The 71798-nt window shown below is 43.8% G+C and overlaps 5 protein-coding genes, 1 non-coding gene and 2 pseudogenes across 8 annotated transcripts; 4 read left to right on the top strand and 4 right to left on the bottom strand.

The window, feature by feature from the left end:
- The first annotated feature begins 4645 nt into the window (after positions 1–4645).
- LOC124008586 (gamma-crystallin M3-like) lies at positions 4646–5993 on the top strand. Its single transcript, XM_046319981.1, has 3 exons — positions 4646–4715; positions 5060–5302; positions 5649–5993. Exons 1-3 carry the CDS (start codon positions 4704–4706, stop codon positions 5934–5936), a joined length of 543 nt encoding a protein of 180 aa, XP_046175937.1. The 5' UTR covers positions 4646–4703; the 3' UTR covers positions 5937–5993.
- Positions 5994–10640: 4647 nt separating this feature from the next.
- LOC124008410 lies at positions 10641–11500 on the top strand (annotated as a pseudogene).
- Positions 11501–26916: 15416 nt separating this feature from the next.
- LOC124007746 (gamma-crystallin S-1-like) lies at positions 26917–28176 on the top strand. The gene is made up of 3 exons (XM_046318480.1): positions 26917–27057; positions 27284–27526; positions 27835–28176. The coding sequence occupies exons 1-3, from the start codon at positions 27049–27051 to the stop codon at positions 28102–28104; spliced, it is 522 nt and encodes a 173-aa protein (XP_046174436.1). The 5' UTR covers positions 26917–27048; the 3' UTR covers positions 28105–28176.
- A 1891-nt stretch (positions 28177–30067) lies between these two features.
- On the bottom strand, positions 30068–31174 carry LOC124008582 (annotated as a pseudogene).
- A 3379-nt stretch (positions 31175–34553) lies between these two features.
- On the bottom strand, positions 34554–36462 carry LOC124008351 (gamma-crystallin M2-like). The gene is made up of 3 exons (XM_046319548.1): positions 36332–36462; positions 35667–35909; positions 34554–34880 (listed from the first exon to the last, which is right to left on the bottom strand). The coding sequence occupies exons 1-3, from the start codon at positions 36338–36340 to the stop codon at positions 34605–34607; spliced, it is 528 nt and encodes a 175-aa protein (XP_046175504.1). The 5' UTR covers positions 36341–36462; the 3' UTR covers positions 34554–34604.
- Positions 36463–40241: 3779 nt separating this feature from the next.
- LOC124008347 (MOB-like protein phocein) lies at positions 40242–46418 on the top strand. The gene is made up of 8 exons (XM_046319543.1): positions 40242–40393; positions 41484–41546; positions 41881–41981; positions 42100–42142; positions 42479–42565; positions 43137–43216; positions 43445–43556; positions 44626–46418. The coding sequence occupies exons 1-8, from the start codon at positions 40334–40336 to the stop codon at positions 44758–44760; spliced, it is 681 nt and encodes a 226-aa protein (XP_046175499.1). The 5' UTR covers positions 40242–40333; the 3' UTR covers positions 44761–46418.
- Positions 42795–42870, bottom strand: trnaa-ugc. The gene has a single exon. It is a non-coding gene; the product is annotated as a tRNA-Ala (tRNA).
- A 1129-nt stretch (positions 46419–47547) lies between the features above and the next one.
- On the bottom strand, positions 47548–54221 carry LOC124008346 (protein boule-like). 3 transcript variants are annotated; one of them, XM_046319540.1, is made up of 11 exons: positions 54068–54221; positions 53055–53207; positions 52840–52931; positions 52645–52699; positions 52123–52198; positions 51504–51664; positions 51113–51196; positions 50748–50795; positions 50512–50640; positions 50149–50259; positions 47548–50006 (listed from the first exon to the last, which is right to left on the bottom strand). In XM_046319540.1, the coding sequence occupies exons 1-11, from the start codon at positions 54083–54085 to the stop codon at positions 49845–49847; spliced, it is 1089 nt and encodes a 362-aa protein (XP_046175496.1). In that variant the 5' UTR covers positions 54086–54221; the 3' UTR covers positions 47548–49844. The 3 variants fall into 3 exon arrangements, with proteins under 3 accessions (XP_046175496.1, XP_046175497.1, XP_046175498.1); XM_046319541.1 differs by having other exon boundaries at positions 50149–50256; XM_046319542.1 differs by having other exon boundaries at positions 53055–53186.
- Positions 54222–71798: the final 17577 nt, after the last annotated feature.

Here is a 71798-nt window from a genome sequence, read left to right as displayed (position 1 = left end):
TTAATAGTTTCAACTGTATTCTTTTTGGACATGATACGTTTTTATAGCGACATCGAATGTATTCCGTTACAGTACACAACAACCAGACAGCGGTATACCTCTCTATGCTGCTTCATGTTGCTTGGTCAGGGATTCTTCACAATGGGGCCACCCATTTCACTGAACACAATAGATGTATTATAAAAGTAAGGTATTAGATAGATGTCAGGCTTACAATACATTGTGGCTAGTCAATTTCAGAACAGATCAAAGTGTATAGTCGCCCCCCTGCTTACATAATTCATGTATTACAGTCATCTTTTCTTTATGCCCACGCAGGTACACACACACACACACACACACACACACACACACACACACACACACACACACACACACACACACACACACACACACACACACACACACACACACACACACACACACACACACACACACACACACACACACACACACACACACACACACACACACACACACACACACACACAGAGACAGAGACAGACACACACTCTCTTGCACGTTGAGGTACAATTTAATGTAAAGTATTACCCTATATTAATATAAAGTGTTACCCTATAGGTACAATTTAATGTAAAGTATTACCCTATAGGAACAACTTAATGTAAAGTATTACCCTATAGGAACAACTTAATGTAAAGTGTTACCCTATAGGAACAACTTAATGTAAAGGGTTACCCTATAGGAACAACTTAATGTAAAGTGTTACCCTATAGGAACAACTTAATGTAAAGTGTTACCCTATAGGAACAACTTAATGTAAAGTGTTACCCTATAGGAACAACTTAATGTAAAGTGTTACCCTATAGGAACAACTTAATGTAAAGTGTTACCCTATAGGAACAACTTAATGTAAAGTGTTACCCTATAGGAGCAACTTAATGTAAAGTGTTACCCTATAGGAACAACTTAATGTAAAGTGTTACCCTATAGGAACAACTTAATATAAAGGGTTACCCTATAGGAACAACTTAATGTAAAGTGTTACCCTATAGGAACAACTTAATGTAAAGTGTTACCCTATAGGAACAACTTAATATAAAGGGTTACCCTATAGGAACAACTTAATGTAAAGTGTTACCCTATAGGAACAACTTAATATAAAGGGTTACCCTATAGGAACAACTTAATGTAAAGTGTTACCCTATAGGAACAACTTAATATAAAGGGTTACCCTATAGGAACAACTTAATGTAAAGTGTTACCCTATAGGAACAACTTAATATAAAGGGTTACCCTATAGGAACAACTTAATGTAAAGTGTTACCCTATAGGAACATCTGAATATAAAGGGTTACCCTACAGGAACAACTTAATGTAAAGTGTTACCCTATAGGAACAACTTAATATAAAGGGTTACCCTATAGGAACAACTTAATGTAAAGTGTTTCCCTATAGGAACATCTGAATGTAAAGTGTTACCCTATAGGAACATCTGAATATAAAGGGTTACCCTATAGGAACAACTGAATATAAAGTGTTACCCTATAGGAACAACTGAATATAAAGGGTTACCCTATAGGAACAACTTAATGTAAAGTGTTACCCTATATTAATATAAAGTGTTACCCTATAGGAACAACTGAATATAAAGTGTTACCCTATAGGAACAACTTAATATAAAGTGTTACCCTATAGGAACAACTTAATGTAAAGTGTTACCCTATAGGAACAACTTAATATAAAGTGTTACCCTATAGGAACAACTTAATGTAAAGTGTTACCCTATAGGAACAACTTAATGTAAAGTGTTACCCTATAGGAACAACTTAATGTAAAGTGTTACCCTATAGGAACAACTTAATGTAAAGTCTTACCCTATAGGAACAACTTAATGTAAAGGGTTACCCTATAGGAACAACTGAATATAAAGTGTTACCCTATAGGAACAACTTAATGTAAAGTGTTACCCTATAGGAACAACTTAATGTAAAGTGTTACCCTATAGGAACAACTTAATGTAAAGTGTTACCCTATAGGAACAACTTAATGTAAAGTGTTACCCTATAAAATAAACGTAATATAAAGTGTTACCCTATAGGAACAACTTAATGTAAAGTGTTACCCTATAGGAACAACTTAATGTAAAGTGTTACCCTATAGGAACATCTGAATATAAAGTGTTACCCTATAGGAACAACTTAATGTAAAGTGTTACCCTATATTAATATAAAGTGTTACCCTATAGGAACAACTTAATGTAAAGTGTTACCCTATAGGAACAACTTAATGTAAAGTGTTACCCTATAGGAACAACTTAATGTAAAGTGTTACCCTATAGGAACAACTTAATGTAAAGGGTTACCCTATAGGAACAACTGAATATAAAGTGTTACCCTATAAAATAAACGTAATATAAAGTGTTACCCTATAGGAACAACTTAATGTAAAGTGTTACCCTATAGGAACAACTTAATGTAAAGTGTTACCCTATAGGAACAACTTAATGTAAAGTGTTACCCTATAGGAACAACTTAATGTAAAGTGTTACCCTATATTAATATAAAGTGTTACCCTATATTAATATAAAGTGTTACCCTATAGGAACAACTTAATGTAAAGTGTTACCCTATAGGAACAACTTAATGTAAAGTGTTACCCTATAGGAACATCTGAATATAAAGTGTTACCCTATAGGAACAACTTAATGTAAAGTGTTACCCTATATTAATATAAAGTGTTACCCTATAGGAACAACTTAATGTAAAGTGTTACCCTATAGGAACAACTTAATGTAAAGTGTTGCCCTATAAAATAAACGTATTATAAAGTTGTGATTCCTGCTGGGGCCACCCATACAACAATGTATGCACATATGACTGTAAACTCTGAATATGACCATGTCTTTTCATTAGGATGTTGTACAGGTAACTGCACAGATAATGGAAACACTTGAGTAAATGAGGGATACAAAGTGTATTGAAAGTGAATTGAAAGTGTATTGGAAACATGTGCTTCCACACAGGTGTGGTTCCCATCATGCTTAGGATCGTGCATACAAATGCTGGGTAGGCCATTATTTTGGTTACCATGGCTATGCATGCCCCCATAGGCTGATATTGCCCCATCCACAGGGCTTGAGTGGTCACTGAATGGTTTGACGAACATGAAAATAATGTAAACCATATGCCATTCTGGAGCGGCCCCTGAGACAGGAACACTGATGGGGGATTCTGGAGCGGCCCCTGAGACAGGAACACTGATGGGGGATTCTGGAGTGGCCCCTGAGACAGGAACACTTATGGGGGATTCTGGAGCGGCCCCTGAGACAGGAACACTGATGGGGGATTCTGGAGCGGCCCCTGAGACAGGAACACTGATGGGGGATTCTGGAGCGGCCCCTGAGACAGGAACACTTATGGGGGATTCTGGAGCAGCCCCTGAGACAGGAACACTGATGGGGGATTCTGGAGCGGCCCCTGAGACAGGAACACTTATGGGTGATTCTGGAGCGGCCCCTGAGACAGGAAGACTTATGGGTGATTCTGGAGCGGCCCCTGAGACAGGAACACTTATGGGGGATTCTGGAGCGGCCCCTGAGACAGGAACACTGATGGGTGATTCTGGAGCGGCCCCTGAGACAGGAACACTTATGGGGGATTCTGGAGCGGCCCCTGAGACAGTGATTTCTGTCAAACTAAATATCACAGTATCTTTTGGTCCTTCTGTAGCTCATTTGGTAGACCATGGCGCTTGTAACACCAGGGTAGTGGGTTCAATCCCCGGGACCACCCATACGTAGAATGTATGCACACATGACTGTAAGTCGCTTTGGATAAAAGCGTCTGCTAAATGGCATATATTATTATATATTATATTATTATTATTATTATTATATATTATATTATTATCTTTCAATGATATTGAATGTAGCTACTGTACAAACACTTGAAAATTTCACATTTGCATGCACTTTTTAAATAACACTGAATATTATATTGCTGATACACTCAAGGAGCAATTAAAACAACCCCCATATTGCTTTTGCTACTTTTTTTAATACTATTTTGATACTATGCAATATAAATGGTAAGGTACACCTTTACCTACACCTTACCTATCACATAAAGGTAAAATCAACTATCTTTTGGTATTTTTGTTCAATAGTCTGCAGTTTGCATCATGATGATGCGGCCGGTGACACTTTGCTTCTTGAAAGTCCAATATCTTGTGAACTTGACTGCTGACATGCAACATATTTCGGGACTGTAATCAAAAGTGGAATACCAAAATATCATTTTTGAGTGGAAGTTTCTTGTGTGCACTGCACAAACCTATTCCTAATGCAAATGAAATAGGTATGAGCATAGCCTGTAAAGTTAAATAAAGGTTCAATTACAATTCAAATAAACCCCTAAATGGTTCATTATGAGCACATCATTTACATAAATGAAATGTTGAAGCTAAACTAAAATCCATAAATGGTTTATTCAGCCTTCAGAGTCTATTTCAAAGAGACTATACAATACGTCTAAAAGGAATCAGACCTAATCTAAACCCTTTTACCGTACAGAGCTGTAATGATAACTCTTTGCCGTGAGCGTGGCGTTGATGTACAGTACAGTGTTGCTCGGCTGACTCAGCGTTTTATACAATTGGGCGGTAGATTCTTCTGGAGCTACATCAAGCATAAAAGGGAGCACGCCAGTAGGGAGAACAACAGAAATCAAATAACTGTGACCATGAACGGAAAGGTACTGTAATGTGGGGCTGTGATCAAAGTCAGTGCACAGTGCTGAACTGTACGCCATCTGGCACTGGAACTATGATTCTAGGATGCATCAGAGCCCATTTCCAATGGGAAATATATCCTTGATGTGTGTGTTTTTAGATTCAGAACACTATGATAACTACAGATTACTTATAATGACTTGTAATTATAATCATGGTTGCATTGTTTGATTTTGTCAGACACATTACAATTATTATGTAGAATAATTTCTGAACGGGATAGAATGTATGAGTTTTTGCACATCAAAATCAATTGGTTTCACATCAAGATGTTTAGACTTTCAAAGCATACTTTCTCTTTCTCCAGATCATCTTCTACGAGGACAGGAACTTCCAGGGCTGCTCCTATGAGTGCAGCAGCGACTGCTCCGAGCTCTCCTCCCACCTGAACAGGTGCAACTCCTGCAGGGTGGAGAGTGGCATGTTCATGGTGTACGACCGGCCCAACTACATGGGCCACCAGTACTTCCTGAGGAGGGGAGAGTACCCTGAGTACCAGCACATGTTAGGCTTCAACGACTGCATCAGGTCTTGTCGTATGATCCCCCAGGTAAGCACTTCTGCAGACAGCAAAACAGACCACAACTATTCACAACCACACCACAATGACCACAATCATCGATGCCATAAAACTATCTTACACTCCAAAATCGAAGTCTGTCTAAAGTTCACACCTCAAATGTAATCTAAAGTCAACATAAAAACACATCCCATGCCATCGGTTGTGTAGATCCAGCTAAATGCCTCAACTGCATTAATGAAAAGGATAACAATTATACCGTATTGTGCTTATCTTTTTTCAGATTGTGGCATATTGCATTGTATGCCATCCTATCAACCAAGCTCATCCTGTTCCGTTAATAGATGCGTGAAATGTGTTATTTTCTTTCCAATAGCACATGGGCCAGTTCAGGATGAGGATCTACGAGAAGGAGAACTTCGGAGGCCAGATGCACGAGGTGATGGACGACTGTGACTCCATCCAGGAGCGTTACCATATGCCCGAGATGCAGTCCTGCAACGTGATGGACGGCCACTGGGTCATGTACGAGCAGCCCCAATTCAGAGGCATGCAGACCTACCTGAGGCCTGGAGAGTACAGGAACACGAGAGAGATGGGAATGGGAAATGATGAAATGAGGTTCCAGTCCATGAGGCGCATCAGCAGCGATGCTGCCTTTTAAATGTGCTGTCTTTAAAGAGTGCAACGATAAACATTTTAATAAACATTTTAAAGCTTATTTTTTTGCAGCGATTGTCTTACCTTATTTCCACCAGCCACAGCACTGTAAATTACTATTATATCAATATAATACTCTAACCACTAAAAAGCCACTATAAGCAACGATTATACTGCAACCACTATAAACTGTAATATCAGCTGAAATGTATGTAAACACAATGTAAACAAAAATGTCTCTTTTTCCCCAAATTCTATAATCCTTATATTTAGTCATAAAAAACCTCTAGCCTATGCTAGGCACTTGACACTGCCTTGTGTATGGGTGTTTTAGACGAGATAAGCTCTTAACAACGGAATCCTGCCGACTACGCCAAATGAGGATCTAAATAAGAAATAAGACTACGCCACTTTTTGTTAAAGGCAAAGAAGGTCCTGTAATTAACTAAAATGATGAAGCATGGAAATCAGACAGGTGCTCAAGTGATCAATTGTTTTGTTTACTATGAGGAATTTCAGCTTTGAGGAACTTCAGCTTTGAGGAAGGAACTTCAGCTTTGAGGAACTTCAGCTTTGAGGAAGGAACTTCAGCTTTGAGGAACTTCAGCTTTGAAAGCTCAGCTCTACAGATCATACTGTCCTTACTCAGACATAATCAATCACTCACAAATTCACACTCACTCTTAAGAACTAGTGACTAACTTGTCACAACCCTTCACACTACACAGTGGCAGGCCATATTTATCAAACCACATCCCACTTTCATCCTCCAAAACTGTAACATTACCATAATACAAACACAAACTCATCAAATAGAATATGTGGTAATAATTTCTATGGAAGCATACATAACTCCTTATAAGTGCCTTAATAATGCCTTATAATACACACTATAAGATATGATACATTATAAGTAGTTATAGCTTTCTTACAATACATTACTATAATGCATTATCAGCCTAAAAAGCATCATGCATTATAGACCTACCTAAATTGCTCTGTCACAGACCGCCTGTTTTCAACTCTCTAGAGACAGCAGGAGAGGTAGAGATACTCTGAATGATCTGTTATGAAAGGCCTTAATGATATTTACTCCAGCACTGACCTGTTGCACCCTCGACAACACTGTGAATATTATTATTTGACCCTGCTGGTCATTTATGAACATTTGAACATCTTGGCCATGTTACGTTATAATCTCCACCCGGCACAGCCAGAAGAGGGCTGGCCACCCCTTATAGCCTGGTTCCTCTCTAGGTTTCTTCCTAGGTTCTGGCCTTTCTAGGGAGTTTTTCCTAGCTACCGTGCTTCTACACCTGCATTGCTTGCTGTTTGGGGTTTTAGGCTGATTTTCTGTTCAGCACTTTGTGACATCAGCTGATGTAAGAAGTTTAATGTGATTGATTGATTGATACTTAACAGCATTAATTTGAACTGAGCGTGATTTATAGCATTAGCCTTTTGGTATTTAAAACCGGCCATTACCCCTGCTCTAAGAAAACTAGCTAGCTAGCTCGATCCCTGGATTTTGGAAGGTGCAGCTAGAGTAGAGTATCTACAGTTTATCTAGCTACAGCTTATATAATCTTTAACTCTGCATTGTTGTAAATTGACCCGTACGCATTTCACTGTTAGTCTACACCAAAAATTGGATTTGATTTTGATTCACTTTGATTAGACTATTTGAGTGAGCCGCTAGCTAATGTTGGCTAGCTAAGATTTCTAGTGGCACGAGGTATTTGCAAACAGCACAACATTGTGTGATTATCTAAGAGCTAGCTAGCTAACAAGCTGGCTAAGGTAGAAATGTCTGAGCTGCAATCCAACACTGTGTTGTATTTACCCAAGTTAGCAGGACTAGGTAGCTAACGTTAGCTAGCAACAAATATTTGAAAAAGCTAGGCACCTGCAGACACTTACCTAGCTAGCTAGCTAACTGTTTGCTAGGAACACAGCCTACTGTGAAGATTGCCAATAAGCTGGCAGAGGCTGAAGACATGACTGATGCTTAACATATAATTATCAAGCTAGCCGAGTCAAATTAAGTTTTGACCTAAATATAACACTAATATGTAGCTAGCACGTAATGTGAGTGTTCTTTGCTAGATTTTCACATTCTTGCAATGATATAATGCATTTTATGCTCTCTGGGCTTATAACGCATTATATGTATTATCAGGATGGATAATTACTTATGAACAATTAGTAAGTATGATACAACTCTTTGTATTATAAGACATTATATATGCACTCATATATATGCCTCCTATAAAATATGAACAAACATGTTTTTACACAGATGACGGCTACCAAAACAATAACCTATTTTTAAAAATTTAATAAACACATTTTCAAATGTCAGTCAGATCACTCAATCAAATCTAAATTATTTCAACCAATGGGGGTGACTGGAATGCTGTGACTAAAGGAATAGTACATATCTGGCATAATCAGGAAGTGAGGCATGTCCAGGAAGAAGGAAAGTAGATCCTGAGGGGAATAACGAGCTCACCTTGCCTAAAACACTAACTTACTGTTACTTAACATCAAATTTGGATAAAAGAAATACACACTTTAAACAAACTACAATTTCTAAAGGCTCTATAGAACATTCATAGCCTTTATAAGCACTAACAAGTGCTTCACAAGTAATCCATAAACTCCCGAGTGGCGCAGCAGTCTAAGGCACTGCATCTCAGTGCTAAAGGAATCACTATAGACCCTGGTTTGATTCCAGGCTGTTTCACAATCGGCCGTGATTGAGAGTCCCATAGGGGCGGCGCACAATTGGCCCAGCGTTGTTAGGGTCTGGGCGGGGTAGGCCGTCATTGTAAATAATAATAATAATAATAATATATGCCATTTAGCAGACGCTTTTATCCAAAGCGACTTACAGTCATGTGTGCATACATTCTACGTATGGGTGGTCCCGGGATCGAACCCACTACCCTGGCGTTACAAGCGCCATGCTCTACCAACTGAGCTACAGAAGGACCAATAAGAATTTGTTCTTAAATAACTTGCCCAGTTAAATACAATTTTAAAAAATGTGGCACTAAATAAATGGTAAAGTTAAAGGACATTCCATCTGGTATTTTGACAAATGTAGCATAACCCTTTTACTATATTATATATAGCATCTCATTGCTAACAAAGACTTTACTAAGCCTTACAAGTTGTAGTTCCTTTAAATGCATGGTGGATCAATAGCAAGGTCAGGTTCAATAGCAAGGTCAGATTCAATAGCAAGGTCAGATTCAATAGCAAGGTCAGATTCAAATGGATTAACTACAGTATGTGACAGTGACAACAATGGGTAATTTCTCAATATGTATACTACCGTGCTCTGAGCATGCAAATTGGAGCACAGAACAGTTGGCGTGTGAGTCCAAATCAGAGTATGTGAAATGGGAATGGACCATGGCTGCGAGGGGTTTTGAGGTTAAGTCAGGAGGAGGCCACCCACACTGATCATTGGTAGGACAACAGACAATGGATAATGGACTAACTCCAGACTGTTTGGCAACAAGGATGAAGTGGGCTGATGCAGAAATAGGCATGAAGTCTATATAGACCACTACACCAAGTACTGATATATCATAGCTTCATTTCTTGCAACAAATACAGTTTTGTTTGACTATTGGTCATTTTTGACCAATTTGTATTTATAAATAAATTTCTGTTCAGAATTAAAGTATCAACTGAACTGATTTCCAATCAAAGTTCAAGACTGCAAATTGGTTTTCCATTTCACTCAGGGAACTAGAGATTCTCAGGGAACTAGAGATTCTCAGGGAACTAGAGATTCTCAGGGAACTAGAGATTCTCTGGGAACTAGAGATTCTCAGGGAACTAGAGATTCTCAGGGAACTAGAGATTCTCTGGGAACTAGAGATTCTCAGGGAACTAGAGATTCTCAGGGAACTAGAGATTCTCTGGGAACTAGAGATTCTCAGGGAACTAGAGATTCTCAGGGAACTAGAGATTCTCTGGGAACTAGAGATTCTCAGGGAACTAGAGATTCTCTGGGAACTAGAGATTCTCAGGGAACTAGAGATTCACTGAAAACAAAAGCCAGCCATAACGTTGTCTACCTGTACATTACTTGTGTAATAATTTACAGGAAATATGTTCATTTAGCCTATTTTACACTTTGAAATGAAAAACATAATCCCAGTCAATCAATCACTTATCACTGAACATCTACATCATCTAGATCAAATATTGTTTTCAGTGATTTCTCTGACAGGACATGTCAGTGCGTTAAATTGAGAGGCAATGTACAGTATACATTACCAGCCTCTCATAACAAGAAGTTTTCTCTCTCATATCACTCACTCATTATGATGTGCATAATGTTATGTTATTATAATAATATTATACAGTAGATGGGGTGCCCTTTGAGGTAAATGATCATAATTGGACCAGAGAATTTTCTTTTTTTCTCTCTGTCATTCAAACAGCAACAATCCAAAAATGGACCCCACCTTACAAATGCACACAATGGGGAGTAATAAAGGATTTAGCTGGAAACCATTGTGTAAAGGGGCCCCTATGCCATTATGCCAACTCAGGACTTTTCACAATGGAGCTGGGGGTTCTTTTGACGTTAAGCCAGGTATAAAAGTACCCAAGGACGGAGAATAAGCTATACATCTTCAGGCCAAGTATCACCATATATCTGTAGTCTACCCAAGCAAGAGTCACCATGACCATGGGAAAGGTACGCCAACCTACAGCCTCTCACCACTGAAGAATCTTTCAAAATTGCAGTTGAACTTGAATTTTGAACTTGTCGTATTACTGTTTGGAGTCAATATTGTTGTTTCTTTTAACCTCCAGATCATCTTCTACGAGGACAGGAACTTCCAGGGTCGTTCCTATGAGACCAGCTCAGACTGCCCTGAGTTGACCTCCTACCTGAGCAGGTGCAACTCCTGCAAGGTGAGAGCGGCTGCTTCATGGTGTACGATCGCTCCAACTTCCAGGGAAACCAGTACTTTGTGAGGAGAGGAGAGTATGGTGACTACCAGCGTATGGGCATGTCTGACTGCATTAGGTCCTGCCGTAACATCCCCATGGTAAAGAAACAACTCATTCATATATTTCTATTGTCACTGATAGTAGTTTGGATTGGATAAAATAGTTATAATTGGAATAACATTTTATAATAAAAAACGTGTTGACATTTAGCAATTTTTCTAATGGCTTTGGTTGTTGTGGTTTTCCATTACAGCACAGTGGCCAGTTCAGGATGAGGATCTACGAGAGGGAAAACTTTGGAGGCCAGATGCACGAGATGATGGACGACTGTGAGAACATGATGGATCGTTACCGTATGTCCGACTGCCAGTCCTGCAATGTGATGGACGGCCACTGGCTCATGTACGAGCAGCCTAACTACAGAGGCAGGCAGATGTACCTGAAGCCTGGAGAGTACAGGAACCTCAGCAACATGGAGGAAAGCATGGGCAACATGAGATGGCAGTCTATGAGGCGTATCATGGATTCTTGTTAATTCACTGTTTGATGTGAATATTAGGTTTACAATAAAGGCTACTAAAAGCATCTGTCGTGACGTGACGTTGTATTGATTAATGTGACGACTACTGCTCATCGAATTATTAATTGTTTCTAATTACGTGATTAAATGAATCAGGTCATTATTTAAGTCATTAATCTGGGGCACCATGGGAAAGTTTGGTTTTATTGAGTGTCTATTTCCCAAATTAACTCAAAGAATATCAGAATATCGATTTTACAACCGTCGCTAATGAATTCATTCCCTCTACAGTCTCATCCTGAATGTCGCATAACCCGGAAATCTGCACAAACCCCCTGAATAAGTCCGTACCACACCAATTGAGTTGATCATGTATTTACTAACAAGCTAAAATTATAATATAAGATACACATACACACAGTCTAGGCCATTGATTAGAACTTAGTACAATGAAACCGGTCCCTAGCGGGCCAACACAATATCACACGTTACACAAAATGGGGATTTCAAAAGAGAGAGAAAGAGAGAGGGTACGAGAGAAAAGCACACTTGGGTACATTTGTAAACTATGTTTAGTTTAACCCTAATCGTAACCCGAACTGCTGCTCTCATGGGTCAGAATATAATAATGTAATTATGTGTCGAAGGTCTCTGATGGGGTCCGAGTTCTGAATTCTCCTCTGATGGTGACACTTCTGTTGTTACCGGGCGTAACTCTCTGATTGTCCACACAATGTCAGTGTCCTTTCTCTTCATGGTCTGTTTCCTCACCCTTGTTCTGAAAGGGGGTCTTCTGAGTATGGTCCGCTGTGTAGCTCAGGGCTCCAGTGTAGAAATGAAAGCAGTGTCGACACACAATTCCTTGGAGTGGAAACCAGGTGGTCTGCTTGAATTCACCCTCTTAGACACAGCTACTCATCCGTAGATTAAGACATTCCTTTGTCTTCTTCAACCTCGTGTTGAGTTTTGGGGTTACAACTAATTGGACCTTGGCTGCAGCTGGTGGCCACATAGTTTGATATGATAATTCTTAACATGTTTTATCCCCTCTTTGGGTATTTCGGGGGGGGGAGTTGTTATTGTCTATGTGATGTTGCATGTTAGAACAGAGTTGATTTAGTGGTCACAGTCGTTTTAGTGTACGTCGTGCTTTTCCGTCTTTAATTATTATTATTATTTTTTACCTTTATTTAACTAGGCAAGTCAGTTAAGAACACATTGTTATTTTCAATGACGGCCTGGGAACAGTGGGTTAAATCATGCATTCGCACCACGCAGCACTTTGGTCTCCTCAATACGACGATCGTGACAGTTACTGTTCTGAGGTAGGTTCTCCATAGGCCCATCATACATTCTCATCCTCCATATTGAGAGGACAAAGGGACTTTGTTTGCTGCCTTAAGATTTACAATGGGCATGATGTCATAAAACCCCCCTACCTCCATACCTGTCGATCTCTCCCCCTCTGGTGGGTGTGAGAGATGTCTCTTGTAGGAGTGTGGTCTACGGTAACCTGATCCGAACAGGCCAGTCATGACACATCCATCTCAAATTCAATTGATTCAATGTTTCAGGTAAGTTAATATATGAATACAAAATAATGTTACATACAATCTATTCCCAAGAAAATATGCTTGCAATCTATAACAAAAATATTATTATTCTTGTGGTTCCAAAACAGCAGTAATGGTATATTTTTCTCCAACACATAATTTATAAACATACAGTCAATAATACAATAAAGTCTATATACAGTGTGTGCAAATGAGGTAGGATAAGGGGGGTGTGGCAATAAACAGGCCATGGTGGTGAAATTATTACAGTCAAATGAAACACTGGGGTGATAGATGTGCAGAAGATGAGTGTGCAAGTAGTGGTACTGAGGTGCAAAGGAGCAAGATGAATAAATAACAATATGGGGATGAGGTAGTTGGATGGGCTATTTACAGATGGGCTGTGTACAGGTGCAGTGATCTGTGAGCTGCTCTGACAGCTGGTGCTTAAAGCTAGTGAGGGAGATATGAGTCTCCAGCTTCAGTGATTTTTGCAGTTCGTTCCTGTCATTGGCAGCAGAGAACTGGAAGGAAAGGCAGCCGAAGAGGAATTGGCTTTGGGGGTGACCAGTGAGATATACCTGCTGGAGCGCATGCTACGGGTGGGTGGTGCTATGGTGACCAGTGATCTGAGATAAGGTGGGGCTTTACCTAGCAACGACTTATCGATGACCTGGAGCCAGTGGGTTTGGCGATGGATATGAAGCGAGGGCCAGCCAACGAGAGCATACAGGTGTCATGTTTTGTCTTATATTGTCTTGTCATTTTGCTTTTCCTTCTGTTCGTTTTCCCCCTGCTGGTCTTTTTAGGTTCGTTCCCCTTTTTCTCTCTCCCTCCCTCTCTCTCTTCTCTCTATCGTTCCGTTCCTGCTCCCAGCTGTTCCTATTCCCCTAATCAATCATTTAGTCTTCCCACACCTGTTCCCTATCTTTTCCCCTGATTAGAGTCCCTATTTCTCCCCTTGTTTTCCGTTTCAGTCCTGTCGGATCCTTGTATATTGTTCACCGTGCTGTGTCTTTGTATCGCCCTGTCGTGTCGTGTTTCCCTCAGATGCTGCGTGGTGAGCAGGTGTCTGAGTCTGCTACGGTCAAGTGCCTTCCCGAGGCAACCTGCAGTTTATTATCGAGTCTCCAGTCAGTTCTCGTGATTACGAGTGGAATTGTTTTTATGCTTTATTTACCGCTCCGATTTGTCTAGGAGTATTGCTATTTCCTTATACTGGATTAAAGACTCTGTTTTCGCCAAGTCGCTTTTGGGTCCTCATTCACCTGCATAACAGAAGGATCCGACCAAAGAATGGACCCAGCGACTACAGACGCTCGTAACACTGCCGTCGAGATCCAAGGAGCCATGCTTGGCAGACACGAGCAGGAATTGTCTGCAGCTCGTCATGCCATGGAGAACCTGGCCGCTCAGGTTTCCGACCTCTCTGGACAGTTCCAGAGTCTTCGTCTCGTGCCACCTGTTACTTCCTGGTCTGCCGAGCCTCCGGAACCCAGGGTTAATAACCCACCTTGCTACTCCGGGCAGCCCAAGGAGTGCCGCTCCTTTCTCACCCAGTGTGATATTGTGTTCTCTCTCCAACCCAACACATACTCTAGAGAGAGAGCTCGGGTTGCTTACGTCATTTCACTCCTTACTGGCCGGGCTCGAGAGTGGGGCACAGCTATCTGGGAGGCAAGGGCTGATTGTTCAAACAATTACCAGAACTTTAAAGAGGAGATGATTCGGGTTTTTGACCGTTCAGTTTTTGGTAGGGAGGCTTCTAGGGCCCTGGCTTCCCTATGCCAAGGTGATCGATCCATAACGGATTACTCTATAGAGTTTCGCACTCTTGCTGCCTCTAGCGACTGGAACGAGCCGGCGCTGCTCGCTCGTTTTCTGGAGGGACTCCACGCAGTGGTTAAAGATGAGATTCTCTCCCGGGAGGTTCCTTCCAGTGTGGACTCTTTGATTGCTCTCGCCATCCGCATAGAACGACGGGTAGATCTTCGTCACCAAGCTCGTGGAAGAGAGCTCGCGTCAACGGTGTTTCCCTGCTCCGCATCGCAACCATCTCCCTCCTCTGGCTCAGAGACTGAGCCCATGCAGCTGGGAGGTATTCGCATCTCGACTAAGGAGAGGGAACGGAGGATCACCAACCGCCTGTGCCTCTATTGCGGATTTGATGGACATTTTGTCAATTCATGTCCAGTAAAGCCAGAGCTCATCAGTAAGCGGAGGGCTACTGGTGAGCGTTACTACTCAGGTCTCTCCATCTAGATCCTGTACTACTATGTCGGTCCATCTACGCTGGACCGGTTCGGGTGCTACATGCAGTGCCTTGATAGACTCTGGGGCTGAGGGTTGTTTCATGGACGAAGCATGGGCTCGGAAACATGACATTCCTTTCAGACAGTTAGACAAGCCTACGCCCATGTTCGCCTTAGATGGTAGTCATCTTCCCAGTATCAGATTTGAGACACTACCTTTAACCCTCACAGTATCTGGTAACCACAGTGAGACTATTTCTTTTTTGATTTTTTCGTTCACCTTTTACACCTGTTGTTTTGGGTCATCCCTGGCTAGTATGTCATAATCCTTCTATTAATTGGTCTAGTAATTCTATCCTATCCTGGAACGTTTCTTGCCATGTGAAGTGTTTAATGTCTGCCATCCCTCCCATTTCTTCTGTCCCCACTTCTCAGGAGGAACCTGGCGATTTGACAGGAGTGCCGGAGGAATATCATGATCTGCGCACGGTCTTCAGTCGGTCCCGAGCCAACTCCCTTCCTCCTCACCGGTCGTATGATTGTAGTATTGATCTCCTTCCGGGGACCACTCCTCCTCGGAGTAGACTATACTCTCTGTCGGCTCCCGAACGTAAGGCTCTCGAGGATTATTTGTCTGTGTCTCTTGACGCCGGTACCATAGTGCCTTCTTCCTCTCCGGCCGGGCGGGGGTTTTTTTGTTAAGAAAAAGGACGGTACTCTGCGCCCCTGCGTGGATTATCGAGGGCTGAATGACATAACGGTTAAGAATCGTTATCCGCTTCCCCTTATGTCATCAGCCTTCGAGATTCTGCAGGGAGCCAGGTGCTTTACTAAGTTGGACCTTCGTAACGCTTACCATCTCGTGCGCATCAGAGAGGGGGACGAGTGGAAAACGGCGTTTAACACTCCGTTAGGGCATTTTGAGTACCGGGTTCTGCCGTTCGGTCTCGCCAATGCGCCAGCTGTTTTTCAGGCATTAGTTAATGATGTTCTGAGAGACATGCTGAACATCTTTGTTTTTGTCTACCTTGACGATATCCTGATTTTTTCACCGTCACTCGAGATTCATGTTCAGCACGTTCGACGTGTTCTCCAGCGCCTTTTAGAGAATTGTCTCTACGTGAAGGCTGAGAAGTGCTCTTTTCATGTCTCCTCCGTTACTTTTCTCGGTTCCGTTATTTCCGCTGAAGGCATTCAGATGGATTCCGCTAAGGTCCAAGCTGTCAGTGAGTGGCCCGTTCCAAGGTCACGTGTCGAGTTGCAGCGCATTCTAGGTTTCGCTAATTTCTATCGGCGTTTCATTCGTAATTTCGGTCAAGTTGCTGCCCCTCTCACAGCTCTTACTTCTGTCAAGACGTGTTTTAAGTGGTCCGGTTCCGCCCAGGGAGCTTTTGATCTTCTAAAAGAACGTTTTACGTCCGCTCCTATCCTCGTTACTCCTGACGTCACTAGACAATTCATTGTCGAGGTTGACGCTTCTGAGGTAGGCGTGGGAGCCATTCTATCCCAGCGCTTCCAGTCTGACGATAAGGTTCATCCTTGCGCTTATTTTCTCATCGCCTGTCGCCATCTGAACGCAACTATGATGTGGGTAACCGCGAACTGCTCGCCATCCGCTTAGCCCTAGGCGAATGGCGACAGTGGTTGGAGGGGGCGACCGTTCCTTTTGTCGTTTGGACAGACCATAAGAACCTTGAGTACATCCGTTCTGCCAAACGACTTAATGCTCGTCAAGCTCGTTGGGCGTTATTTTTCGCTCGTTTCGAGTTTGTGATTTCTTACCGTCCGGATAGCAAGAACACCAAGCCTGATGCCTTATCCCGTCTTTTTAGTTCTTCTGTGGCTTCTACTGATCCCGAGGGGATTCTTCCTTATGGGCGTGTTGTCGGGTTGACAGTCTGGGGAATTGAAAGACAGGTTAAGCAAGCACTCACGCACACTGCGTCGCCGCGCGCTTGTCCTAGTAACCTTCTTTTCGTTCCTGTTTCCACTCGTCTGGCTGTTCTTCAGTGGGCTCACTCTGCCAAGTTAGCTGGTCATCCCGGTGTTCGAGGCACTCTTGCTTCTATTCGCCAGCGCTTTTGGTGGCCGACTCAGGAGCGTGACACGCGCCGTTTCGTGGCTGCTTGTTCGGACTGCGCGCAGACTAAGTCAGGTAACTCTCCTCCTGCCGGTCGTCTCAGACCGCTCCCCATTCCTTCTCGACCATGGTCTCACATCGCCCTAGACTTCATTACCGGTCTGCCTTTGTCTGCGGGAAGACTGTGATTCTTACGGTTGTCGATAGGTTCTCTAAGGCGGCACATTTCATTCTTCTCGCTAAACTTCCTTCCGCTAAGGAGACGGCACAAATCATCATCGAGAATGTGTTCAGAATTCATGGCCTCCCGTTAGACGCCGTTTCAGACAGAGGTCCGCAATTCACGTCACAGTTTTGGAGGGAGTTCTGTCGTTTGATTGGTGCGTCCGTCAGTCTCTCTTCCGGGTTTCATCCCCAGTCTAACGGTCAAGCAGAGGGCCAATCAGACGATTGGTCGCATACTACGCAGCCTTTCTTTCAGAAACCCTGCGTCTTGGGCAGAACAGCTCCCCTGGGCAGAATACGCTCACAACTCGCTTCCTTCGTCTGCTACCGGGTTATCTCCGTTTCAGAGTAGTCTGGGTTACCAGCCTCCTCTGTTCTCATCCCAGCTTGCCGAGTCCAGCGTTCCCTCCGCTCAAGCGTTTGTCCAACGTTGTGAGCGCACCTGGAGGAGGGTGAGGTCTGCACTTTGCCGTTACAGGGCACAGACTGTGAGAGCCGCCAATAAACGTAGGATTAAGAGTCCAAGGTATTGTTGCGGCCAGAGAGTGTGGCTTTCCACTCGCAACCTTCCTCTTACGACAGCTTCTCGTAAGTTGACTCCGCGGTTCATTGGTTCGTTCCGTGTCTCCCAGGTCGTTAATCCTGTCGCTGTGCGACTGCTTCTTCCGCGACATCTTCGTCGCATCCATCCTGTCTTCCATGTCTCCTGTGTCAAGCCCTTTCTTCGCACCCCCGTTCGTCTTCCCTCCCCCCCTCCCGTCCTTGTCGAGCGCACCTATTTACAAGGTACGTAGGATCATGGACATGCGTTCTCGGGGACGGGGTCACCAATACTTAGTGGATTGGGAGGGTTACGGTCCTGAGGAGAGGAGTTGGGTTCCGTCTCGGGACGTGCTGGACCGTTCACTGATTGATGATTTCCTCCGTTGCCGCCAGGATTCCTCCTCGAGTGCGCCAGGAGGCGCTCGGTGAGTGGGGGGGGTACTGTCATGTTTTGTCTTATATTGTCTTGTCATTTTGCTTTTCCTTCTGTTCGTTTTCCCCCTGCTGGTCTTTTTAGGTTCGTTCCCCTTTTTCTCTCTCCCTCCCTCTCTCTCTTCTCTCTATCGTTCCGTTCCTGCTCCCAGCTGTTCCTATTCCCCTAATCAATCATTTAGTCTTCCCACACCTGTTCCCTATCTTTTCCCCTGATTAGAGTCCCTATTTCTCCCCTTGTTTTCCGTTTCAGTCCTGTCGGATCCTTGTATATTGTTCACCGTGCTGTGTCTTTGTATCGCCCTGTCGTGTCGTGTTTCCCTCAGATGCTGCGTGGTGAGCAGGTGTCTGAGTCTGCTACGGTCAAGTGCCTTCCCGAGGCAACCTGCAGTTTATTATCGAGTCTCCAGTCAGTTCTCGTGATTACGAGTGGAATTGTTTTTTATGCTTTATTTACCGCTCCGATTTGTCTAGGAGTATTGCTATTTCCTTATACTGGATTAAAGACTCTGTTTTCGCCAAGTCGCTTTTGGGTCCTCATTCACCTGCATAACAACAGGTCGCAGTGGTGGGTAGTATATGGGGCTTTGGTGACAAAATGGATGGCACTGTGATAGACTGCATCAAATTTGCTGAGTAGTGTTGGAAGCTATTTTGTAAATGATATCGAAGTCAAGGATCGGTAGGATAGTCAGTTTTACGAGGGTATGTTTTAACAGCATGAATGAAGGATGCTTTGTTGTGAAATAAGAAGCCGATTCTAGATTTAATCTTGTATTGGAGATTATTAATGTGAGTCTGGAAGGAGAGTTTACAGTCTAACCAGACAGCTAGGTATTTGTAGTTGTCCACATATTCTAGTCAGAACCATCCAGAGTAGTGATGCTGGACGGGTGGGTTGGTGTGGGCAACGATCGGTTGAAGAGCATGCATTTAGTTTTACTAGCATTTAAGAGCAGTTGTAGGCCACGGAAGAAGAGTTGTATGGCATTGAAGACTCCCTAAATTTTATCAGCATATCGATTGCGCAACCAGGGGTGGTAAAACCTTGGATCATTGTTACTCTAACTTCCGCGACGCATATAAGGCCCTGCCCCGCCCCCCTTTCGGAAAAGCTGACCACGACTCCATTTTGCTGATCCCTGCCTACAGGCAGAAATTAAAACAAGAGGCTCCCACGCTGAGGTCTGTCCAACGCTGGTCAGACCAAGCTGACTCCACACTCCAAGACTGCTTCCATCACGTGGACTGGGATATGTTTCGTATTGCGTCAGATGGGAATATTGACGAATACGCTGATTCGGTGTGCGAGTTCATTAGAACGTGCGTCGAAGATGTCGTTCCCATAGCAACGATAAAAACATTCCCTAACCAGAAACCGTGGATTGATGGCAGCATTCGCGTGAAACTGAAAGCGCGAACCACTGCTTTTAATCAGGGCAAGGTGTCTGGCAACATGACTGAATACAAACAGTGCAGCTATTCCCTCCGTAAGGCTATCAAACAAGCTAAGCGTCAGTACAGAGACAAAGTGGAATCTCAATTCAATGGCTCAGACACAAGAGGCATGTGGCAGGGTCTACAGTCAATCACGGACTACAAGATGAAATCCAGCCCAGTCACGGACCAGGATGTCTTGCTCCCAGGCAGACTAAATAACTTTTTTGCCCGGTTTGAGGACAATACAGTGCCACTGACACGGCCTGCAACGGAAACATGCGGTCTCTCCTTCACTGCAGCCGAGGTGAGTAAGACATTTAAACGTGTTAACCCTCGCAAGGCTGCAGGCCCAGACGGCATCCCCAGCCGCGCCCTCAGAGCATGCGCAGACCAGCTGGCCGGTGTGTTTACGGACATATTCAATCAATCCCTATACCAGTCTGCTGTTCCCACATGCTTCAAGAGGGCCACCATTGTTCCTGTTCCCAAGAAAGCTAAGGTAACTGAGCTAAACGACTACCGCCCGTAGCACTCACTTCCGTCATCATGAAGTGCTTTGAGAGACTAGTCAAGGACCATATCACCTCCACCCTACCTGACACCCTAGACCCACTCCAATTTGCTTACCGCCCAAATAGGTCCACAGACGATGCAATCTCAACCACACTGCACACTGCCCTAACCCACCTGGACAAGAGGAATACCTATGTGAGAATGCTGTTCATCGACTACAGCTCGGCATTCAACACCATAGTACCCTCCAAGCTCGTCATCAAGCTCGAGACCCTGGGTCTCGACCCCGCCCTGTGCAACTGGGTACTGGACTTCCTGACGGGCCGCCCCCAGGTGGTGAGGGTAGGCAACAACATCTCCTCCCCGCTGATCCTCAACACGGGGGCCCCACAAGGGTGCGTTCTGAGCCCTCTCCTGTACTCCCTGTTCACCCACGACTGCGTGGCCACGCACGCCTCCAACTCAATCATCAAGTTTGCGGACGACACAACAGTGGTAGGCTTGATTACCAACAACGACGAGACGGCCTACAGGGAGGAGGTGAGGGCCCTCGGAGTGTGGTGTTAGGAAAATAACCTCACACTCAACGTCAACAAAACTAAGGAGATGATTGTGGACTTCAGGAAACAGCAGAGGGAACACCCCCCTATCCACATCGATGGAACAGTAGTGGAGAGGGTAGCTAGTTTTAAGTTCCTCGGCATACACATCACAGACAAACTGAATTGGTCCACTCACACTGACAGCGTCGTGAAGAAGGCGCAGCAGCGCCTATTCAACCTCAGGAGGCTGAAGAAATTCGGCTTGTCACCAAAAGCACTCACAAACTTCTACAGATGCACAATCGAGAGCATCCTGGCGGGCTGTATCACCGCCTGGTACGGCAACTGCTCCGCCCTCAACCGTAAGGCTCTCCAGAGGGTAGTGAGGACTGCACAACGCATCACCGGGGGCAAACTACCTGCCCTCCAGGACACATTTACATTACATTTAAGTCATTTAGCAGACGCTCTTATCCAGAGCGACTTACAAATTGGTGCATTCACCTTATGACATCCAGTGGAACAGCCACTTTACAATAGTGCATCTAAATATTTTAAGGGGGGGTGAGAAGGATTACTTTATCCTATCCTAAGTATTCCTTAAAGAGGTGGGGTTTCAGGTGTCTCCGGAAGGTGGTGATTGACTCCGCTGTCCTGGCGTCGTGAGGGAGTTTGTTCCACCATTGGGGAGCCAGAGCAGCGAACAGTTTTGACTGGGCTGAGCGGGAACTGTACTTCCTCAGTGGTAGGGAGATGAGCAGGCCAGAGGTGGATGAACGCAGTGCCCTTATTTGGGTGTAGGGCCTGATCAGAGCCTGGAGGTACTGAGGTGCCGTTCCCCTCACAGCTCCGTAGGCAAGCACCATGGTCTTGTAGCGTATGCGAGCTTCAACTGGAAGCCAGTGGAGAGAGCGGAGGAGCGGGGTGACACCTACACCACCCGTTGTTACAGGAAGGCCATAAAGATCATCAAGGACATCAACCACCCGAACCACTGCCTGTTCACCCCGCTATCATCCAGAAGGCGAGGTCAGTACAGGTGCATCAAAGCTGGGACCGAGAGACTGAAAAACAGCTTCTATCTCAAGGCCATCAGACTGTTAAACAGCCACCACTAACACTGAGTGGCTGCTGCCAACACACTGTCATTGACACTGACCCAACTCCAGCCATTTTAATAATGGGAATTGATGGGAAATGATGTAAATATATCACTAGCCACTTTAAACAATGCTACCTTATGCTAAATGACTTAAATGTAAATGTAATGTAATAATGTTACTTACCCTACATTATTCATCTCATATGCATATGTATATACTGTACTCTACATCATCGACTGCATCCTTATGTAACACATGTATCACTAGCCACTTTAACTATGCCACTTTGTTTACTTTGTCTACACACTCATCTCATATCTATATACTGTACTCGATACCATCTACTGTATGCTGCTCTGTACCATCACTCATTCATATATCCTTATGTACATGTTCCTTATCCCCTTACACTGTGTATAAGACAGTAGTTTTGGAATTGTTAGTTAGATTACTTGTTGGTTATCACTGCATTGTCGGAACTAGAAGCACAAGCATTTCGCTACACTCGCATTAACATCTGCTAACCATGTGTATGTGACAAATAAAATTTGATTTGATTTGATTTTGATTTGATTTGGATGTTAGTTAACAGTGTCCAAAGAAGGGCCAGATGTATACAGAATGGTGTCGTCTGCGTAGAGAGGGATCAGAGAATCACCAGCAGCAGAGTGAAATTATTGATGTATCTTCAAACCATCTGTACACTTACAAGCCCATACCAATCATAACCAGATTACATGTTTAATATTCAATACTTCAAGTTACTCTAAAATCATCTTCCTCTCATAACACTGAAAACTCTTCTACACAGAGGTCATTGGTATCCTAGTGGTTAGAGCGTTGGGCTGGTAACCAAATGGTTGCTGTTTTGAGTACCTGAGCGAACAAGTAAGGCTTTTAACCCTAGGAGCTCCAGGAGTGCTGTACTACTATGGCTGACCCTATAAAATGCCTCATTTTCCTGCACATATCTGGTGTATGTGACAACAAAACATATCTATTTTTATTTATTTATTTACAATTAGAAATGATTTGTACAAGGTCTGTGGGCCTTTTTCTGAGTTAAACAAAACTCTAGTAGTTGACGCCACTAGTTGGTCCCTTCCTCATGAATAGTTTGGCATGGAAGTGTACGGTGGTCTGCAGGTCCCAAATAGCCTCCATAGAGCCAGGCCAGTTTCTTATTGAATTGGCCTAAGGCCTCAATTCCAGACGTGCATGTTTTGTTAGCCAGTGGTTGTTAGCTCCAATGTCCCATAATATTCCAACCAAAATAAACATTAGGTTCTGTTTGTTTGTTAATTTTGTAGTTTTGTTATTTAGAAATCATTAAACTTGTCCATCAAGATATAGACTAAACGATGTTTGAGTAGACTAAACTACCTAGCTACATTTGCTATCTAGATAGCACTGTAGATAGCACTACAGTGCTATCTAGCTGAAGCTTATGCTTTCAGTACTAGATTAATTCTCTGATCCTTTGATTGGGTGGACAACATGTTATTTCATGCTGCAAGAGCTCTGATAGGTTGGAGGACCTCCCCGGGAAGTTGTCATAATTACTGTGTAAGTCTATGGAAAGTGGTGAGGACCATGAGACTCCTAGGTTTTGTATTGATGTCAATGTACTCAGAGGAGGACAGAAGCTAGCTGTCCTCCGGCTACCCCGTGGTGCTTCCCTACAGAGTGTATTGAGTTGATTGACTTTATTTGTATAATTTAATTTTTTAACCCTTTTTCTCCCCAATTTTGTGATATCCAATTGATAGTGCTAGTCTTGCTCCATAGCTGCAACTCCGTTGCGGACATGGGAGAAGCAAAGGTTGAGAGCCATCCTCTCGAACACGACCCTGCCAAGCTCCACTGCTTCTTGACACACTGCTCGCTTAACCCGTTTAGTAGCTTCACTTTATTGTCTTTGTTTCGTCACGTACTAGTATCTCCCCATCGTTTAGTAGATTCACTTTATTGTCTTTGTTTTTCGTCACGTACTAGTATCTCCCCATCGTTTAGTAGCTTCACTTTATTGTCTATGTTAAGACACATACTAGTATTAAAACCTTGGAGGGATTAAGCCTATAGAACATCTCACAGTAGGAGGATTTGAAGCCAACAAAAGCTAAAAGAGACAGAGTTTATTATGCTGACCCCATAGAAATGAAGGGTGGATCAACTGTAAATACGCAACATATAAAAGGTCGACTGCAACACTAAATGAACACAAACATCCCCACGGGAGCGGGTTTGTAATGACTCTAAATACAACATGTAGATTAGATAGATAATGGATACAGACAACAGTTCAATTGTAATAGTTAGAGAAGTATTGGCTCTGCATACAGCTTGATCTTACCTGACAAAGTTGTCATCTCTGCAGGGAAAACAGTGACAGAGCAGATGTTATTGGTAAATGTTTACTTGACCTCTGACCCAGATCTGCAAAGACTGTTGTTTACTTTTCCTCTCTGACCCAGATCTGCAAGGGCTGTTGTTTACTTTTCGTCTCTGACCCAGATCTGCAAGGGCTGTTGTTTGGCCAACACCAGCTACTGTTTACCCTAGCCGGTCTTGCAGTAGCATTCCTCACGTATGTACAAATGCTTCAACTATTTTGATACCTCCATTTTGCTGAGATTAACATTTTACGTAGCAGGGACACTATTTATAGCAGAATTGTGGGTAGTGTTGTGTCTTTGGCTATGCCGGATTAAGTGATATGACGTGCTATTCTATAAAATAATTTATCCGTAATTAATATCACCTGATTGAGCTAAACATGTACATTTAATTAACTAGAGCACCACAAAATAATATTTATAGAGCTGTTATCTTCCGAAAAAAACTCTTAAAGACCTAGTAATATTTTACATCAATAGCAGTCAATATTAATCCTCACATTAGTTCAGTCTCATCTGAAAGTTGTAAATTCTTGGTTATCTGCACAAACCCTGGCTAACAAGTTGAATTGTTGATTACAAATTACGTCATAAAGGAAAACGTCCCTAGCGGGCAGAACAGATATGACAGCTGGTTACACAAAAGAAAAGGGGCTGGGTTTGAGTGAAAGAGCGGGAAGACTGAGGAACAAAGGGCGAAGCTGTGCTATCATAAATACAGTATACTATGCATTCTAAGTTACCGCCCATTTGGAAAAGGAAAATGCAATAAATATTTACGCTGAGCTGCGCTTCGGCAGGTTGGTGGTAGATGGAAGGCCCTGTTGCCCAACCGAGTCCTTTCTCTTTTGAAGAATGTCTCTGCTGGTAAATTGGATACGTTGTAGTAAAGTTGTTCTGTGGTAGACGGCAACACTCTGTCTGTTCCTTCCTAACCTGCATTTGCAGCTGCTGTTGCTAACTCCAAGGCTAGGAGGTATCACTTATGTAGTGAACAAGAGTTCAAAGTTCATACCATTCGCAACCAAAGCTCACGCTGATGTTGGCTTCGTTCTGTAGTTATTATCTGAACCATTCTGACATCGGACCGTCGTCCTCACATCCTCGGAACAGGAGGTTACATTGTCGTCAAGGCTTTATATAGAAAGGGAGAGGAGGGCGTGTTTGAAAAGTTTTATAGCCCATGTCCCTTCACAGGGGCGGGCCACTGATTGAGCAGAGCCCTACCTTATGAAAACCCAAATCTCACATTTTAGAAGCTAAAATCACATTTCATACCATCACAAATAATTTCATATTCAAACTTTTATATTGAACAACAATTCCATGTGAATCCGATAACTCTGATGTGTAGACTTTCCACTGTAGAGTTTATGTCATCTTATCATTGATGAGAATGTCTCAGATGACAACCGAACTGACATCAAGTACCAGCGCATATATTCAATTGGTCGAATTACCAGAATATAGTTCATTTCCCCCCACCTCCTGATTTTCCCAGAATCTCTATGTTAACCAAGGGTTTTGCAAATGTAACATCAGTAGGGTAGAGAGAGGAAAAAGGGGGGAAGAGGTATTTATGACTGTCATAAACCTACCCCCAGGCCAACGTCATGACAGTAGTATGGGCATTGCCAGGTGATTCATTACAAAAGATGATTACAGAAACAGAGTTATTGTACATATTAAATTAGTGTGGCCAAACCACTTCTGGTTTTTGTTTCTACCTGGTAGTTAATTTGCACTCACTTAGTTTCCTAGGTCTAAATCAGTCCCTGATTAGAAGTAGAGGATGAAACCCAGAAGTGTTTTGGCCCTCCAGGACCAGAATTGGACAGCCTTGAATTATAGCATTACATTAGAATATTACGTTTTCTTGGTTTTATCAAAACGTCACAATGTAGAGGAACTGAGTAAGTATCTCAAGGCACATTGAATATATACAACAATGTAATGACTTGACATTGGATAAATTATTCAATGATATGTTTTACAGTGTTTTTATGTTAAATCCATGCCATCAAGTTTTCCCTTCAGAGTTTCAATTTTTTAAAATAAAGAACTCCCCCTCCAAGTGTACTGTGTATTTTGTTTTCTATAAAATGTGATGGGGTACATACAGGAAAACATCATTATCACTACTATAACGTTTTAACCTGGGTTGGTACACAAAACTGGACGCTCGTATTACTCAGATTGGTCTGCCATTTCTACACCAGTTTAATTTCTTCATATCAAATCACAATCTAGTCTAAAACAACATAGTTGTAATAGTCAAGAGATGATCACTCATCTACAAGACATTTTAAAATTACAATCATCCTAAATAAAATAAGCCTTTGTTGAAAAGTAAAAATGCTTACTTTGTTGACCACCTAAGACAAAAATACATTGCAGTGTTCACAGCATTCTGGTGGGAAAACCGCTGACATGTTAAAAGTCCAACTATTTACATGACAATACTGCCGTTGATCCATGGATTATAAAGAGAGGACGCACCTCCCAACCCAGTGAGACCAAAGTTGACCTTCACAATGGGAAAGGTAAGGCTGGTTTTTATGCTATGCATATGTTGTGCCTCTGCATTCCTCCATAGATTATTCTACCGAAATCAATAAAAGGGGATGAGATTCATTAAAGGTAATGTGTGCCTCTGATCAGGATTTTTAGTCTGTACAATATTACAAAAGAATTCTAAATCTTGGGGCTTACTGCTGGGGAAGAGATCTGGTCTTACACAATAAAACACCTCAATTGATCTGTTTTTAGATAATTTTCTACGAAGACAGAAACTTCCAGGGTCACTCTTATGAGTGCGGTGTAGAATGCTCTGACCTACATGCCCACTTCCGCCGCTGCAACTCCATCAAGGTGGAGAGCGGCAACTGGATGGTGTACGAGAGGCCCAGCTACATGGGCTATCAGTACTTCCTGAAGGAAGGCGAGTTCTCCGACTACCAGCGTTGGATGGGCTTCAATGACTGCGTCAGGTCCTGTCGCATGATCCCCCAGGTAAGAGACAGATTAAGGAAGAGGTTAAAGAGATCCCGTTAACTCTGAAGTATTGGAGGGATTCTAAAGTATTACAGGGACTTCTGGACCTTTGTAGTTTGATCCCAAAACTACAGGAAATCAACTGCTGGATTCTGAGCAGTGGAGGCTGGTGGAGAACGAAATGGGGAGGACAGGCTCATTATCCTTCCCATTTCTCCCTCCACCAGCCTCCACTGACTCTGAGGTTGGACGTAGTCTACCACATATTTTTCTGAGCTGGCTACACATGAGTATCATCCCAATAACATTCCTCTCTGTATCCACAGCACCAGGGATCTCACCGTATGAGAATCTTCGAGCGCTCCGAGTTCGGAGGACAGATGACGGAGTTGACAGACGACTGCCCCAACCTCTACGAGCGTTTCCATTACAATGACATCTACTCTTGCAATGTGATGGAGGGCTCCTGGCTTTTGTATGAGCACCCCAACTACAGGGGGCGCCAGTACCTGCTGACCCCGGGAGAGTACAGGAGATACAACGAGTGGGGAAGCATGAGCGCCAGAGTGGGTTCCATCAGACGCATTGCTATGTAAGAAGCTGAATGTATGACTCTTGAATCAATGACCAATGGGAAATCATGTTGAAATAAATCAATCCACACAGAGCCTTTTTTTCCTGCCTTTTGTATTTTAAACCACGGAGAAAGAATGAATATACAAACTTATCTGTTAGGTTGGTTGAACTTTTAAAAGGTTTTACCATGAATTAACTCCCATATTACCGGGGTTTACTGAGTGAAACTGTGGAGTGAATAGACCTAGAATAGACCATGCGTGTACCCGAAATATCACATCAAATATTTGTATTCTTTGGTTATTGTCATGAACAGGCTGTGAAATGAATAATTTACATATTTTGCTTTGCACTCACATTTGTGTAATGTGTTACAGATGTAGGATCCTAATTTGATCACCCTGCAATGCATTAAAAAAGGCTTCTAAAGTTTGTCATTACCACTTTGACATTTCAGACGTGGTTATCCCTTACGAAAAATGTATCAACTCCAATCCCATTAATTATAATCCACATAATAATTCACATTTCCTGTTGCTGCAGGATTATTTTCCTGCTGTAGCAAACTGGCTTAAATTAAGATCCTACATCTGTACTCAGCAGAATCTGCTAATATTTTCATTCATGATACAATAGGGAAATGTCTGGGCAACTCATAGTCAGCACTGTTGATTGAAGAACTTGAGTTACAGAAAGGCAAATTAATTGATTGCAACATTGTAACACGAAAAAGTGCATCTGATGATGTTAACGTTGTATTTTTGAACCGTCTTCCATGTTGTAATGGCTCGAATGGAATCATTGGAATAGTATCAAACACATGAAAACAGTGCGTTTCAAGCTGTTCCATTGGTTCCATTCCAGCCATTATGATAAGCCCGTCCTCCTATAGTTCCTCCCACCAGCGTAGCCCATCCTCCTATAGTTCCTCCCACCAGCGTAGCCCGTCCTCCTATAGTTCCTCCCACCAGCGTAGCCCGTCCTCCTATAGTTCCTCCCACCAGCGTAGCCCATCCTCCTATAGTTCCTCCCACCAGCGTAGCCCATCCTCCTATAGTTCCTATAGTTCCTCCCACCAGCGTAGCCCGTCCTCCTATAGTTCCTCCCACCAGCGTAGCCCGTCCTCCTATAGTTCCTCCCACCAGCGTAGCCCATCCTCCTATAGTTCCTCCCACCAGCGTAGCCCGTCCTCCTATAGTTCCTCCCACCAGCGTAGCCCGTCCTCCTATAGTTCCTCCCACCAGCGCAGCCCGTCCTCCTATAGTTCCTCCCACCAGCGCAGCCCGTCCTCCTATAGTTCCTCCCACCAGCGCAGCCCGTCCTCCTATAGTTCCTCCCACCAGCGTAGCCCATCCTCCTATAGTTCCTCCCACCAGCGTAGCCCGTCCTCCTATAGTTCCTCCCACCAGCGTAGCCTGTCCTCCTATAGTTCCTCCCACCAGCGTAGCCCGTCCTCCTATAGTTCCTCCCACCAGCGTAGCCCGTCCTCCTATAGTTCCTCCCACCAGCGTAGCCCATCCTCCTATAGTTCCTCCCACCAGCGTAGCCCGTCCTCGTATAGTTCCTCCCACCAGCGTAGCCCGTCCTCCTATAGTTCCTCCCACCAGCGTACTCTACCATGCATATGCGTACATTTATTGTTATACAATGCCGTTAAAGTGCATGATAATGTAACACTAAATATTGAATACAAATCCCTCTGTGTTCTGTGGATGGTCTAGAAGCACCTGCACAAGTGTTCACTGTTTGGAGACACATACTGTTTGGAGACACACACTGTTTGGAGACACACACTGTTTAGAGACACACACTGTTTGGAGACACACACTGTTTGGAGACACACACTGTTTAGAGACACATACTGTTTGGAGACACATACTGTTTGGAGACACACACTGTTTGGAGACACACACTGTTTGGAGACACACACTGTTTGGAGACACACACTGTTTAGAGACACATACTGTTTGGAGACACATACTGTTTGGTTGAACATGCAGCTTTATTGAGAACAGACATGGAACATAGAACTTTTAGTTGTTGGAGTCAGAGATCCGTCTGAGGGATCCGATCCTGGGGCCCAGGCCACCCCAGTCGCTGGGTCTGCGATACTCGCCAGGCTTCAGGTAGTACTGTCTGCCCTTGTAGTTGGGCTGGTCGTACATGAGCCAATGGCCGTCCATCACGTTGCAGGAGTTGATGTCGGACATGCGGAAGCGGTCCTGGACATTGGGACAGTCGTCGTTCAGCTCCTGCATCTGGCCACTCATGTCGGGGCGATCGTACAGCCTCATCCTGTAGGAGCCGCGGTGCTACAGGACGATGAAATAGAGGTCATATTGGGTTTTACATTACTACAAATTAGAGGTCAATTATTAACAAGACAATAAAGCAAAATAGGTGGGGCCGAAACGGAGCCTTGAGGAACATCAAGAAGTTTTCATTTGTGCTCTTCTATAAAACCACATTGCAATGTGAGATGGGGTCTAGTGATGAGCGTAGCCCTGTGTTTGAGGCATCTACACTGGGTTTACCATGGGGATCATGCGGCAGGACCTGATACAGTCGTTGATGCCAATCATGCGCTGGTTGTCATTGTACTCTCCCTCCTCAGGAAGTACTGGTGGCCAGTGTAGTTGGGCCTCTCGTAGACCATGAACATGCCGTTCTCCACCTTGATGGAGTTGCAGCGGTTGAAGTAGGAGTGCAGGTCGGCACAGTCGCTCATGCACTCATGGTGCCGACCCTGGAAATTCCTGTCCTCATAGAAGATGATCTGCAAAGGGGAGTGTAAACATTTTAAAGCATAAAAAATGTATCTTCCATCTACTGAACTGATGTATTTTTTTCAATGTTGTGGTCATTATATGGGGGACAAAACGAAATGTTTGATGTTTTTTTCCAGTTATACTATAAAACTAGTCGTATGAATGCAGGTGGGTGCCTGACTTACCTTTCCCATTGTCATGGTTGCGTGAGGGGCAGATACACAGTCAATGGTCACTCTTTCTGTGCCTCTGTCCTTTTATAAAAAGCAGCTGTGTGATTGCGCAGCATAAAGTATTGTCATTTAAATCAATGATCTGGAGTTAGCACACAAATCTGTTTATGTATAGCCATGCCTTATTGTGTGGCGAGTTATTGTTGTTGGCCAGTTTTCACACGTTCATCACTATTGTCAGAAAACACTAGTGTATACTGGAGATCTGGTGCGTGGCTGGGCTTAGCATCAGCAAAACAACTCCACCAGACATTTAGCATATCATTGTAATTCACAAACACTGTCAATTTCAATTGTGTCCTTTTATGCACAATTATGCAAATGTAACAGCTTATAAAATGCCTTTCTGGGAATGAATCCGTGAGAATGAGCCACAGAATATGTTTCTTATTTCTAGATGTAGGCATGGACTCTGAAAACGCTGACGTTACTGTAATCCCTCTCACCCCACCCCCCCCCTAAGTTTTAGATGCACTATTGTTAAGTGACTGTCCCACTGGATGTCATAAGGTGAATGCACCAATTTGTAAGTCGCTCTGGATAAGAGCGTCTGCTAAATGACTTAAATGTAAATGTAAATGTAAATGATGTGATGAACTGTTGTTTGGCCCCATACATTCATTGTTCTGTTCTATACTTAAAGGTCTGTGTTTTGTGGGCGAACAAAATATCTGACTATATGAATATGCTTGTATGTAATCATATATCATGTTTACATACATAATGGACAACAATGTTGCCATGGTGTCATTAGCAAGGGAAAAAAAGCAAGTAAACAACCGTGGTAATTCACTTTGAGAGGAAATACTTTTAAAAACATTTTCATACTGATCCGGATTTGAAAATAAACGTCAATGTGATACCGATGGTCAGTGAACGGTTACGTGATGAGTAACCTTGTCGGAGACCTGAAGACTTGCGTTCACTCCCCGAACTAAAGGCTTTAGCTCAGTGGGCTAATACAGTCTTTGTGGTGCGCAGGGGGACCCGGATTCGAATGCCAGTCAGTCACAGAGGCAGCATCATGTCAGTGTTGTGTAACAGCAGTAGCAGTAGCCAAGCATCTAGGAAAAACCATCAGGAACATCAGGATAACTGATGGTTCAAATCTACCCAAAGCTCGACACATGAGTTATCTGTGGTTAAGACGACAGTTGATGATAGTGTTGTTGTTGTTGTTAGAATGATGTATTATTGGACGTGATGTATTGGTATGTTGTATATTGTTTTAGTGAGTATGTGTATTGTGACTGTGTAATTGTCCTTGGCTGTCCTGGGACTACGGGTGCACATGATCTTTTAGCTAACCCCGGCACATTTACATGGATGTTGCATTATTGTAATATTGATGTTGATTCATGTGCATTGTCCCCTATAAATGAATAATAAATCATGTATTCTTTTATTTAACCAATTCATTAATTGTGTGAAAAAAGGCAATCAGGAGACCCTTTTTTTATTGAACTAGCCAAGCCAGTTAATAACAAATTCGTATTTACAATGACAGCTTAGGAACAGTAGGTTAACTGCCTTGTTCAGGGGAAGAACAACTGATTTTGAACTTGTCAGCTCAGGGATTTGATCCAGCAACCTTTCAGTTACTGGCCCAATGCTCTAACCACTAGGCTACCTGCAAACCCAGGAGTGATCAGGATTGGTCATGTCAAACAGATATTGTTGCAGGTTTTGCTTGTACAATATTTTTCTACTCAGAAATGCATATACACTGAACAAAAATATAAACGCTTCATGTAAAAGTGTTGGTCCCATGTTTCATGAGCTGAAATAAAAAATCCCAGAAATGTTTCTTATGCACAAAACTTTATTTCTCTCAAATTTTGTGCATCAATTTGTTTACATCTCTGTTAGTGAGCATTTCTCATTTGCCAAGAAACTCTAGGTGTGACATCAAGAAGCTGATTAAACAGCATGATCATTACACAGGTGAACCTTATGCTGGAGACAATCAAATGACACTTTAAAATGTGCAGTTTTGTCACACAACACAATGCCACAGATGCTGAGGAGTAGTTATGTCTGTAATAAAGGACTTTTGTGTGGAAAAACTTATTCTGATTGGCTGGTCCTGGCTCCCAAGTGGGTGGGCCTGGCTGCCAAGTGGGTGGGCCTGGCTGCCAAGTGGGTGGGCCTGGCTGCCAAGTGAGTGGGCCTGGCTCCCAAGTGGGTGGGCCTGGCTGCCAAGTGGGTGGGCCTGGCTGCCAAGTGGGTGGGCCTGGCTCCCAAGTGGGTGGGCCTGGCTGCCAAGTGGGTGGGCCTGGCTCCCAAGTGGGTGGGCCTGGCTCCCAAATGGGTGGGCCTGGCTCCCAAGTGGGTGGGCCTGGCTCCCAAGTGGGTGGGCCTATGCCCTCCTATGCACCCCTGCCCAATCATGTGAAATCCATAGGGCCTAATGAATTTATTTAAATTGAGTAATTTCCTTACATGAACTGTAACTTAGTAAAATTGTTGGATGTTGCGTTTATATTTTTGTTCAGTATACATAACTGTAACATAACTGATCTAACCAGACATAGAAAATATTAGATTTATTATAGAACAATCTTATTAGTAACAATGTGATTCACACCATAATTAAAACATTTTAACTTCTGACAGTACTTTAAGCTAGTTTGGATAGCACTTTAAGCTAGTTTGGATAGCACTTTAAGCTAGTTTTGATAGCACTTTAAGGTGGTCCTTAAACATGACTAATAAAAGTGTAATTTTATTGACAAAAAGCCACAGTGACAATGTAGGTCCGTCTATACACCCTGAAGTCCCTGGAATATTATTACTACGTTACTGACATTAATATTTGCTTCTCTATACTTTGACTGACAGGGCCTAGTAACCAATAGGATTTCTGTTATATTGCATAAGGTGGGACCTTTCTCTGGTTGGGAACTTTGCCAACGTGGAGGTAAGTTTCAACTGTGTGGCCCTTTGTGTCCCAGTGACTCTGTGTCAAAGAAGCATGTAGAGTGAGTGAGATAGAAACTTGATCCTGAACATGGTCTGCTTAATGTCATATGATTCAACATTTTAATGTTAAATGTGCAACATTTCAACTATATATTTACATCCTCTTATGTAGACCTGTTTGCAGTATATTCCATTCAATTTAGACCCACATGTACAACATGTGCCTCTTGCTCAATATATTGAGGTTTGTCCTCCATTTAAGCTAAAGGCACAAACACAGACCCCATACGTTTTTTTATTTGACTTTTATTTAACCAGGCAAGTCACTTAAGAACAAATTCTTATTTTCAATGACGGCCTAGGAACAGTGGGTTAACTGCCTGTTCAGGGGCAGAATGACAGATTTGTACCTTGTCAGCTCGGAGGTTTGAACTTGCAACCTTCTGGTTACTAGTCCAACGCTCTAACCACTAGGCTACGCTGCCATCATCAATTAATATCAATCACTTAATCAGAAACAGTGAAATGGAAATATCAACAGCAAGCTTATTTAAACAATCGTTTTATTGACTGGTCAGAGTGGAGAGGACGTTGGGCCTAAAAGTCGGTGATCCTACGGAAGGAGCCTGTGGTGGCACAGGTGGCTCCCCATTCGCTGAACTTCCTGTACTCGCCGGGCTTCATAAAGTACTGGCGCCCCTTGTAGTTGGGATGCTCGTAGAGGGTCCAGTAGCCGTCCATGACGTTGGCGGAGTAGATGTCACGGCTACGGAAACGGTCCTGGACGGAGTCACAGTCCTCGCCGAACTCCATCATCTGTCCCTGGAAGTCTGGCCTCTCGTAGATTCTCATGCGGTAGGGACTGCCGCTGGCCTGCTCGGACAGAGAGGTACAGGAGAGGTAACACTGGCAAAACACAGGTCACTTGGGGGCATGGGGAATCACAGGAAACCAGTGACATGTTTCAGCGGGCCTTAGGTTAACACAGGAAACCAGTACATGTTTCAGCGGGCCTTAGGTTAACACAGGAAACCAGTACATGTTTCAGCGGGATTAACACAGGAAACCAGTACATGTTTCAGCGGGCCTTAGGTTAACACTGGGAAGTCAAAATGCTAAAGTAGCCAAACACCACATTTGGTGTCAGAAGTGGGATATCACAATTGGGGAGGTCGCAGTGTGCTAACATAGGCCAGGGTCATGACAGTCACAAAGGTAGTTTAGGACATGTCCAGAATGTCTCAGAAATGTCTCTTGAAGGAACCCAAGATTATGGGCTTCCATCCATCCATCCATCCATCGACTCTCCTCCCTCTAGGCGAGTCGTAGAGTCACTTTGACATGTACCTTCAGACCTTTACATGGTCTGGTTATCTCCCAACCATTCACAGACTCATGTGTTGTGCTTATAAAACTATGGGCTGGATACCCGGACACAGATGAGGCCAAGTCGTGGACAAAAATCAATGGAAAATCTCCACTGAAAGTGCTTTTTAGTCCAGGACTAGGCTTCATCTGTATTAAGGCAACCTGCCCTAAAACCACCAGTTGAGTGAACAAGTATACACTGATAAATCCCACAATGCATTACTACAATACAGATTGAGCCATGAACAAACCACACATCATAACCCATTCTCTAACTTCCCGGCTACTCACATAAGAAAAGGTCCGGCAGGAGCGAATGGTGTCGCTGTAGCCCATCCAGCGCTGATATTCTGGGAACTCTCCCCTGGTCAGTACATACTGGTAGCCTGCATAGTTGGGCCTCTCGTACAGCACCCAGCAGCCGCTATCTACCTTGATGGAGTTGCAGCGGCTGAAATGGGGGTGAACATCGGGGCAGTCCGTGTCGCACTCATAGGAGCGACCCTGGAAGTTTTTATCCTCGTAGAAAGTGATCTACACAGCCAGGGTCGAAGGTCAGAGGGAAATGTTAACATCAGGTTTTTTTCTTTCATTCCTAATATAAAAACACATTTTCTATGATTTCTATAATGGCAAAATATACTGCCTTCTCTGGACCAACAATTAGGTACGAGTAAGTTTGTCTCCTGTTTATATGTCTCCTGTTATAGGCTACTACACTGTTGGAATTCTACAGCTTGTCTACCAGTAAAACAGAGATCAATGATCATTTTCATTACCAAACACTATAAAACTTATCTCTGGATTATTTTTCATGGCAGCACTATGACATTACTGTGTTGATCAATCAACCAGTTTCTTTCCAAATCAGCTTTAAAGTCCATAAAAACAAGCACAGACCCAGAGAGCTGTATACAGTAGTGCCAACTAGCTAGAGAAAAACTGGTCTGCCTTACCTTACTCATGTCTGGGCTGTTGTTAGAGCACTCTTCCTCAATGTAATATCCAGGACAGAGGGCCACGAGCCTCTTTTATAAAACTCAATCAAAGGTTGCCGGATCAGAGGTTTTGTTATTTTAATGAGCAGGGATTTGGTGGCATTGAGATGCTGCCAAGGCCTTGATCCTGTCCATACAGATAAAACCCCTGATTCATCAAATCAGATGTCCTAGCCCTGCACATTATTGACCCACGTGCCGTGGACCACGGCTCTCTTGATACTGTACGTCGACCAAAATACATTTTATTATCCAGTAATCCACAATAAAGGGACAAGTTTACTGTTTGGAATGCATCATCACAGTGCTACAGTATCTGCAGGCCCTCATTCATTCTCTTAAAGTCATCACAGTGCTACAGTATCTGCAGGTCCTCATTCATTCTCTTAAAGTCATCACAACACTACAGTATAGGACCATCACAACACTACGGTACAGGACCATCACAACACTACGGTATAGGACCATCACAACACTACGGTATAGGACCATCACAACACTACGGTATAGGACCATCACAACACTACGGTATAGGACCATCACAACACTACAGTATAGGACCATCACAACACTACGGTATAGGACCATCACAACACTACAGTATAGGACCATCACAACACTACGGTATAGGACCATCACAACACTACGGTATAGGACCATCACAACACTACAGTATAGAACCATCACAACACTACGGTATAAGACCATCACAACACTACGGTATAGGACCATCACAACACTACAGTATAGAACCATCACAACACTACAGTATAGGACCATCACAACACTACGGTATAGGACCATCACAACACTACGGTATAGGACCATCACAACACTACGGTATAGGACCATCACAACACTACAGTATAGGACCATCACAACACTACGGTATAGGACCATCACAACACTACAGTATAGGACCATCACAACACTACAGTATAGGACCATCAACAACGGTATAGGACTACAGTATAGGACCATCACAACACTACGGTATAGAACCATCACAACACTACGGTATAGGACCATCACAACACTACAGTATAGGACCATCACAACACTACAGTATAGGACCATCACAACACTACAGTATAGGACCATCACAACACTACGGTATAGGACCATCACAACACTACAGTATAGGACCATCACAACACTACGGTATAGGACCATCACAACACTACAGTATAGGACCATCACAACACTACGGTATAGGACCATCACAACACTACAGTATAGGACCATCACAACACTACAGTATAGGACCATCACAACACTACGGTATAGGACCATCACAACACTACAGTATAGGACCATCACAACACTACAGTATAGGACCATCACAACACTACAGTATAGGACCATCACAACACTACAGTATAGGACCATCACAACACTACAGTATAGGACCATCACAACACTACAGTATAGGACCATCACAACACTACAGTATAGGACCATCACAACACTACAGTATAGGACCATCACAACACTACAGTATAGGACCATCACAACACTACAGTATAGGACCATCACAACACTACAGTATAGGACCATCACAACACTACGGTATAGGACCATCACAACACTACGGTATAGGACCATCACAACACTACAGTATAGGACCATCACAACACTACAGTATAGGACCATCACAACACTACGGTATAGGACCATCACAACACTACAGTATAGGACCATCACAACACTACGGTATAGGACCATCACAACACTATGGTATAGGACCATCACAACACTATGGTATAGGACCATCACAACACTACAGTATAGGACCATCACAACACTACAGTATAGAACCATCACAATACTACGGTATAGGACCATCACAACACTACAGTATAGGACCATCACAACACTACGGTATAGGACCATCACAACACTACGGTATAGGACCATCACAACACTACAGTATAGGACCATCACAACACTACGGTATAGGACCATCACAACACTACGGTATAGGACCATCACAACACTACAGTATAGGACCATCACAACACTACGGTATAGGACCATCACAACACTACGGTATAGAACAATCTGCAGGTACACACTCATTCTAGAAATAACATGGAGGCCTGTTAGAGAAGCTTCTCTATATGGAGTAGAATATAGAACATAGGATGGCGCAGACACTCTCAGATTCCGTCCAACCATGACGTTATTGTTTTAGGGTAGAACAGTATTATAAAAGAGTATAAACAGCTTGATCCTAACATATAATGCATTGTGAGGATAGAATGGACTATAGAACATGGAACATTGCCATTGAGAGAAAGCTAATGGAGAATCAGTGAATATTTACAAACAGGGTATCCTGTGGAAATGCCTAATCCTACAGTAGGCTACTGCAGCCACAAAAAGGCTTATGGGGCTTATGGTATTATTGGGGCAAGAGTGTCTGACATGGGAACAATATACTATGGGGGATAGGAGTTACTGTTATGGAACAACACATAATGTATACTATGGGGGATAGGAGTAACTGTTATGGATAAACACATAATATATACTATGGAGGATAGGAGTTACTGTTATGGAACAACACATAATGTATACTATGGGGGATAGGAGTAACTGTTATGGATAAACACATAATGTATACTATGGGGGATAGGAGTAACTGTTATGGAACAACACATAATGTATACTATGGGGGATAGGAGTAACTGTTATGGAACAACACATAATGTATACTATGGGGGATAGGAGTAACTGTTATGGAACAACACATAATGTATACTATGGGGGATAGGAGTAACTGTTATGGAACATCCCATAATGATAATAATATAGCCTCTACTGCATCAGATACTGTCACAGGACTGGTGGTCAGCAGTGTGGCCTGTGAATTTAAAAAGACTCAAAAGTATTAATCAATCAAATGAAAGCAGACAATAAACAGAGACAACTACATTTGTTTTCTTACATATAAATACATTGAAGTAAAAATGACCCCCTCTTTTCCCTCACAATATTTATGTTGAGAACACTTTAATAGCTTTCCACAACTAAACAAATATTATTCTTATGTTCTATTTTCACTGATCCAAATAATGAATACACCCAGTTCTCCCACCCGTGTGGATCTGAGAGCTGGAATTAAATCAAGTATACATTGATGTCCTCTCTTATACACACAAACACCATTGCTGGTATAACCTGGTTTGTGTATAAGAGAGAATTTATGATTTATGAATTCGTCATATTCGGTTGCAAAACGTTTGGTCTGTTGCAAAACGTTTTGCAACGGAAACCGTTCACTCCAAACGGAAAACGTTTTGCAACGAAAACGAGAGTTTCTATTGGAGAAATTCAAGTAGGTCCCTCCCCGTTTTGTTCCGTTTGTTTCCAAGAGTAAACGATAAACTATATATACACGCACACACATTCACTACATTCGCTAACACACACACACAAAGACCGACACAACACAAACACACACTTTTACACTCATAATTTGCTGCTGGTGCTCTGTTCTTTATTCTATTCTTATTATCGATCCTGATGTCTAGTCACTTTACCCTGCCTTCGTGTACACATCTACCTCAGATACCTCGTGCCTCTTCATGTTGATCTGGTACTGGTACTCCCTGTGTATATACTGTAGTTCCATCTTGTGTATTTTATTTTATTCCTCTTGTACTACTTTATTTTTAAACTCTGTGTCGTTGGGAAGGTTTCGTAAGCAAGCATTCCATGGTAAAGTCTACACCAGTTGTATTCGGCCCATGTGACAAATACAATTATATTTGATATTATTTGATTTAAACGGTTTCTTTTTCTAAAACGTTTTTCCAACAGAAACCGACTAATGAATACACCCCTGAAGTTCAATCAAATCCGCAATATATATATGTGTTACTGTCAGAAGATCGGCTTCTTGCACCGCGAGCTGACACTTCCTCCAGCTTTGGCAACATCCGGATTCCAGTCGAGATGGTCATGGCGGAGGGTGCAGCTGTTATGAGGAGGAATCGACCAGGGACTAAAGAAAAGGTACCAGATTTTAGCAACATGGTTTAATTTTAGTGTGTTCAATGCTCATGTCTTGCATTTTTTTTTTACTTGGGCACATTTTGTATCCTTTCCTAGACGGCCCGTTTGTCAGCTGCTAACGTTAGCTTACTTAACTTGTTAATGCTGCTAGTTAGCGAGGCTACATACAGCCAGCTGGCTCGCCAGTCAAAGTCAGGAGCTATAAGATATGGGTTGGTCACAGCTATCAAACGATGCCTGTTTGTATTGTCTGAAGTTATCTGAAAATAGAATATACAGGTAGCTATGTAGGAGCTAACTACCTCGCCCTTAATCATGACTCTCAGTGCCATTAGATTACACATAAATCACTGGATGAATGTGGGAGTTTTGGTAAGAGCCGCGACACTCAGTCTGAACATTAACACGGATAGTTTGCAGTACGATTTTGGAAACATAACGACCTTTCATATCGGCGAGAAATAATGTAAAAACAAACATGTTAAATTGATACACACCTTTAAAAAGTTAAAGTACCACATGAGCATATTTCCATTTTACAACGCTTGTTACGGTACCTGTGCTAATTGGCTATCTCTGCGTGTCAGAACAACTGTGTGTAAACTGAAGACAGGCCACAAACATGTTGTCACTGAAAAACACTGTTCACTGCAACTGTGTTAACAGGTTAAACCAGTGGAGGCTGGTGGGAGGAGCTATATGAGGACCTCATTGGAATGCCATGACAATGAGCCCTTCCTCCTATAGCTCCTCCCAACAGCCTTCACTGGTGTACAGTAAGCTGTATTTTGCATTTGTGAAATAATATGGACGTGACATGAACGTAGAGGGATTTATGGTTCTAGAACTTTACCACAATTGAGAATGGATTTAGATTGAGTATTTGGCTTCCAGAGCCAATTCACCCTTTAAACAGAACATGTAAGGTCCTTGGACTATAAGGAGTAATGTTAGGCTCCTTTAGTCCAATATTGGACTAGTAGCTACCTATTCATTTACCAGACAGAGATATGCTAGCTGGCGAGGTCTTTTTGTCAGCTGAATCAGTGCAGTTAGTTCGCCCTGCTGAGTTTCTTGTGTATGCCCACAGGACTTCTACAACTGGCCCGATGAGTCGTTCGAGGAGATGGACAGCACACTGGCTGTGCAGCAGGTGGGAGTCAGACGTCTCTGTTTTAATGTTTGAAATATCTTACTGTTTTGAGTCATTTGCATATGATGACACCGTGGTTAATTGAAGAAGTCTAATCAGGCATTCTACTAGCTACGTAGCTAGTGCTGATCTGTGTGGGCAGTTCTCTGTAACATTCTCCAGTATGGATGAGCAGTTGCATATAGACAAAATATCAGAGAAACTTTAATCTTTCAAATGTAGACAACAATCAGACTGTTATTCTGCCATTTGAGTTGCTGAGGTAGAATGGCTTAGTCAGGTGATGTATTTAATGCAGTTCTGTTCTGCTTCTAAAGTCTGTGGTTCTTCTCAGTACATCCAACAGAATATCCGTACAGACTGCTCCAACATGGACAAGATCCTGGAGCCCCCAGAGGGTCAGGATGAGGGGGTCTGGAAGTACGAACACCTCAGGTTGTGGCTGCCGTTTACCACTTAGGAGAAAGTCATGTGGACATCCAAAATGTGTACTGGTGCTGAAAACGCATCCTCCTTTTAACATTTGGTCTTGTCTCGTGTCTTCCATTTTTAGGCAGTTCTGTTTGGAGCTGAACGGACTTGCTGTGAAACTACAGGTATGCCCTTACGATGGATCAGCAGGCCTGGGCAACTTCAGTCCTCGGGTCCTGATTGGTGTCACAGTTTTGCCCCAGTCCCAGCTAACACACCTGACTCTAATAATCACCTAATTGTGATCTTCAGTTTAGAATGACATTTGATTAATCAGCTGTGTTTGCTAGGGAAGGAGAAAAGGGGTGACACCAATCAGGCCCTGGAGGACTGGAGTTGCCCAGGCCTGTGACCATAGCTCTTCAGGAAGATCATGTTGAACATCCATTCTTCTCACACTGTTTGTTGGAGTGGTAACGTCCAGTAAGTCTGTTACTAACATGTACTCTGTCTGTTCACAGGGAGAATGCCACCCAGACACATGCACCCAGATGACAGCAACAGAGCAGTGGATCTTCCTCTGTGCTGCACACAAGACTCCCAAAGAGGTAAGGTCCTCTCTGCCCACAGCATTTGTAGAGGCGGATCCCTCATCCAGTTCCTACCCTCTTTCCCTGGTATAAAAATATAATACTAATATAAACCAGTTAGACTTTTATCCAAAGCCACTTAGTCTTAGTGACTTGGTCATGCTTGCATACATTTTCTGTTTTGAAGTAAGAATTTTGTTGGACTGTATTCTCTACATATGACTTATAGACAAACTTGTGACTTGGGTGGCCCCAGTGGGAATCGAACCCATGACGCTTGGCGTTGCAAGCACCATGCTCTACCAACTGAGCCACACAGGACTACATATTACATTACATTTAAGTCATTTAGCAGACGCTCTTATCCAGAGCGACTTACAAATTGGTGCATTCACCTTATGACATCCAGTGGAACAGTCACTTTACAATAGTGCATCTAAATCTTAAAGGGGGGGGGTGAGAGGGACTACAAGATAGTTGTCCTCTGGCACCGAACATTCACCATGCCAGAACTAATAACACCATTATAGTCATTATTGTATCATGGCTGGTACTCAAGCCTGTTGTTGTTGTTTGCTGTCTCCTGCAGTGTCCAGCCATCGACTACACCAGACACACTCTGGACGGAGCCGCCTGCCTCCTCAACAGTAACAAGTACTTCCCTAGCAGGTAACAACTGTTTACCGTGTTCCTATGTCTCCTGTGACTTTTAACTTTCTCATTAACCCCCAGCACCCTTCACACAGAAATTAAGCATTTTTAAAAATGTAACACCATTTTATCCAAATGATCATTCGCATTGTACTGATATATGCAGCTACCTACATTTGCTGTAAGCGTTGTAATAAAGTTGCTGTCTATAGATTGTGACCTGATTTGGTCTCTGTTCTATGGTAGAGTGAGCATTAAAGAGTCCTCAGTAGGGAAACTGGGTTCAGTTTGCCGGCGGATCTACAGGATATTCTCCCACGCTTACTTCCACCATCGTCAGATCTTTGACAAGTATGAGGTAAGCATTTTCTATGACTGTCTTTATTCCTATGAATTGTAATTACACATGTACATACTGTAAAGCACTACCCCTAACCCTAGCCCTAAGGCTGTACATACTGTAAAGCACTAACCCAAAAGCCTAGCCCTAAGGCTGTACTTGCTGTAAAGCACTAACCCAAAGCCTAGCCCTAAGGCTGTACATACTGTAAAGCACTAACCCAAAGCCTAGCCCTAAGGCAGTACATACTGTAAAGCACTAACCCAAAGCCTAGCCCTAAGGCAGTACATACTGTAAAGCACTAACCCAAAGCCTAGCCCTAAGGCAGTACATACTGTAAAGCACTAACCCAAAGCCTAGCCCTAAGGCAGTACATACTGTAAAGCACTAACCCAAAGCCTAGCCCTGAGGCAGTACATACTGTAAAGCACTAACCCAAAGCCTAGCCCTGAGGCTGTACATACTGTAAAGCACTAACCCAAAGCCCTGAGGCTGTACATACTGTAAAGCACTAACCCAAAGCCCTGAGGCTGTACATACTGTAAAGCACTAACCCAAAGCCCTGAGGCTGTACATACTGTAAAGCACTAACCCAAAGCCCTGAGGCTGTACATACTGTAAAGCACTAACCCAAAGCCCTGAGGCTGTACATACTGTAAAGCACTAACCCAAAGCCCTGAGGCTGTACATACTGTAAAGCACTAACCCAAAGCCCTGAGGCTGTACATACTGTAAAGCACTAACCCAAAGCCCTGAGGCTGGGATCCAATCTGATCCCGCGTTGTTGAACGTTCCTGCGGCTGCGGAGGTCACATCCACAGTTAAAGCTGAATATGTCGGCACAATGGGAAATGACCTTAACATTGTGCTACAATGCCTGATCAGATTGAATCCCGTCCTAACTCTTACCCCAACAGGTTTCACATAGATTCAGCTGTGATTGTGATGATACTTGTTGCATTGAACTTAATATAATTTGACTCTGGTGTATTGGTTACCAGTGACTTCAGCTTTTAACTAGCATTGGGTTTAGAAACGTTGTGATTTTATATAGGAAAACTCAAGCGAATGCTCTTGCCCTCTCCAGAACGAGACGTTCCTGTGCCATCGGTTCACGCGCTTCGTGATGAAGTACAACCTGATGTCCAAGGACAACCTGATCGTACCCATCATGGAGGATGAGACGAACCCTAACGAAGCAGAGGGCGAGAGCGACGCCTGAGGACTGGGATCTGAAGAGGATCTGCTACACCCTGCCAAACTATTTCAAACACATGGCTGTCTCACACACCCACCCACAACCACACAATACACTAAAGTACACTAAAATCACCAGTTTTTAAGTAGAATATTTTCAATATTGTATGAACATCCTAATTTAGCTTGTATGTTTCAGAGAACAAGACAATGTTGTGGTTAAATGACTAACCAATATACACTGTGGCCAGTTAATTAGGTACACCCATCTAGTACCGGGTCAAACCCCGCTTTGCCACCAAAACAGCCTGTTGGAAACGTTCCACATGGATGTGGGTCCATGCAGACGGGATGGCATCACGCCGTAGCTACAGATTGGATGGCGGGAACATTGATGCTGCAAACAGCCCGGTCTACCTCATCCCAAAGATGCTCTCTCTATTGGGTTTGGTCAGCAACAATGTTCAGATACGTTCGATCGTTGCTAAATTGATATCAAGGGACCTAACGTGTGCCAGGAAAATGTTCCCCACACCAGTACACCACCGCCACCAGCCTGTACCGTTGACACCAGGTAGGATGGGTAAACACACTCATGCTGCTTACGCCAAAACCTGACTGTCATCAACATGAACCTGGAAACGGGATTCATCAGACCAGGCAAGGTTTTTCCACTCAATTGTCCAGTGTTGGTAATTGCGTTCCCACTAGTGCTTCTTGGTTTTAGCTGATAGGACTGGAACCCCGTGTGGTCGTCTGCTACAATAGCCCATCCGTGACAAGGATTGACGAGTAGTGCGTCCTGAAATGCCGTTCTGCACACCACTGTTGTACTGTGCCGTTAGTGGCCAGCCTGTTAGCCTGCCATTCTCCTTGGACCTCTCATCAACGAGCTGTTTTCACCCACAGAACTGCCGCTGACTGGATGATTTTTGTTTGTCGCACCATTCACAGTAAACTCTAGACACTCGTGCGTGAAAATCCCAGGAGGCCGGCTCTTTCAGAGATATTGGATCCGGTGCGCCTAGCAGACGATCACCACGCTCAAAGTCACTTAGGCCGCTAGTTTGACACATTCTAGCATTCAATCAAACAGTTACTGAATGGCTCGATGCCTGTCTGCCTGCTTTATAGAGCAAGCCACAGCCACGTGACTCACTGTAGGAGCGAATCATTTTGGTGAACAGGGTGGTGTACCTGATAAACTGTGACACCCATTGCTAGTTACTTTATCATGTGCTTTCTGTTTGGTCCTTGGGCAGCGTTTACACAGGCAACCAAATTCTTATGGGCAAAATAATTGCTCTGGTTGGTCAAAAGACTAATTGGTGGCAAAAGATCATAATTGGGCTGTCTGTGTAAATGCAGCCTTTGTTGTGTTCTAGGTGTCAGGAACTCTGGTCTAATGTAGCGCTACAAGTTAATATAACAGGTGTTTAATAAACAGGCTACATTATACAGGTTGATATAACAGGTATTTAATAGTCCTGATATTTCTGACTGTACTGTATATAAAACCACGTCAGTCTTCCATCCTAGATTAAGGAAGTGGAAGGACATGATTAATTGCAGAGTATAACAAAAATGGTTTTTAGGGTTTTATTCCATTAATGGCTGAGGTTAGGATTAGGGGAGGGGAAGCTGATCCTAGATCGGCTGAGGTTAAGGTTAGGGGAGGGGAAGCTGATCCTAGATCTGAGGTTAAGATTAGGGGAGGGGAAGCTGATCCAGAGCCAAGAAAAGACAACATTGGGGAGGGGAAGCTGATAGCCTGTTTACTGGGCCAGAGTTCCTAGATCTTTGACATGGCACAAGGAAGCTGATCCTAGATAGGCTGAGGTTAAGATTAGGGGAGGGGGTGATTAGATCGGCTCATGTCATTTAGGGAGGGGAAGCTGATCCTAGTATTTATTTAAAATAGGGGAAGGCTGATTTGATGTTTTCATTGATCCTAGATTACTATTAATGACAGCTACTCAGAAATGCCTTAGGTTTTCAAAGCTGACAATTATGTTCATTCACTTTCTAGATATTCTTGTCAAATGATGAACTAGGGGAATTACTCAGGCAACACATTGCCGCAGGATAGTGTTTGACTGTGTTGCCATCTTTGACATGGCACAAGGACTGATATCCATTAACTGGTTTCTATACAAATATGGGGGTGTTTTACGTTCATGTCATTTAGGGCAACAATCTCTCACTGTATTTATTTAAAATAAAGGAATTTGATGTGTTCATTATTGGTTAATATTAATGACAGCTACCAGAAATGCCTTAGGTTTTCACAATTATGTCTCATTCATTTCTATATTCTTGTCAAATGATGTTACTCATTGTACATGTGTTTGACTGTGTTGCCTTTTGTCCATGTGATATCCATTCACTGTTTCTTATTAAAATACATTTACAATCAAGTGCCATGTGTTCCTATTGTACATGTGAAGTGCCATGTGTTCCTATTGTACATGTGAAGTGCCATGTGTTCCTATTGTACATGTGAAGTGCCATGTGTTCCTATTGTACATGTGAAGTGCCATGTGTTCCTATTGTACATGTGAAGTGCCATGTGTTCCTATTGTACATGTGAAGTGCCATGTGTTCCTATTGTACATGTGAAGTGCCATGTGTTCCTATTGTACATGTGAAGTGCCATGTGTTCCTATTGTACATGTGAAGTGCCATGTGTTCCTATTGTACATGTGTGACCTGTAGTCTTCACATTTTCACAGCAGTGCAACGTTTTCAAACGGGCTTCCATTTCATCAGTAAGGGTTGTTTCTCTGGGCCCAATGACACACGGACGCATCCATCCTTCTCAAGGGTTCAAACTTTATTCGTACCAACAAGACGACCCACTTCTGAACACAACAAGTCTTAAACATCCCCCCCAATATTCAGAAAGAACAAGGCACAATGTAATGTGCAGAAGAACATCAAAGTAAACATCCAAATGTTAGTGTTCAGAACTATATCCAAAACATACATGCACTGATGTTAAAACATCTTAACTGTAAGGTCAAGACAACTTCGCCTCATTTATAAAAAGGGTAGACGAACAGCATATCTTAACTCTAAAACAATATGACATTTTTTAAAAGACTGTACTTTGGAGCAAAGCATAGTTGATCTGCTCCTCAGATTGAGTAAAGGGATTACAGGAGGTAGAGGTGGAATATCCCCAAACTGAACTTCAAACGTCTAACATTGTAATAAATAGTTCAACATTTATGTATGTTTTAAAAAGCAAGACACATTGACTTGACAATGTGGTGCTATGACAATATGTAAAGAGTAAAACCTGTTTATTCAAATGGAACATTGAGAAATTACAGGCATGCTTGGAATACAACAAAATACTCTTCCTAAAATTGTCATTTCAAATCAAACTTTAATTCTGTTTTATTAGTAACTGACCAAATCAAATTGACCTAAACTGTTATTTTAATGATAAATTAACAGAACATGGGAGCACTTATTTAAGAAATGATTCTGTCATTTCTTTTCTTCTGGCATTGACTTTCACTATGATCAATTCTCAACAAGAAAACAAGTATGTTTCAGAGCAAAACGGCATAACTTTTCAATTATGAACCGTTGTGGAAAAAAATCGATGTTTCTACCCTGATTATATATTTTTACAGGGAAGATAATGAAATGAAAGTGAATCGCAGTTCACACTAAACAAAACCAGACACCTCATAGTACATGCAATCCAGCTATTCAAATAATTATTCTAAAAAATAGGCCTCAATGAAATATGTGATGTCATAAATTCTTTAGTTAAACCTCAACTCTGACACCCATAGCTTATCAGTTATAGAATACAATACAATTTTAACAGAATACATGCATAACCAATGAGGGAGCAGACCAAGACAGGATGCAGGAGAAAAAGTAACCAAACCGTGTAGACCTGAGTGAACCCAGGGTGACTCATGACTGAACCCAGGGTGACTCATGACTGAACCCAGGGTGACTCATGACAGAACCCAGGGTGATTGAAGTTGATGAAGATGAGGCGAATAATTTACAGGCAGGAAAGAGCGGCAAAAAGAGCTTGCCGTGTTGACCTTCCAATCTTGAAATGTCCCAGCCGTCACACAAAGCCGACGAAAGACCATGTGAATCTGTTTGACTGATGTTCATTGTACTTTATTTGTGGTCCCAGTCCAGTGGACAGAGTTATTTTGATGTTACCCCTCATCTGGAGGGCACATTGTTTTTAGAGACTCACAATCACAGCTAAATCTATATGAAACAGCTCTTGAAAACATGAGATACATAAAAATGCTAAATGTATAAAATAATCTCCTGGTTATGTATTTAACTCTCTAGGGATCTATTTGCACTCCTCTGTGACAGCAGCCTAATTATTTTAAAATACATTTTCCAACATGTATTGCAGTCACATTATAAAGACAGTAATCTTGACTATTCTAATATCAAAGAGATAAAACATGCTCAATGGCAGATAGAGAGCTTTTATTTAGAACTAATATTGGCAGTAATCTTTGTTAAGACTTTTTTTTGCTTTGCGTTAAGAGCTAATTTGAAAAAGAAAACGTGTGATTGGCCAATAGGCCAATATAAAGCAGTATCAGGAAATAGCTCCCTTTTGCTTCTATACTCTGAACGATTACATGGCAAAAGTTTGACACAAATGCCAATTGAGGAACATTCTTGTTACAAAAGATCGTTTAGCTTAACTTTAAGCTCAATCGTGCATTGGGTTATTTATGAAACAGTTCAACAGTACAATGCAGTACCAGGAGCTAGTTATCCCTCCCTGAGTCGTGGGAAAAACACCAGAGGAAGCTATGCACCTTTTCAGTCCAGAAGTGATAGAACGAGCACTTACATCATAGTGCTTACAGTACTTTTTAGTAGCTAAAATGATTCATATTCTCAATATTCTATTAAATTATAGTAAACAGATGAACATTCAGCGAGCACATAGTTGTCTGGACTGAATAATATGATGCGTGTGAAGGGTTGGAGGAGACAGGGTCATGGAGAGATTGAGAAGCGGGTGGAGAGATAGAGAAGTGGGTCTTTCTGCCTGAGGAGATGGGCGTTTCATTGGCTGAAAGGAAACGTGGATATACTCTACTTGAGTGGTTCGGTGGCGGGCGGAGGGGAGGGGTCAGTGGTGATTTCTGGGCGGTACTCCTTGCGCAGGTGGGCGTAGTGCGGGTTGCGGCCGTACCTGGGCTTCAGGCTGACCGGCGAGGAGGGGTAACCTCGCCTCATGGCGTGGAACTTCTGTTCCTAGATGGGGAACGTAACAGACACAACACATGACAATCCTTCTCCAACAATCATTCAACACAACAGACCAATAGAGATGATTCTCTAGCATGCCTTATCATATGATGTCATAATAAGTTTATACTGGTATTATAACGGGTACCTTTCCTGGTTCTTGCTGTATCATCACAGGTGTCATCCCCCCTGGACTTTGTGGGTAGTATGATAACGTGTGATTGTAGGCTGGTTGCACCATGTGGTCGATGAACTGCTGCTATGGTAGAACAAGTAAGCACTGAGTACGGTTTTATACATCAACTGTCACCTAATGCTAACGCTATGAAGTAGCATATGGGAAATAGTACACTGACCGAGGGAACTACAAAATGGTTGTGTTCAGTAGGTCGTACTGTGGCAAAACATTTTGAAACAGTCAATACAAATGTGCCTTTCTTATTGGACCATGGTAGTTTTTTTTCTCAGTTTTGAGCGTAATGAACAGGACCCAGGTCAGGATGTTATCAACCTCTGGGATGGGGGCCTCTATGAGGGGCATGGCAGGCTGGACACAGCCCCCGTCGCTGGGCTGCTCCATGGGCTGGTACAGGAGCTCAGAGGGCTGCATGTACAACACTGGGCTGGAGGGCACTGGAGACTGACACACACACAATTAGTTGACATTTAGGATCCACCTTGCCTCTGATAAAAACCCACTCACAAACATAGAGGTGAAGAGCACAGAAGCCCATCTCCTTCCCTTACCTGAGGAACGTTCCATTGCAGGTGACTAGGGTGACACTGTGTAGGGGCCTGAAGGACACAGAGTATAGGAAACAGATCAGTACCCAGGAGTACACCAGCTTTCTCCTGGGATAACACCTCAATACCATTACATCTGAACAGCTGACTGGGCTGTCATTGGCTGAGGTACCAGTATTTACAATGGATGTCTTATGATGCTGTACTGGTGACTACGGTTAGCCTGGTCCCAGATCTGTTTGTGCTGTCTTGCCAACTCCTATGGTCATGGACAACATTGCCTATAGAACACAAACAGATCTGGGATCAGGCTGGTCAGCTAAGCTGTAATGGTGGTGGTGAGACGATCCAGGACAGTCTGCTCTGACCTGGTAGTGATGGTAGGCTGGCTGCTGGTAGATGGGTGGAGGCTGGTGGGTCAGCATGACTGGAGAGCCAGGCACTGAGCGGGACTACAAGGACACAGACACACATGTAATGCGGGACACCAGCCATGTACGAAATAACATTTATATTTACGCCAAAAAAAGCAAATGTACAATAACTTAAGATTTTATCAAATGCAATGAATTGTATAAAATGACTAAAACACTGTAGTATGTGGTGTCTGTTTCCTGGATGAAACATGATCAGTAGTCTCTCTATGATTCTCACATGTTGCTGTGTGTTCAAATCAAATCTTCATGTAGAATGCACATTTCATTCACCACCAGGGAAGATGTGGCCTGAGCACATGGCTGAGTGAAGGATAGGACTCACGGGCCAGTGGTAGGGGGCGGAGGGGCTCATCTCTGGGGTGTGGAAGTAAGCCACTCCGTTGTGGTAGGTGTAGGGGTACCCTGTAGGGGTGGTGAGGTACATGGTTCCACAGGGGGTGGGTATCATGGCAGGAGTATGGCTGGACACAGAGAAGCTGTTTGCTGAGTGGAGGAGGAAGGAGGCACAAGTCAACCTTCAAGGTTATGTACAAAGGCAAATGTTGTCGACACTCAATCCCAGGTGATGATTCAGAATTTTAAAGCCAACAAGTGCAAGAGCACATTAGTCCCCACCCACCACGATCAAGATAAGACCATATATGGTATGATTGTTCAAATGTTCAATGATGCATTACAAACGTGTTGAAAAAGTCATTTCCACCACTATGTAATGCTACTGCTTCAGCTGTCACTCATCTACAGCATGGGAAGACAACCCTGTTTCTGAGGTGCTGCAGGTACTGCAGGATTCTGTTCAATCTAGGCACCACACCTGACCAAATGAGCTAATTGATCAGTTCAGTGACTGCCTAAATTCAACACACCTGGTCTTCCAGGTCGGTTAAAGCACTTCTGGACCAGGGTGGCCTACCCCGGCTCTACGGGGCTCTGTTACTTACGGTGACCTCCCACTTGCTGCTTGCGCACGGCCTGGCCGATGTTGAGCCTCTTGTCCCGGAAGCACAGTCTGTCAGCCTGGGGATGTGGTGGTGGCAGAGGGACAGGGGGTATCCAGTACAGATTGAGACAGATCACTTTACACTGAACATAAACTACCTATGACCATGTCTTTACTGGTGATGGACTGAGCTAAACCTAATGTGTATTTGAGCTGCTGTCCTCTAGAAGGAGATATAAGGTTTGTATCGTATCGTCTCTATCCCATATCTGTAGTAGAGGTCGACCTCTAATCTGTACATATGTATATATGTATATTGGCTCTACACTCTTAGAAAAAAAGGGTTCTTCGGCTATGCTCATAGGGGAACCGTTTTGGATTCCACGTGGAACCCTTTCCACAGAGGGTTCTACATGTAACCAAAAATAATTATACCTGGAACCAAAAAGGGTTCTCCTATGGGGACTGCCGAAGAACCCATTTGGAACCCTTTTTGTCAAAGAATGTACTTTTAGTTACTCACATCATGAAGGATTCTCTCTGTATCCTCCTGGGTCTCAAAGGTGACAAAGCCATATCTGTGGGACGGACACAAACACAAGGCAATGATACAGTGTCCCTGGATTACATTTCCATTGTCATACTTTAGTTAATAAACATCATTGCAGGTGTCATCCAGTCTGCGGGGGCAGAACATCTACAGTTTAACTGAACTCACCCTTTTGACACCCCAGCACGGTCAATCACTATCTTCACCTCCTTCACTGCTCCATGCTGGGAGAAGAAGCGTCTCAGGTCGCTCTCATTGGTCTACACACAAAAATAACACACCATTTTCATGGTCCAGTAACATGCAGCAGCAAAAAGGTCAAGTTAGGTCTCAAACCCGAAACCAGGAGGCCCCATGAAAGTAAAGAAAGAGACAAAAGTCACCTTGAAATCAATGCCTCCCACAAAGATGCGGTTAGGGATGATGGTGCCAAAGCGGGGGGCATGGTGAGAGGGAGAGGTGTCGTTGCTGGGGTCATGAGACACTGGAGCAGGAGGAGGAGAGGGAGTGCTGGTCTGCGTGCAGATTGAGATTAGCTTGAAACAGAACAAGAGCATCACTGGATTGGCCATCCTCACCAATGCTGAGAAATTCTGATAATGTAGCAAAAATGATCTATTTTACAAAGCAATATCGTTTGATATCTTTAAGACAAAGGGTATGTCGTAAGCCTTTGATCTTTCAAAACAAACTGTCTCTACAACTGTATTCTTGGGGACAACTGCGGCTTGAAAAGAGGTTGTCTTTGTAGATGCACTTTTGTTTTGTCTAGAGCTGGGAATAACTAGCCAACCCTGAGTGACCTTTCGCTTTCTAAAGCCTATAATATGGACAATGCTAGGCTAAGGTTTAGGAGAGAGACCGTAGCTAGTTAGCTAGCTAAAAGCTAACAAGAGTCAGCCAAACACATTTTCGATCGGGATAAAACATGCAAGATCAATCACCATTTACCAATAAACGAGTTACAACATAATTTACTCTGGTTTGGAGTACATTATCTACATCAAGCGACATGTAACTGAACATAAATAACGCCAGTTAACATAACTTATCTAGCTAGCTATCTAAACTAAAGACCTTGCTAACTTTATGCACTGGAAGCTGACATTAGTGATAGCTAGACAATATCGTTAGCATTCAAGAGTGACATTTTAACTCGCTGGTTATATGACATTAATTTATATAATTGTAGTACCATTGTTACATGAATCACAATTAAATATCCCGACACACAAACACAACACTTATCTGTTTAGCTACTTCGCTAAACACACATATATATATCTAAAAAGCTAGCCAGCTAAGATTAATATGTTGTAAAAAAATATATTTTTACAACATATTCATCTTAGCAAGATGACAAGTAAAGTTATTACGCTGGTGAAAGGAAACTTACGGTTATTTCGTTCTCCATCGTAGACACGGTCAAGTAAAGTGGAAACAAAATAATTCAGCAAGACAATGTGAGCTCAGGTTAAAACACCTTGCAAAAGGAGGTGCACACAGCCAGACAGACACAGCCGAGCCTGAATCCTCAACACCAGTCTGTCTGTCTGCAGTATGAACGACGGGAACATCTCTGGCGTTGACCAGATTGGGCTCGTCCTAAACCACTCATATTCATAGGTGGCCTACACGGGTTACATTTCTATTGTTATAGTTGTATTTTAACCAGAGAAACATGTATCTATAGATTATTGTTAGTTTGTTTCCATGTGCCAACGGTAGGAAACTTTAGAGCAGTCTAGCAGGTTAGCTAGCTAGTTTAATTGGGTTTTATTTCCCGCTCTTCCAGGCGCTGCCGCCCTCAACTTGTCCAGGTGGCGCTTTCCCAGTCCACGATGACCACGTTGATGGCGGGAGAAAAGCCCTTTTATGAAAACAGTTTTTATTGAACAATTTCAGTTCATTCCTACATTAATTTACAATAAGTGTGCATGAATGAACATGGTAATTATCGTATTATTAACATTTTGGCACAAATAATCTACAAAGAAAACTATCGCCCGAGTCTGTATGGTTGGTACCGGGTTCTGTCTTGCCTGGTTGCCATTTTTTTTACGTTCAACTCCTTGTACTTCATATTCACATGACTTGGAGTACAAGGACTGGAATGTCAGCTAAACAGACTGGCAACCGACATTCTTTAGGTCCTTACATTACATAGGCCTATTGAAAGCATTGAATTGATTTTGTGTGCAAGCATCCAATATTGCTATTAGTGCCTAATATGTTGCAGGTGTTGTGCAGTAAGGTACAAGCGTATAGGTGCTATTATTGGTTGCTTTCCCCTGCTCAAACTCTGCATGCATAAACCAATGGTTGCCTTCCCTGCTCAAACTCTGCATGCATAAACCAACGGTTGCCTTCCCCTGCTCAAACGCTGCATGCATAAACCAACGGTTTCCTTCCCTGCTCAAACGCTGCATGCATAAACCAACGGTTGCCTTCCCTGCTCAAACGCTGCATGCATAAACCAACGGTTGCCTTCCCTGCTCAAACGCTGCATGCATAAACCAACGGTTGCCTTCCCTGCTCAAACGCTGCATGCATAAACCAACGGTTGCCTTCCCTGCTCAAACGCTGCATGCATAAACCAACGGTTGCCTTCCCTGTCATCAACTGTGCAGTTTTGCACCAAAATGGTAAAACATAAGATGTGGTTAGTTGATACATAAAATACCTATCCGGCGTTATAACATCTGGCTACGTGTCAGCGAGGTCAGAGCAGAGGAACACAACCTTGTTTTGTCCTGTTCCCTGGCCTATCAGAACGTCACACCTGTTCACGCTGCTGGTGCTCGGCTTACCTACCTGGGAGCATTGAGGTCCAGAGAGGCTGGAGGGTGAACCGTGCATTTCTCCACGGTCCTGGGAGAGACAGGGTTCAGTGCCATGAAAGAAAGAGACACTGTGAGAACTCTGTCGCCAGGCTTGTCTGTGCTGCACTTACCAGGACGGTATCGTTTAACCGTGAACTGTGGGCCATGAGCAGCGCCATCCACCCTCTCCTGCCCCATATCTCTCATTCAGGGTTGCTTTGCTTATTGCAGTCCCTCCTTTTACTTTATCCTTCTCTAGCCCAGACCAATGAAACAGTTATAGTATATACACTCTGTCTTGGCTAGACACGGAGTATACAAAACATTAGGAACACCTGCTGTTTCCATGACACAGGCCGACCAGGTGAATCCTGGTGAAAGCTATGATCCCTTGTTGATGTCACTTGTTTAATCCACTTCAATCAGTTTAGATGAAGGGGAGGAGACAGGTTAAAGAAAGATTTTTAAGCCTTGAGACAATTAAGACATGAATTGTGTATGTGTGCCATTCAGAGGGTGAATGGGCAAGACAAAATATTTAAGTGCCCTTGAACAGACTATAGTAATAAGTGCCAGGCGCACCAGTTTGTGTCAAGAGCTGCAACACTGCTGGGTTTTTCACGCTCAACAGTTTCCTGTCTGTATCAAGAATGGTCCACCTGCCAATGTGACACAATTGTGGGAAGCATTGGAGTCAACATGGGCCAGCATCCCTGGGGAACGCTTTTGACACCTTGCCCTGACACCTTGTCCATGCCCTGACAAATTGGGGCTGTTCTGAGTGCAAACTCAATTTTAGGAAGGTGTTCGTAATGTTTGGTAATACTCAGTGCATATCCTTCCTGGTTTGGTCAGTCTTATGGCCAGTATGCAATATACTGACTATATGTCTCCAGAATAATATAGGCCTGAATAAATATTTATGCAATATTCAAGTCACAAGAGGGCAATGTTTCCCTCTGAATTTGTGCTGGTTAGGCCAAAACATAGCCTGCCTGTCTACTACAACATGTCATGAACTGGGTTTGCTTGACATTTCTAATCCAGAGAACGGTAAAGCATGTTGTAGGTCTAGTATGTAATGAGATGTTTAGAGAACTTTTCATTTGATAACTGTGTTCTATCAGGCAATATGACTCATAACAGCTTCATCCACCACCAGGATAGGTTCAGGCCTATCGCTGGGAGGGTTAGGCCTATAGGATGTGTCTGTCTGACTCCTAGGCAGGGGGACAAAGTACCTGACAGACTCAGCTCCTAATGCAGATGAACATCTGGGGCAGTATTTCCCGAGCCTGACACACCTGATTTAAAGGTGTGATGATGAGTTGATTAGTGGAATCAGGCGTGTAGTACTGGGGCAAAAACATGGCCTCCTCAGCCTGACAGGGCTGCATGCGGAAAGGAGTCTCCATCAAATACAGTTGTATTTGTCACATGCTATGTAAACAACAGGTGTAGACTAATAATACAATATTTAACTTACGGGCCGTTCCGAACAATGCATAGAGAAAAATAATAGAAAAATAATAACGCAAGGAATAAATACACAATGAGTACCAATAACTTGGCTATATACATGGGGTACCAGTACTGGGTCGATGTGCAGGGGTACAGTCAGGTTACAGGCAGCCATGTAGACCCCTTTTAACTCTGTCAGGGTTGACATGTAGCCATGTAGCCTCTTTAAACTCAGTCAGGGTTGACATGTAGCCATGTAGCCTCTTTAAACTCAGTTAGGGTTGACATGTAGCCATGTAGCCTCTTTAAACTAGCCAGCCTCTTTAAACTCAGGGTTGACATGTAGCCATGTAGCCTCTTTAAACTCAGTCAGGGTTGACATGTAGCCATGTAGCCTCTTTAAACTCAGCATGTAGCCATGTAGCCTCTTTAAACTCAGTCAGGGTTGACATGTAGCCATGTAGCCTCTTTAAACTCAGTCAGGTTTGACATGTAGCCATGTAGCCTCTTTTAACTCAGTCAGGGTTGCCATGTAGTCTCTTTAAACTCAGTCAGGTTTGACATGTAGCCATGTAGCCTCTTTAAACTCAGTCAGGGTTGCCATGTAGCCTCTTTTAACTCAGTCAGGGTTGCCATGTAGTCTCTTTAAACTCAGTCAGGTTTGACATGTAGCCTCTTTAAACTCAGTCAGGGTTGACATGTAGCCATGTAGCCTCTTTAAACTCAGTTAGGGTTGACATGTAGCCATGTAGCCTCTTTAAACTCAGTCAGGGTTGACATGTAGCCATGTAGCCTCTTTAAACTCAGTCAGGGTTGACATGTAGCCATGTAGCCTCTTTAAACTCAGTCAGGGTTGACATGTAGCCATGTAGCCTCTTTAAACTCAGTCAGGTTTGACATGTAGCCATGTAGCCTCTTTTAACTCAGTCAGGGTTGCCATGTAGTCTCTTTAAACTCAGTCAGGTTTGACATGTAGCCATGTAGCCTCTTTAAACTCAGTCAGGGTTGCCATGTAGCCTCTTTTAACTCAGTCAGGGTTGCCATGTAGTCTCTTTAAACTCAGTCAGGTTTGACATGTAGCCTCTTTAAACTCAGTCAGGGTTGACATGTAGCCATGTAGCCTCTGTTTAACTCAGTCAGGTTTGACATGTAGCCTTTTTTAACTCAGGTGTGTGCTTTAGAGTGAGAAAAAGATTCCACTCTTCAAGTTCCCCTGCACCTTCTTCAGTATTTTTGACTATTAACAAGCTGTGACAACAACAGAACACCGACCTGCTGAACTTATAACAGCAAGTCACCACCCTAGACGATGTAGTGCCTCTCCCTGAGTCCCATTGAGCTATGTTTGATTTACAGGAGTATTTCTGTTTCTGCGCCCAGATATCTAACTGATTACTTTCCTCGTGTTAGGGGTGCACATAATCACAGCACCAGATCAGGTGTTGTTAATGTGTGCTTATACAGGTTCAGGAGTAATGCTGACGATTTTCTAGTTATATGTGTATTTTCAAGTTATATGTGCGCTTGTTTTTTTTAAATGGTTGAATCAACAAACTAAACTAAAAGTTTCTCTCCTTAAGTCAAATTGGGCCAGGTAGTGTTAGCCGGAGAGAGACAGTGGAGGGGAGAATGGGTGGGCGGCCAATTAGCGGCGCAGGTAGCAAGAGCCTCGTTGAAGACAGGGCTGATTCAGGTGGTGCAGTCGGAGCACTTTGTTAATAAAGCTAGTACATGTAATTTGGACGCTCTGTCCCACACTACACCACTCGACGCTGTGCTGATCCTCAAAAAGCCACTTTGTCTCTGATTATAGGCCTCGTGCAGCTATAATTTCTCTCAGATTGAAGTCAGATCACTCTAGTCTTGACAGTCTGTAAATTGCATTTTATTTTTTCCCCAACCTCTCTTACCACAACAAAGGGATACAGCATCAGTTGTACCAAGAGAGCACAAGGCAGCAAATCGCCTGCTCCATTACCTGTAATGCATCGACCACTCAGAGGGGGGCGGCATACTGAAAAGTGTTCACGTCCAAACTTTCCCCTCCTGTTTGGGCTTTTATTGTTACGCATATGCTGGTTGGACAAATTTCAGTTTTTATGTCTCTGCTTTTTTCCTGGATTGAATTGGCAAATGAGTGTTTTATAATGAACTACTGAACTAGGCCTATGCACAAGAGCTGAGGACAAAGAGGACATTGCCTAAGGATGAGCTGGTTGGGTTCAAACGTCATTGCATTTACATCCTACCTCTGTACAATTTAGATTTTCAAAAGACTCTCTCTCTCTCTCTCTCTCTCTCTCTCTCTCTCTCTCTCTCTCTCTCTCTCTCTCTCTCTCTCTCTCTCTCTCGCTCTCTCTCTCTCTCTCTCTCTCTCTCTCTCTCTCTCTCTCTCTCTCTCTCTCTCTCTCTCTCTCTCTCTCTCTCTCTCGCTCTCTCTCTCTCTCTCTCTCTCTCTCTCTCTCTCTCTCTCTCTCTCTCTCTCTCTCTCTCTCTCTCTCTCTCTCTCTCTCTCTCTCTCGCTCTCTCTCCACACATACTTGTCTTGTCCCTCCATACATCAACACTCTTGGTCATACAGCACTTACCAGCTCCCCACTGTTCACTGAAAGCCTCATAAAATTAGCCCCATGATGAATCCCCTTCTTCCTTGTTCCTTCTTCATTATTTCAACCCCCCATGCCCCCATTGTCTGCCCTCCTTACTCTGCAATATGGACCTCTCAACTGGGGCTGAAGTCACTTGTTGTCCACAGCCACTGGAAGTTAATTGGCGCTTTAAATTTGCCAACGAAGTCTTACTGTGCTAAATGAACATGGCTTTGCTTGATAATTACAGCAATCTAGCACCCCTCCCATTTACATCCCACAAAGACGGTTTTAGACAGAAGGCTTCTCTGAGAACATCTCTCGCTTTAAACAGGAACAGAATATAAAGGGGCCCATTCTTTTGATCTACTGTGGAAAACTACCTGTATCCATACATGCATGGCTGAGCGTATGTTTTTACACAGTATTCAGTTATATGGGGAACTTTAGTTTCTACAGTAGAACTCCCAGTATTTTGGCATGTTGTTATTCTCTGGTTGTCACACCCTGACCATAGTTTGCTTTGTATGTTCCTATGTTTTGTTTGTTGCCACTGTCACTGTCACACCCAAGGGAAAGGGTATAGCTAGGTAGATCAGGGTATATCCTACAGTACTAGGTATATCAGGGTATATCCTACAGTACTAGGTAGATCAGGGTATATCCTACAGTACTAGGTATATCAGGGTATATCCTACAGTACTAGGTATATCAGGGTATATCCTACAGTACTAGGTAGATCAGGGTATATCCTACAGTACTAGGTATATCAGGGTATATCCTACAGTACTAGGTAGATCAGGGTATATCCTACAGTACTAGGTAGATCAGGGTATATCCTACAGTACTAGGTAGATCAGGGTATATCCTACAGTACTAGGTATATCAGGGTATAACCTACAGTACTAGGTAGATCAGGGTATATTCTACAGTACTAGGTAGATCAGGGTATATCCTACAGTACTAGGTATATCAGGGTATAACCTACAGTACTAGGTATATCAGGGTATAACCTACAGTACTAGGTAGATCAGGGTATATTCTACAGTACTAGGTAGATCAGGGTATATCCTACAGTACTAGGTATATCAGGGTATATCCTACAGTACTAGGTAGATCAGGGTATATTCTACAGTACTAGGTATATCAGGGTATAACCTACAGTACTAGGTAGATCAGGGTATATTCTACAGTACCAGGTAGATCAGCTGGTTGTTAACAGAGTCCAGTGTTCTGTAAGTGTAGCTTACTCATTCAGCTGGTTGTTTACAACAAAGACCAGGTATTGACTAATGCTCCTGTAAGTAAGAGGGGGCCAAGCAAGGAGAATGGACCATGCTCCCAAAGACAAGACCAGGCGCCCTGCTCCAAATTACCGGGGGTGTGGGGTGTCCCCAAGGAGTCAGTCAGTCAGGCCAATCCCAGTGTCTCTGGCCGGTCTCCAGTGGCAGGTCATGGTGGGTGTCTCGTCTGTGCGACGGGGTACCCAGCAAATCAATTCAACCAAGGCGCAAATACAAACAGCAATTCATTTCTGTCACTGAGCTGGGCGCCTGGATTACGTGAAAACCAGGTTGTTGTTGCTACCCAGATGCCAGACTTGTGTAGGGGTTTGTTTGTTCAGGCTCTGTTTTGTCCCCATTGCAGTGTACTGAAGAGGTGCACGTTTTGGATGAATGGTCACACATGTAGTTTGCGCTAGTTACTTTGCATATGTATAAGGCTTATAGGCCTATATGCTTGGTATAAAAAAATTACATTATCGGCAACCACATCTCTCTGTCTCTGTCTCTGTCTCTGTCTCTGTCTCTGTCTCTGTCTCTGTCTCTGTCTCTGTCTCTGTCTCTGTCTCTATCTCTGTCTTTGTCTCTGTCTCTGTCTCTGTCTCTCTCTCTGTCTCGCACACACACACACACACACACACACACACACACACACACACACACACACACACACACACACACACACACACACACACACACACACACACACACACACACACACACACACACACACACACACACACACACACACACACACACACACACACGCACACGCACACGCACACGCACACGCACACACGCACACGCACACACACACGCACACAGTCTGTGTTTCTGAACACGTTCCTGCTATGCTAGATTGCTCAGACTGATTTTCACCCCGTGAGGCTTCAGATCCATTTCCTCCCTATCAAACCCAGTGCCACCGAGCCTCCTGATAGGCCAGACAAAAGATGAAGATGAAGATAAGCCTTAAACACAGGCACTGAAAGGAAGATAGTTGATACACACAGAGACATACACTTTTACGGAAAAGGATAGGAGTGAGGCAGATGTATCATTGTGGAACTCTTTAAAGCTGAAGACGTCAGACAGGTTCCCTGTGCGCTATCTGTGATTGGCCAATCTTGAGAGTGCTGTTTGTCCAAATGTTGACTCTTCACCTGATGAAGTGTTTTTATGGAGTGGAAGAAGACTAGTGTCTGTAAAAAGAAACAGGTTTTGATTGACAGAGTGGGATGGTACACTGCATGGATTGAATGGTCCTCAGAGGATGTCCTCAGATTGACAAATGCTGTTCTTGCTAAATCACAACGAACACTGTCCTCTCTGCATTGCCACGTAGATTAGCCTTTTGACAAGGTAAAAAAAGTCATACATTCTATGTTTCATGCAGTTTACCATAAAACAGTGGTTTGGCTCAACTATGTCATTACTTTACAAATCTCTGATTCCCCTTCCTTTCACTTTGGGCTATTTTTAGACAGGGGCATTCCTTTGGAAAATAAATATGCTCTTTCACAAAGTACAATACCAGAAATGAATGGTTTAGACAAACATTTGCAGAGGCGTGGTTGAGCACATTGACCACTACTGGCCTTGCGTGTGGTTCTGGTCCTCATGTGGTTATTTTTCTCCATGGCCCAGTAGGTTGTTTTTGAATGTTAGAGCCAAACATAGTTGAAACAAAAATAGGCCTGTATTGTTTGTTGGCTGAATGTGTTGATGGTTGGTCTAGAAAGTTAAAGAAGGTTCAGTGTATTTTACAGTCTTCCTTTACCGCAACCTGTTTTCCTGCTTACTCAAAGAATACGGTCAAAGGCAAACACATCCTGCAAAAATGCATATCCTCCTTACACACACGCACACACACACACACACGCACGCACGCACGCACGCACACGCACACACACACACACACACACACACACACACACACACACACACACACACACACACACACACACACACACACACACACACACACACACACACACACACACACACACACACACACACACACACACACACACACACACACACACACACACACACACACACACACACACACAGACACACACACAGACACACACACACACAGGCTGTTGTGTCTGTGGAAGCTCAGGTAACGATAGTCCTTCAGACCTCCCTAGTCCCGTCCCGGTGTGTTTATGTTATAATCACAGGTCTTTATTGGTAGATCTGCCCAGCCCTCTTCTCCCGTTGAGACTAACCACCTCTGATATGTGTGGAGAACCTCAAGCTTCCACAGTGTTTAGGTTATCAGAGGACCATATTTACAAGGAGGAGTTCCTCATTGATTGTGTCTGCCCTCCACTCTGTTTACAGAGGAAATAAAGAACACGTGTCCTTCTTATCCTCTCTACCACTCATTCCATCTGCTTCCCACAATCGTTCCATTCTTTTATCATACCAGGTCTCCTACTCTCTTTGATGACCTACATTTACGTGTTAGTCATTTAGCCGACTCTCTGATCCAGAGGGATTTACACCAACAATTAGGTAAAAGTGCCTTGCTCAAGGGCACATCTACAGATTTTTCACCTAGTCTGCTTTGGAATTTGAACCAGCGACCTTTCCGTTACTGTTCCAACGTTCTTAACTGCTAGCCTACCTGGATGAGTTTTTGCTGTGTGTGAGCGTGACAGTATGTGTGTGCGTGTACATATGTTTGTGTGTGGGCATGACTGTGTTTGTGTGTGTGTGCATGACTGTGTTTGCGTGATTGTGTTTGTGTGTGCGTGACTGTGTATGTGTGTGTGTGACTGTGTGTGAGCGTGACTGTGTTTGTTTGTGTGTGACTGTGTGTGTGTCCTATAATTAAGCAATAAGGCATGAGGGGGGTGGAGGGGGGGGGGTATATGGCCAATAAACCACAGCTAAGGGCTGTTCTCAGGCAAGACACAACGCGTGGCTGGACACAGCCCTTAGCCATGGTATATTTGCCATATACCACAAACCCCAAGGTGCCTCATTGCTTTTATAAACTGGTTACGAACGTAATTAGAGCAGCAAAAATACATGTTTTGTCATACCCGTGGTATACGTGTTATTTACCACGGCTGTCATCAAATCAGCATTCAGGGCTCGAACCACCCTGTTTCTAATGTGTTGTAATGCAGCATCAGACATTCCTGTTATAAATGTCCTGGCTGGTACAGGGGGAGTAGTTCTCCCTGTGAGTCTATACAACAAAACTCTCTTAAGACCTATGAAGAAATGTCTCATCTTAAACCAATGGATGCCAGATGCATAAGGAAATAGTTTGTATACTTAATGTTTATACTCCAAACCACTAAGAGAGAGTAGAGATATTCACAGAGTAGAGATATTCACAGAGTAGAGATATTCACATAGTAGAGATATTCACAGAGTAGAGATATTCACATAGTAGAGATATTCACAGAGTAGAGATATTCACATAGTAGAGATATTCACAGAGTAGAGATATTCACAGAGTAGAGATATTCACAGAGTAGAGATATACACAGAGTAGAGATATTCACAGAGTAGAGATATTCACAGAGTAGAGATATTCACATAGTTGATATATTCACAGAGTAGAGGTATTCACAGAGTAGAGATATTCACAGAGTAGAGATATTCACATAGTTGATATATTCACAGAGTAGAGATATTCACAGAGTAGAGATATTCACAGAGTAGAGATATTCACATAGTTGATATATTCACAGAGTAGAGGTATTCACAGAGTAGAGATATTCACAGAGTAGAGATATTCACATAGTTGATATATTCACAGAGTAGAGATATATACAGAGTAGAGATATTCACAGAGTAGAGATATTCAACAGCATACTGGCTAAATGACAGGTAGCCTAGTGGTTAGAGCATTGGGCCAGTAACTGAAAGGTTGCAGGATCAAATCCCCGAGCTGACAAGGTACAAATCTGTCGTTCTGCCCCTGAACAGGCAGCTAACCCACTGTTCCCAGGCCATCATTGAAAATAAGAATGTGTTCTTAACTGACTTGCCTGGTTAAATAAAGGTTAAAAAAAATAAAAATATATATTCCTGTGTCAAACATATCCTTACAGAGAACTGTGTGTTTAACAAAGTCAATGTGAATAATACTCCTAGTTAATCTAGTGACCTCTGTGTACTCCGCAGATACATTCAATGGACCTTATTCACAGATCAGAGTCTCAGAGCAGCAGTGCTGATCTAGGATCAGGTCCCCTTTGTTTATATCATCTTATTCTGTAATGATGATCCTAAAAGGACATCTGATCCTAGATCAGCCGTCCTACCCTGAGACTCTTTGTGAATACAGGCCAAGGTCTTCCATTATTGTCAGTTTCACTTTAATGTTCAAATAGTATTTGAACCCTGGTCAGGAGTATTCAACTGTCACTAACTGTCACTAAAGTATTCACTGTCACTAACGAGTAGCCATTCTATAGTCTCCCAACAGGGAGCAGTAGAGTCTGGATAAGGACAGAGCCAGCGGCCCCCTACAGGCTTCATGCACTGGATCCTCCTCAACCAGAACTACATACTCACTGTGAGTGAACACTTCTGTACCCTTCTACCATCTACACCATACTACCTGAATGTGTCATCCTTCTACCATCTATACCATACTACCTGAATGTGTCATCCTTCTACCATCTACACCATACTACCTGAATGTGTCATCCTTCTACCATCTACACCATACTACCTGAATGTGTCATCCTTCTACCATCTACACCATACTACCTGAATGTGTCATCCTTCTACCATCTACACCATACTACCTGAATGTGTCATCCTTCTACCATCTACACCATACTACCTGAATGTGTCATCCTTCTACCATCTACACCATCTGAATGTGTCATCCTTCTACCACTACACCATACTACCTGAATGTGTCATCCTTCTACCATCTACACCATACTACCTGAATGTGTCATCCTTCTACCATCTACACCATACTACCTGAATGTGTCATCCTTCTACCATCTACACCATACTACCTGAATGTGTCATCCTTCTACCATCTACACCATACTACCTGAATGTGTCATCCTTCTACCATCTACACCATACTACCTGAATGTGTCATCCTTCTACCATCTACACCATACTACCTGAATGTGTCATCCTTCTACCATCTACACCATACTACCTGAATGTGTCATCCTTCTACCATCTACACCATACTACCTGAATGTGTCATCCTTCTACCATACCATACTACCTGAATGTGTCATCCTTCTACCATCTATACCATACTAACTGAACATGTGAGGTTTGGTATATGGATATGGATACAGAGAGGGAGGAGAGGGAGGAGAGGAATGAGAGGAAGGAGAAAGTGTGGAGAGGAAGGAGATAGGAAGGAGAAAGGGAGGAGAGAGTGTGGAGAGGAAGGAGAGAGTGTGGAGAGGAAGGAGAGAGGGAGGAAAGGGAGGAGAGAGTGTGGAGAGGAAGGAGAGAGGGAGGAGAGAGTGTGGAGAGGAAGGAGAGAGGGAGGAAAGGGAGGAGAGAGTGTGGAGAGGAAGGAGAGAGGGAGGATAGTGTGGAGAGGAAGGAGAGAGTGTGGAGAGGAAGGAGAGAGGGAGGAGAGAGTGTGGAGAGGAAGGAGGGAGGAGAGGGAGGAGAGGGGAGGAGGGAGGAGTGTGGAGAGGAGAGGAGGGAGGAGAGTGTGGAGGGAAGGAGAAGGGAGGAGAGTGTGGAGAGGAAGGAGAGAGGGAGGAGGGAGGAGAGAGTGTGGAGAGGAAGGAGAGAGGGAGGAAAGGGAGAGAGTCTGGAGGGAGGAATGGAGAGGAAGGAGAGAGGGAGGAGAGAGTCTGGAGAGGAATGAGAGAGGGAGGACAGGGAGGAGAGAGTCTGGAGAGGAAGGAGAGAGGGAGGAGAGGGAGGAGAGAGTGTGGAGAGGAAGGAGAGAGGAGGAAAGGGAGGAGAGTGTGGAGAGGAAGGAGAGAGGGAGGAGAGAGTGTGGAGAGGAAGGAGAGAGGGAGGAAAGGGAGGAGAGTGTGGAGAGGAAGGAGAGAGGGAGGAAAGGGAGGAGAGTGTGGAGAGGAAGAGAGAGGGAGGAAAGGGAGGAGAGTGTGGAGAGGAAGGAGAGAGGGAGGAGAGAGTGTGGAGAGGAAGGAGAGAGGGAGGAGAGAGTCTGGAGAGGAAGGAGAGAGGGAGGACAGGGAGGAGAGAGTCTGGAGAGGAAGGAGAGAGGGAGGACAGGGAGGAGAGAGTTTGGAGAGGAAGGAGAGAGGGAGGAGAGGGAGGAGAGAGTGTGGAGAGGAGGGAGAAGTATGTCTCAGGAAGCAGGCCTGAGGAATGCTTTAAGGATTCTGTCAACAGGTCTGTTAGTACTTCCCCTTGCTCAGACCGTCAGTCTGTCTCAGACCGTCAGTCTACAGCCCCCTGCTCAGACCGTCAGTCCTGCTCAGACCGCCAGTCTGCCGGCCAGTACTGCCCCCTGCTCAGACCGTCAGTCTGTCGGCCAGTACAGCCCCCTGCTCAGACCGTCAGTCTGTCGGCCAGTGTACCAACCTCTAAAGGACGGAGTGTGTAGAGACTGGCGACAGTGTTAAGTGCATAGCAGTCCTGGGTTCAAAATAGTAGGCCTACCCTTTTTTCTTTCAAAGAATTTAGCACACTGGGGTCAATGGAGTAGTCCCAAAAGTGTAAGCCCCACCCATCTGGCACTATGTGTCAAATAGGGGCATGTCAGCTAAGAGGCTAGGTCAGAAGTTTGGGAGGGGGGTGGAATCACAGTTTCCTGTTGAGGCATCGTAGCATAGTGGTCGGTTGGCTCATTAAGAGAGAACACAACCATTTCTGTCCCCACCAACAACAACTCTCTTTTACTAACATGAAAAGACCTCACTATTTACAAGCAGGATGACAAAAAAGATCTGTTCCCATTTGATTACCAATAGACCATAATAAAACCACATAAGGCTTACTGCTCAGAGTCTATTACTATCCTTTGTACATCACATACAAATCCCATGGAAGTGAAATAGCGCTGCTCTTCATCCAAGGACTTGTTGCTGACGTGATCCTGGGAAAGTGGCATCTGTGGTGCCTTGATGCTTGCAGCTCCTCTTTATCTGATCACATGATGAACAGTGGACGGAGTCATGACTTCTTTCTACTAAGCACCATTGATCTGTATAGGACAGTGTGGTTTGTGGCTCCACTAGATGCTTGTCATTATGGAAGTATGTCTCCTTCCTGAACACTGACGAAAATTAATTTGACACCCCTTATCTAGCTACTTCTATGAATTGTCCCAGCCCGGTTCCTCATCTCAGTAGTGGCAGGGAAGCAGCTGTTGGCTGAAACACAAGCTGCAGATTGTAGCTTAAAGTATAGATGGTTAAACCCCCAGCAACATATTGATGCCACTGGGAGGGCCCATTTGATGTGCTTTACTACTGTGGCCCCTCATACATTCCTGTTCTAATCTACTCAGATAAAGCAGTGACAATATAAAGTGTCTTCTGACACCGTCAGCTTAACGTCAACTCACAAAACATACGCCTTCACCCTTCACCTCTGCAGAATCACATGACCACTTCCTATCTGTTCATGTACTGGTTTCTCTAAAGACCAGTTCAACGACCTGTCTGTCTGTCTGTCTGTCTGTCTGTCTGTCTGTCTGTCTGTCTGTCTGTCTGTCTGTCTGTCTGTCTGTCTGTCTGTCTGTCTGTCTGTCTGTCTGTCTGTCTGTCTGTCTGTCTGTCTGTCTGTCTGTCTGTCTGTCTGTCTGTCTGTCTGTCTGTCTGTCTGTCTGTCTGTCTGTCTTGTTTAATCATAGGCTTTTAAGTGTAATGTAAATGTACAGTAAATGACCATCATTCTCTGTCTGTCTGTCTGTCTGTCTGTCTGTCTGTCTGTCTGTCTGTCTGTCTGTCTGTCTGTCTGTCTGTCTGTCTGTCTGTCTGTCTGTCTGTCTGTCTGTCTGTCTGTCTGTCTGTCTGTCTGTCTGTCTGTCTGTCTGTCTGTCTGTCTGTCTGTCTGTCTGTCTGTCTGTCTTGTTTAATCATAGGCTTTTAAGTGTAATGTAAATGTACAGTAAATGACCATCATTCATCTCCATGTTGAAGTGATAAGTCAGCACATGACTGGCCTTGACCATGACCTGTAGTTATTGTCTAAGGAGGAACCGTTAAGGTACTATGGGAAATGATTTCCCTGTAAAGTTTTATTCTCTTCAGCATTGTTTCTACTAGGTTTTACTGTCTCTCTGTAATCAACTGTTCTCTGGTGGAGGCCAGAAATAGGTGACAGTTCACGTGTGTCTGTGTCTGTGTCTGTGTCGGTGTCGGTGTCGGTGTCTGTGTCTGTGTCTGTGTCTGTGTCGGTGTCTGTGTCTGTGTCTGTGTCTGTGTCGGTGTCTGTGTCTGTGTCGGTGTCGGTGTCTGTGTCTGTGTCTGTGTCTGTGTCGGTGTCTGTGTCTGTGTCGGTGTCTGTGTCTGTGTCTGTGTCTGTGTCTGTGTCTGTGTCTGTGTCTGTGTCTGTGTCTGTGTCGGTGTCGGTGTCGGTGTCGGTGTCGGTGTCGGTGTCGGTGTCTGTGTCGGTGTCGGTGTCGGTGTCTGTGTCGGTGTCTGTGTCGGTGTCGGTGTCTGTGTCGGTGTCGGTGTCGGTGTCGGTGTCTGTGTCGGTGTCGGTGTCTGTGTCGGTGTCTGTGTCGGTGTCGGTGTCGGTGTCTGTGTCGGTGTCGGTGTCGGTGTCGGTGTCGGTGTCGGTGTCTGTGTCGGTGTCTGAGTATGTGTCTATGGTAAAGATGTTTAGGGTCTTGGATGTGGTAAAGATTTTTAGAGTCTTGGATGTGGTAAAGATGTTTAGAGTCTTGGATGTGGTAAAGATGTTTAGAGTCTTGGATGTGGTAAAGATGTTTAGGGTCTTGGATGTGATAAAGATGTTTAGGGTCTTGGATGTGGTAAAGATGTTTAGGGTCTTGGATGTGGTAAAGATGTTTAGAGTCTTGGATGTGGTAAAGATGTTTAGAGTCTTGGATGTGGTAAAGATGTTTAGAGTCTTGGATGTGGTAAAGATGTTTAGGGTCTTGGATGTGGTAAAGATGTTTAGGGTCTTGGATGTGGTAAAACTGTTTAGAGTCTTGGATGTGGTAAAGATGTTTAGAGTCTTGGATGTGGTAAAGATGTTTAGAGTCTTGGATGTGGTAAAGATGTTTAGGGTCTTGGATGTGGTAAAGATGTTTAGAGTCTTGGATGTGGTAAAGATGTTTAGAGTCTTGGATGTGGTAAAGATGTTTAGGGTCTTGGATGTGGTAAAGATGTTTAGGGTCTTGGATGTGGTAAAGATGTTTAGGGTCTTGGATGTGGTAAAAATGTTTAGAATCTTGGAGGTGGTAAAGATGTTTAGAGTCTTGGATGTGGTAAAGATGTTTAGGGTCTTGGATGTGGTAAAGATGTTTAGGGTCTTGGATGTGGTAAAGATGTTTAGGGTCTTGGATGTGGTAAAGATGTTTAGAGTCTTGGATGTGGTAAAGATGTTTAGAGTCTTGGATGTGGTAAAGATGTTTAGGAAGAACTGGTCTCATTGTTTGTACTTTTATTTGTCATTGTTTATGACACATATTGACCACTCACTCAAAAACCATGTTGTCTCTCACTTGCACAATCACAAGGTCATGCACTTGCACAGGCGCACACACACATGCATGCGCGCACACATGCGCGCACACATGCACACACACACACACACACACACACTCTTACCTACACACTCTTCAATGTGAACTCAGATGTATATGAAGGTACATTCCTACCGTGGCCCTAAGTGTGGTGAGGCCACAGAGGCCCTGATCAATGTCACAATGCCAGCATTCCCCTGTGTGTTAGGACCCCAGACACACAGCACCTCCCTCCTTTGTCTCCCCTATGGGTTAGGACCCCAGACACACAGCACCTCCCTCCTTTGTCTCCCCTATGGGTTAGGACCCCAGACACACAGCACCTCCCTCCTTTGCCTCCCCTGTGGGTTAGGACCCCAGACACACAGCACCTCCCTCCTTTGTCTCCCCTATGGGTTAGGACCCCAGACACACATCACCTCCCTCCTTTGCCTCCCCTGTGGGTTAGGACCCCAGACACACAGCACCTCCCTCCTTTGTCTCCCTGTGTGTTAGGACCCCAGACACACAGCACCTCCCTCCTTTGTCTCCCCTGTGTGTTAGGACCCCAGACACACAGCACCTCCCTCCTTTGCCTCCCCTGTGTGTTAGGACCCCAGACACACAGCACCTCCCTCCTTTGCCTCCCCTGTGGGTTAGGACCCCAGACACACAGCACCTCCCTCCTTTGCCTCCCCTGTGGGTTAGGACCCCAGACACACAGCACCTCCCTCCTTTGCCTCCCCTGTGGGTTAGGACCCCAGACACACAGCACCTCCCTCCTTTGCCTCCCCTGTGGGTTAGGACCCCAGACACACAGCACCTCCCTCCTTTGTCTCCCCTATGGGTTAGGACCCCAGACACACAGCACCTCTCTCCTTTGCCTCCCCTGTGGGTTAGGACCCCAGACACACAGCACCTCCCTTCTTTGCCTCCCCAGTGGGTTAGGACACCAGACACACAGCACCTCCCTCCTTTGCCTCCCCTGTGGGCTAGGACCCCAGACACACAGCACCTCCCTTCTTTGCCTCCCCTGTGGGTTAGGACCCCAGACACACAGCACCTCCCTCCTTTGCCTCCCCTGTGGGTTAGGACACCAGACACACAGCACCTCCCTCCTCCTTTGTTTCACTGTGTGTTAGGACCCAAGACACCTCCCTCCTCCTTTGTCTCCCTGAGGGTTAGGACCCCAGACACACATCACCTCCCTCCTTTGTGTCCCTGTGTGTTAGGACCCTAGACACAGAGCACCTCCCTCCTTTGTGTCCCTGTGTGTTAGGACCCTAGACACAGAGCACCTCCCTCCTTTGTGTCCCTGTGTGTTAGGACCCTAGACACAGAGCCCCTCCCTCCTTTG

This window comes from Oncorhynchus gorbuscha, linkage group LG21 (assembly GCF_021184085.1).
Source record: "Oncorhynchus gorbuscha isolate QuinsamMale2020 ecotype Even-year linkage group LG21, OgorEven_v1.0, whole genome shotgun sequence".
In the NCBI taxonomy this organism is placed as follows: domain Eukaryota; kingdom Metazoa; phylum Chordata; class Actinopteri; order Salmoniformes; family Salmonidae; genus Oncorhynchus; species Oncorhynchus gorbuscha.
This window is presented reverse-complemented; position numbering and strand designations above follow the sequence as displayed.

Excerpts from the sequence above, each read along its gene's own strand:
- LOC124008586 (XM_046319981.1), top strand. Across the intron at positions 5,303-5,648 it reads CTTGTCGTATGATCCCCCAG|CACATGGGCCAGTTCAGGAT; the intron begins GTAAGCACTTCT and ends TCTTTCCAATAG.
- LOC124007746 (XM_046318480.1), top strand. Across the intron at positions 27,527-27,834 it reads CCTGTCGCATGATCCCCCAG|CACCAGGGATCTCACCGTAT; the intron begins GTAAGAGACAGA and ends CTGTATCCACAG.
- LOC124008351 (XM_046319548.1), bottom strand. Across the intron at positions 34,881-35,666 it reads CCTGCCGGACCTTTTCTTAT|GCCAGCGGCAGTCCCTACCG; the intron begins GTGAGTAGCCGG and ends CTGTCCGAGCAG.
- LOC124008347 (XM_046319543.1), top strand. The coding sequence starts at position 40,334 with ATGGTCATGGCGGAGGGTGCAGCTGTTATGAGGAGGAATCGACCAGGG. Across the intron at positions 41,982-42,099 it reads TGGAAGTACGAACACCTCAG|GCAGTTCTGTTTGGAGCTGA; the intron begins GTTGTGGCTGCC and ends TTCCATTTTTAG. Across the intron at positions 43,217-43,444 it reads AACAAGTACTTCCCTAGCAG|AGTGAGCATTAAAGAGTCCT; the intron begins GTAACAACTGTT and ends GTTCTATGGTAG.
- LOC124008346 (XM_046319540.1), bottom strand. Across the intron at positions 52,700-52,839 it reads CGTGCTGGGGTGTCAAAAGG|ATATGGCTTTGTCACCTTTG; the intron begins GTGAGTTCAGTT and ends TCCGTCCCACAG. Across the intron at positions 50,641-50,747 it reads TGCAATGGAACGTTCCTCAG|TCTCCAGTGCCCTCCAGCCC; the intron begins GTAAGGGAAGGA and ends TGTGTGTGTCAG.